The sequence below is a fragment of the Cupressus sempervirens genome, chromosome 10, assembly GCF_028749045.1.
Source record: "Cupressus sempervirens isolate cs-2001-9-10 chromosome 10, ASM2874904v1, whole genome shotgun sequence".
Classification (NCBI taxonomy): domain Eukaryota; kingdom Viridiplantae; phylum Streptophyta; class Pinopsida; order Cupressales; family Cupressaceae; genus Cupressus; species Cupressus sempervirens.
In genome coordinates, this window is record NC_143127.1 from 852,850,432 (window position 1) to 852,922,520 (window position 72,089).

Genomic DNA, 72,089 nt, shown 5'->3' on the forward strand with positions numbered 1-72,089 from the left:
AACTATTTTTGGTTTCCCTATCTTGATCCAATCTGAACTCAAATTAATGTTGAAGTTGAATTCATTTGGATGGAAGGATTCCTTTAGCTGATGAAATATTAGAGACTCTTGAAAAAGCTAATGTGAAACCCTTTGACCCATATGTTTTGATTGTTACATTTGTAAATTCACAAACATTCTTAGAATAGTAGTTGTTTGCAAGTTTTCATTGTCAATAGGTAGCAAGGGTCACAAATTAGGGGTACCTTTGATATTCTTGGAAGTCTCAGTACTCTGACTAGAAATACTTTCCATTTTAATGGAAACATAATGAACTGAGATGGGTCTGCAGTTAAAATTTCTTCAAGATCAATACAAGGATTTTAGAATATACTACGGACTTGAGCATGTGATCTAGTCTAACTTCTATGTTGCTGAATACTTATATCTATTGACTACGGATGGACCAAGAAGTACAAAGAGATAAGTATTCTTTATGGTTGAATAATGCTCTTCAATCCTTCATGTTGTTATTAATTCATGCTATATTATTTGGATAATGAATCATGAATGATTCAAGCATTGATATTTCTCTTGAACTGTTATTAATCTCTGTGAAAAGATTTTAGGATGGCACCAAGGTTAGAGTACCAGATGTATCTAAGTATTCTTCTACCAAGGACTAATTAATTTTCATAAGAAGAATGCAATGGAAAGATGAGAGATATGTAGACTGCTTCATTGATACATTTAGCTATATCTCCCACCCTTTGTGGGAAATGCTAGGTAGATCCATCTTTTGTGAGTATGCAAGATGGTATCGTAGAAAGTCCATGATGTTCAATATCACCCTCTAAGAATGCCATAGTGATTATGTGAATATTTTGAATGTTTTGAATCCTCCCTATCTAAGAGGGAGTATTGAAATTAGCTAAATCAAATTCTAGCATATTTAATTCTATGGTATTGGCTAGAAATGAAGGTTGTGATCTCTAGATGGGAGATACATTTGGTAAGACTTTGTCAGGTTGGGAATATTAAAGGAGGTTACATCAGGCTGTTGGAGACTATAGTGAAGCACAAAATTCAATGTAACATTTGGTGACTATCTACCATTCTGGAAGGCCATTACTCAAAGAGTATTTAGTGAATATGATTGATATTCTAGGAGGCCAATACTCATGATATTATATGAAATATCAAAACATTTTACTCAAGGCATTTTTGATCTTTTGTCAAGTCCATGAGGCAGTGTTAATGATTGTGGACTTAGAAAAGATGTATTCTATATAACCTTATGACTATTCAGATTATTAGTATTGTTTCTCTTAGAAAGGAGGGAATAATGTGACATCATGCTATGACACTAAGATCATTAGCATGGTATGCCTTCCTTACAAAAGGAGAAGTTAAATGATCTGCAATGGTGAAACTTGACTCAGAGGGAGTAAGACCATGCTTTATTGATTCCCGAGCAATAAAGAATTTGTAGTAGAGAATCATAAGTATCATCTTATAAGAAGGTTGTATGTTAGAGAGAATACCTAGAAGATTGAGTTGACTCCCCAGGATCTAGGTTATACAAACTCAGACTAAGTGTACCATGTCAAGATGGTGTGCACTCATAAAGTACAAAAGCTTTCGTCAAGGTTATGATGGAAAGATAAATATCTATTGTACTTGAGCTCTTATTTTACCTTATGTCTATAATATCTTTCATTCATTTTTTTTAATAAGAAAAGTATATACCTTGATTTTGTTTTCTGAAGAATGTTCTTGTAGGAAAGAATTTTGGATTTAGAGGGAGTCTAACATCTCATCAAGGCAACCTTGAATAAGGAACTCAGATGATTTGATATCCAGTAGGAGCCTTGGAAATCTAAAGTGAGCAACCATCTAATGGGCCTACCTTTATAAACATCATGGTGTGGAAGCATTTTTCAACAAATAGCCTTGTAATATCAGTTTGCAGTGATAAGAAAAGAATCTTCTAGCATGAATTTGATGTGATAGCAAATGATCTTATGATGTTTTTAAATTAGTAGAGGACTACTGGAAAATCATGAATAGATTCAAGATTGTGTTGTGAAAGAGACATTTTGATGTCTATGAATTACAACTTGGATAAAGAAAGAATTTAATTATTCTCTAGACTTCATCCTTAAGTACTGGAAAGTAGAAAGCAGATATTCTTCTTAAACCTCTCTAAGAGTGATCATCTCAGGAAAGATCCAGGTATGATTGAATTATTTTGTATTCTTATGATAATTTTTTTTTTGTTAGGCTATTGACTATTGTGGGCTCCATCATGTGTCATCATTATTTAAAGAGGTGGTGATCTCTAAAATAATGAATACTTGTGTAAAAGGCATTATGAGAGATGAGGATCTCTTAGATAATGTACTAAACAATAGATTTTATTGTAAGATTCAGATGAGTTTTAGATTGTATTGTGACATTGACATTGCTATGTTCATGGGTCACAAATTGGATAAAGGAAGAATCTTAGAATTCTCTAGGTTTATACTGTATTTTGGTAGATCTTAAACTTAGGATCTCATTGTGATATAGAAATACTAGTTTCTATGAGTCACAACATGTTTCATATCACTGGTAGTAGTGATTTGTCATATCACAGATTTAGTAATATGAATTTGTATCATGTGTTCTATGATATCACATACTAAGAAGAGATAGATAGATATATAGTATTAATTCTTACTTAAACATCTGTATTGATGTTGCTAGATATGATATCTCTCTATAGGATTATTAGATTAAGAGGGAGTATTAAGAATATAACCTAGATAAACATATGGGTCTAATGGTATAGACCATACCTACTCTTCTATACATATATTCCTAATGAATGACATTCAAATTAATATATATTGTCTGTCAAGGTGTTGGCGATTTCTAGACAAATACCTTATTTTGTTATTGGTTAACTTAGTTAGTCATAACTAATTTATTTACTACAGATAGTTGTCTTAGGGATAACAATTTGTTTGTTAATGCCAAGGGTTATGTCCCTTAAGGGACATACCCTCCAAATAGGATATATGTAGAGGTTGTGAATGCAGTTTGGAAGACACACATATATAGTAGTCTGATCTTCCAAGCATTCAACCTCTTTCGAATTACATAGAAGAGATATTATTAATCATCCAAGATCGAATATAGAGGACTAGACCTATAGTAAAAATTAGTAATATTTGCCTCAATCAAATCTAAATATACATTTGTAGAAGATCCATGAACTTATTAATAGGGTTACACCTAATAGTGTGTTTTGTAACTTGTGACAAAGTTGGCTCCTAACAAAACTCACTTTAGAAGAGTGGAAATTAGTAACTAATTGCAATTGGTGGTTATCCCAAATTGGGTTTCAACATTAAATCTTGGTGTCTACTATGTTCAAGCTATTTTCTTTTATGTGTTTGAAACTATGTTAAAGTAGTGATAATCATAGATAACATCTAAAGTTTATAGCCCAAGAATTTACCAAGTTACAACAATTTTGTATGTGTTTACCAAGCTTTAGCAATATTCAATTTTTAGTTTGTATTTTGTGCTGACATCTAAGGGATCTATGATTTATTTTAATAGTAACTTATTCACCCCTCCCCTCTCAATTACTCTTATATTTCCAAAAATTGGTATCAGATTTTTTGGTGCTTGCAAAGAATGTTTCAAAGACCTAAGCTAAAGATTAGGATGTCTTTCAAAAGAGAAATTCCCAAGCTAAACAGAGACAATTTTGTAGCATGGGAAGGACTTATGAGGTTACACCTAGATACTATTAGTGATTTGGGTTGCAAATATCTTGATGTTGAATACAAGACTCCCACTAGAACATTATCTATTGAAGATATTGCTAAAAAGAAGAATAATAATATTGTGATGATCTTGATATTGCATCTGCTTTTAGTTATGCTGAATTTAATGAGGTAAAGGATTGCAAAACTGCTCATGCAATGTGGACCAAAGTGAAAGATATCTACAGAGGAGATGATAATGTGAGAAGAGCCAAAGAAGAAAGTCTTAGAGCACAATTTGACCAAATAAAAAATGAGAGAAGGTGAAAACATTGTAAAGTATGTGGAAAGGATCAAAGCAAGTGTAAGTGCAATGAAGGCATCTGGAGGAGACATTGAAGAGAAAACTATTGTAAGCAAGGTAATTAGAACTCTTCTTCCTATTTATGTAATTAGAGTATATACTATTCAACAAATGGGATGTGATTCAAATAATAAAATATCTTTAGATACTCTAGTTGGAAGATTGACAACTTTTGAGTTAGATAACTTTGATAACTATGTGGACTAGTTCAAAGGTTATTGAATCTACTTTTAAAGCTAAATTCTCACTCAAAGAAAAGGGTAAGAAATCAAAGTCCAATCAATTAGGAAGTGAAGAACAAGGAACATCAGAAAAAATTTTAGACAATGATATTGAAGTTGTTGGAGCCCTACTTGCAAGAAAGTATTCCAAAGTAAGAGGAAAGTACAAAAGTAAAGTTCCTCTAATCTATTTTTCTTGTGAAGAAGTTGGTCACATTGCTACTGGGATTCCAAATAAGGAAATAAAATATGAAAAGAAAAACAATAAGTATAAAGGAAAGAAGTACTCCAAAAACTACAAGAACTACAAGGACAAAGGTAAGAAATTTTGTTTTATAGCTAAAGACTCTAATAACATTGAAGATGAAATTGTATATATTGATGTGAAAGATGAATCTAATGATGAAGGAGATAAGATGGCACTTATCTCTCATGTTAGAAAAAATGATATATAGATTATTGATAGTGGTTCTTCACATCATATGACTAGAGACAAAAAAAAATTTGAGTACATAGAATATTATGATGGAGGTAGTGTGAGATTTGCAAACAATGAACCTTGTAACATAAAAGGAAAATGATGTACTTCATTGACTAAAGAAGTTGTATGAGGCAATGATTACTGGGTGGAAGGACTAATACATAATGTACTAAGTGTGGCACAGTTGAATAACATTAGATTCAAGGTAGAATTCACGAATGGATAGGCCAAACTACTAGATGGAAAATGAAATCTAGTTGGATCTAGCAAGCAAACAAAAGATAATCTATTTTATCTTGATCTTGCTGATAGTTCATGTTTTATTACTTAAGTAGAGGAAATTTGATTATGGTATAAAAGGCTATGTCATGTAAACTTTGATAATCTAGTAAAGATAAGGAAACATAGAAGAGTAAGAGCTATTCCTAATTTGAAGAATCCTAACATGGGTCTATGCAAGAATTGCCAAATTGGTAAGATGGGAAAGATTAGATTAAAAAGAAAAAACTACCAGTTAGAAAAAGTCTTGAAAATTGTTCATATAGATTTATGTGGACCAATTGGAATAGAAAGCTATAGTGGAGAATTTTTTTTCCATTTTTTTTGGTGATGACTATTCTAGAATGATGATAGTAATTTATCTAAAAGAAAAATTAGAAGCCTTTCAAAAATTCAAGTGGCATCTGGAAAGAGTGAAAAAGGAAACTGGAAAGAGGTTGAAATGCTTGAGATTAGATAGTGGTGGTGAATTCATCTCCAATGAATTCAATAATTTCTACATTGAAAGAGGAATCAAAAGACAAGTATCAACCCTTGGCACATTATAATAGAATGGTATAGCTAAAAGAAGAAATAGATCTATCATGCATTATTGAAGAACCATGATGATTAAAAAGAATGTTGCTCTCAAATACTAGAAGGAAGCTATCAGCACTATAGTTCATACCTTGAATAGAATTTAGTTGAAGAAAGATTCAAACAAAACACCTTATCAGCTATGGTATGGCTACAAACCTAATGTAAATTACTTGAAAGTATTTGGTAGAAAATATTATATATTGAAAGAATCTAGAAAAGGAAAATTTGATGTAAAAGGTGAAGAAGGCATATTTCTAAGATACTCCTACAAAAGTAAAGCATACATATGTTTGAATTTTTCTACACATAAAATTATAGAAAGTGCACATGTTAGAATTGATGAGTTTTCTAAAAAGAATTAAGAAGAAAACAACAAGGAGCCAGAAGATTACAAAAGATTTGTTTACTATGAACTTGATACCCTACCAAATCTATCAAACAGAAAAGAAGCTTCATCTCTTGAGTCCCCACAATCCCCAATATTTACTAAGTTGCAGACAATGAAACTTATGCTACAGTATGAAGGACCCCAGTCACAATCAGAGGCTATCATGCTAGTTCAAACTAAGCCTGATGAACCCAAGTCACAGATAGAAGGACCTAATCTTGAAGCTGAAATTCAAGATGAAGATGGTGGAGCTAGCTCAAATCCCAAAGAGACTATGTTAGCAATATATGTCAGAAGGCATCATGCACCTAATTAGATCATTGGAGACAAATCAGATGGAATAATGACAAGAGGAAAAGTAAAAGGTACATGTTTTCTTGCTAAATTTGAACCTAGAAGTGCTAAAGATGGTCTAGAAAATGAAAGTTGGATTGAAATAATGAATGATGAGATAGGACAAACAGAAAAGAACAAAACTTGGACTCTTGTTCCTAGACCCAAGGATAAAAATGTAATTGGTTCAAAGTGGGTATTTAGAAATATGCTGAATGAAGATGGAAAAGTTTAAAGAAATAAAGCAAAATTTTTATTCAAAGGTTATTCTAAAAAACAAAGGTATTGACTATGGTGAGACTTTTACCTTTGTGCCAAGACTAGAAGGTTTTAGAACCTTACTAGCATATGCAGCATATAGAGGATTTAAAAAATATCAAATGGATGTCAAATCTGTATTCTTGAATGGAATTCTTGATGAGGAAGTCTACATAGAACAACTATAAGGTTTTGTAGATCCTAACAAAATGGACATGGTCTACAAATTACACAAAGCATTATATGGTCTTAAGCAAGCTCCTAGTGCTTGGTATGAAAGACTTCATAATTACTTGGTACAAATTGGGTTTCAAAGGACAAATGCTAATAGTATTCTATATATCAAGGAAGGACCAGACAAGAAGATTGTGTTGGAAAAAATATTTGCTGATGATACTCTATTTATACAAAATGATAACTTGAGCAAAGAATTTTTAGAAGAAATGAGTAAAGAATTTGAGATGTCCATTTTTGGTGAAATAAAATTCTTTATTGGATTGGAGATACTAAAGATATTTGGAATTGATGATTCAAGGTCAATTGGAACCCCTATGTCTACTAGACATAAGCTCTCTAGAAATGATGATTCCAAAGAAGTAGATCAGACCACATATTGATCAATAATTGAAAAATTGTAGTATGTAATATGCACAAGGCCTAATATTGCTCCAGTAGTTGGAATAGTGGAAAGATTCTCAACAAATCCAAAGGAAAATCACTTGATGGAAATCAAGAGAATCATGAGATATCTAAAAGGTACCAAAGACTATGGCTTATGGTAGAAACTTGAAGGCAATTTGGACTTGAAAGTATTTACTAATGCTAGTTGGGGAGGAAATACTGATGATAGAAAAAACACTAGTGGTGGAATATTCTTTCTTGGTAAAAGACTAGTATCTTGGGCAAGCAAGAATAAAAATTGTACATCTCAATCCACAACAGAGGAAAAATATGTAATAGTAGTAGGAAATTGCTCTAACATTTTTTGGTTCAACAAGTGTTGGATAGAATAAAGATAGAGATCAAGGATCCAATAGTCATATACTGTGATAAGACCAATGCAATCAATAGCTCAAAGAATCTAGTGATACATACTAAAACAAAGCACATTGCAATAAAATAACACTTCTTAAGATATTTGGTGCAAGAAAAAGAAGTCAAATTGGAATATGTTAATACAAAGGAATAGATTGCAAACATATTCACCAAGCCATTACCTAAGGATGTATTTATGTATCTAATAGGTAAGCTAGGGATCATTCCAATCTTTGAAATTCACTAAATGAAGTTTAGTGTATCCATCAACCAGAACCTATTGAAGATCAATCAGTTGGTGCATAATTAGCAAGGGCATACTATAGATGAATTAATACTTAAGGTACATTAGTATTTATAGAATTATTGTCTTTGGCATGTATTGTCAAAGAGATATAAGTTTAGTATCATATCTTTGATAAATTTTTGGAACTAGAATAAAATAAGGAACTAAAGAGGGAGAATATTTCCAAAGAAGAAGTTTGCTAAAAGAGGGAGAAAGTGTTGAATGAACTTGGTAGAAGTTGTTATAGATAGAGGAAAGAATCTAGTGAAAGGAAGAGCTCATACTAACAGAGGGAGTTCTCAAGTCTAAATCCATAATTTCATTGTGCTATGACATGTTGTGTTGCCATCAATGCAAAAGAGGGAGATTATTGGATACAATTTATTAAATGTGTATTGTCTTTGATATTAGACAAATGTCATAATCATTATCAGTCAGTATATGTCAAGCTCACTTGGGAAATGAAGACATTTTTCTACCAAGTGTTCCTATGTTTACCTAGTTTAGAAGGTAGTGTCTATTGATTTCAATCAGGAGTTAAAGGAAAAGATGCAGAAAGTGAGTGTTACCCGAGATCACTCATTTAATGAAGGGAAGTTGGATGGAACCAATGCTAACTAAGCACACTTGGTTTCCAAATGATTTTTGCAAGTTTCTATTGATAATCAAGCTTCTATTGGTTAACAAAGGAAATCATTTTTGAGTTAGTTTCTACCTAGTTGGGTTGGCTAACAAAGGATTGTCATATTTTGGCATAATAAGCTTAATTGATTTATCTATTGATTCTAATTGACTAAGGTGGTGAATATTATTTATTCTAAGTTTTATTTGAGTTGACTTGACAAAGTAGAAGATATAAGTATAAAGTCAAGTTGTGATTTCAAAGTGTGAATGAAAAAGTATGAAGATGTTATTGAAGATTTAGTGATGAGAAGAGAAAGCGAATTATAAGGATAAGCATAATATCCTTGTGGACAAGAAAAGCTATATTTGATTAGGAAGGATCAAGTACCAGTCAAAATAGAGATCTGTAATTAGCAAATTAGTTGCATTCAAATTAGGTCATCTCATTGTTACTCTCTAACCATTGTAGTAGTGATCTAAATCTCTTAATAGAGTTGGCTTAACAACTATTTGCAAGTCCTCTAACAAGGTGGTAGTTCTATTGAATTCTTTAAAGACCTCTAACAAGGCCACTCGTAATAGGGTGATTAAATCCTCTAATAGAGTCACACCTAATAGTGTGTTTTGTAACCTTTAATAGGGTTGCCTCGTAATAGGGCTCACTTCAAAAGAGTGAAGAATAGTAACTAGTTGCAATTGGTGGCTTTTCCCAAATTGGGTTTCCATGTTAAATCTTGATGTCTACTATGTTAAAGCTATCTTCTTTTAATGTGTTTGCAACTAAATTAGAGTAGTGGTAATAAAAAATAACATCTAAAGTTTATATTCCAAGCATTTACCAAGTTACATCATTTTGTATGTGTTTATTGAGCTTCAACAATATTCAAGTTTTAGTTTTTATTTTGTACTGATATCTAAGGGATCTAGGATTTATTTTAATAATAATTGATTCACCCCTCCCATCTAGGTTACTCCTCTTATATTTTCAATAGCTCCTAATGTAATGTATTTCAAATTTTTTGCAAGAAAATGTTACATACTAAAAGGTAATAGAAATGGAAAAATTGATGCTAAAAATGATGAAGGCATATTTCTAGGTTATTCCATTAAGATAAAAGCTTATAAGTGTTTGAACTCTAACAATAACAAAGTCATGGAATATGGAAATGTGAAAGTGGATGATTGTGTAGAAATTAAAAAAGTTGAATGAAAGATAGAATTTGAAGACTACAATACATTCATATATGTGAGTGTTAGTGCTCCCGACACCCCACTTGAAGTGATAAAACAAGTTGCAAGTCTACAAAAAGCTTGGAATTCCTACTTGTAATAGCTAGTTGTTGTGTAGTAGACTGTGGGGGCCAAGGAATAATAGAGTCATGCTAAGTCACTAGTAAAATGAACTAAACATCAAGAAGAAAATGTCAAGCATGCAAAACATGAACCAAAACCTCAACAAGAAAGAGAAAATGAAATTGAAATCATTTTTCAAGATGAAACTTTAGAAGAAGAAAGAAGAGAAGAACCTATACTAGAAAAATATATGAGAATACATCATGCACCTTAGAAAATCATTGGAGATAGAGAAACTAGTGTTATGACAAGGAGAAGACTCAAAAGTGATACATGATTACTTTGTGAGTTTGAGCCCAAATCAATGAAATATGCTTTTGAGAATGAGGATTGGATACAAGTAATGAATGAACAAATTTAAAAGATTAAAACATGGACACTAGTACCTAGACCTAAAGAAAAAAAATGTTATTGGAACAATGTTGGTATTTAGGAGAAAGAAGAATGAAAATGGTGAGTCACAAGGAACAAGGCTAGACTACTATGCAAGGATATGCACAAGAAGAAGGTATTGATTATGGGGAGACATTTTCCCTTGATGCAACATTGTAATTATTCACAACACTGCTTACATAATTTTCTTATAAACTATTTAAGGTATATCAAATGAATGCCAAGTATACATTTTTGAATGGGATACATGAAGAAGAATTGTACATCAAGCAACTAGAAGGTTTTATAGATTCTAGAAAGTATAATATGGTGTACAAGCTTTGAAAGTCTCTATATGGTTTTAAAAAATCCCCTAGAGTATGGTATGAAAGAATACATAACTATTTGGTAAAGATTGGATTTGTAAGAACAACTAATAATAGTAATATTCATTTAAAGATTTGTGAGAACAATGAGGTATTGTTATCATTAAAAAAAATTGTTGATGATATCATATTTGGAGGGAAAGAAGCATTAAGTACATCATTTGTTGATGAAATAATATAGTTTGAAATTTCAATATTTGGTGAAATCAAATTATTTTTTGGATTGCAAATATATCAAATGAAGCAAGGTGTTTTGATTACTCAATCCAAATGTGTCAGAGAAATTCTTTAAAAGACTTTTGTAATTGAAGATTTAGGAGTAGTTAGTACACCTATGGGCACAATAACCAAATTAGCTAAGAATAACGATTCTATTGATGTGAACTAAAAAACCATACATATCAATGATTGGAAAACTATAATATGTTGTCCAAAGTAGATATTATATTACATTAGTAGTTGCAATGGTTGCAAGATTTTTTGCAAGAAGAATGAAAAGTTTTAACTCAAAGTATTTACTGACTCATATTGGGCAGGAAATGTTGATGGAAAAAATTACATTCTTTCTAGCAAAGAGATAGATTTTTTGGACAAGCAAGAAGAAGAACTATATTTTCAATTAATAATAGAAGCTGAATATGTGGTAATATCAGTAAACTGGTCAAATATCATTTCGATCAAGAAACTATTAAAAGGTATGAAGGAAGAGATCATAAATCTAGTTGTTATCTATTGTGATAACACTAGTGCTATAAACATATCCAATAATTCTATAAAGTACAAAAATACTAAGTGTATTTCTATCAAGTATCATTATTTGTGAGAGTTATTTCAAGATAAAGAAGTAAAATTAGAGTATGTGAACACTGAAAAGAAAATAGTTGATGTAGTCACTAAATCCTTACCTAAAGATGCTCATGAATATCTAAGAGGTAAACCAGGGGTGATTCCTCTAGACAAAGCAACTCAAGCTGAAATGGCTCTTTGCATCAAATGTGTTGATCAAAATGTTTTATAAATTGATGTAGATAGTCCTACTTTAGGAGAAATTGTGGTGTAATAAAGAAGAAGTACATAATGTTGTATCAATCATACAAAGATGATGGATGAAGAATTTTGTGTTGACATGAAGATATCTACATGGAAGAGATGCATGAGTTAAAATTTCTTTGGAATGGTTGTCAAAGAGTGAGAGGCTACTAAGAGGGAGAGATTACTATGAAGATCAAGAAAAGATGTATGTTAAGAAGGAGACTTTGTGAGTTATAAAGAAGCCATACATAATACATCATATATATCAATAAGGGATTTCATACCTTATATGAGTTTTATATGAATGTGAATCAAAATCAAATGAAGGATATCAATGAAGATCTAGATCTAAACCTATACATAAAGGGAGTTTGATAAAGACAATACATGTTTTTGATTGCATGGTAACTAGAACTTGTTGGAGTTCTTTAGAATAACTGAGATGGGGAGTGAATCACTTATCCAAGGTCCAAATGTAAAAATGAAACTTTTCAATGCTTAGTAGATACATATCCATAAAAAATTTATTATGCATGCATCCATTAGATCATACAACACTTAAACTTTATAGGTTACTTTCTTAGGTCAAAACAACTTTGCAGATATGTAGAAACATAATAGATTTAATAACAGATTTGACACAAGGATTTTATGTGAAAACCCAATTTGGAAAAAACCACTAATAGCATACTACTAATTCTCACTCTTCTAAAGTTATGCCTTGTTTTAGGCCAACCCTATTAAAGGTTACAATACATATTATTAAATGTGAACTGGTAAGAGGATTTCAATTACCCTATTAGAAGTGTTCCTTAATTATAACCCTAAAGTGGTAAAAATACTTGTATAAAAGAGCTAAGGATTAGGGATTGTTTTGTAGTTGTGATGCAAAATTGGTTCTTGCAGCAGTATTGAGCTGTAAGGGGTTACTGATTGTAATCAAGTTATAATCACTAGATTGAAATAATATCTGACTTGTTGTTAGGTGGATATAGCCCAACGATTGGGTGAACCATGTTAAATCTTGGTGTCTTGTGTTCTTTTATGTGTGATCTATTTGTAGAAGTTGTGAAAACCAACTTCACAAATTGCCAAGATCACCTGCATCCAAATAACCTGCTGAAGAGAAATTGAAAAAAGAAGGAAAAAATAGAGCTTGAAAAAACTCAACAAGATGAGAGAAAATTTGGATTCTTAGATTGATTGAATGAATACTTGAAAAAAGAATTACAAGAGTTCAACTTTAAAGATGAACGAAAACCCTAAAGCCTAAAAAAGCTAGGTTACACAATATAATTAATAAAATATTAATTATATGCACCTAGAAGATAGCTTAAGAAAATTAGAGTAATAGGCAAATTAATTAATTAAATCAAAGTTATTTAATTAATAAGTGAAAACAAATAATTACTCTAATAGCCCCCCTTAAGTGAAGCTTGGGAGGTATGCTAACCTAGCACAACTAAGAAAGTAGGAAAAAATGGGTCTCGACAACAAGGCCTGATCAGGTACCCAAAACAAGGAAATCTCTATAAATCAGAGACAAAGGAGAAAACCCAGTGGCAAAATTCCCTCTCCAAAAAGAGATACCAAAGGATGTTCTAGAAGATAGGAACAAAGAGAAGATCATGAACAAAACCAATGAAGCAGAAGAAGCCACAAACTCTGTCAAAAAGAAACTACTGATCTAAAGATCCTCCATGGAAATAGAAGGCACAAATTGAGAGTGTCTATATGGTAGGTGATCCATCTCACTGAAATGCATAGGTAGCCAACCACTGTAATCGCCTAGTATATAGGACCAAAATACTGAATACATAGCTCACTCCAATAAACCATCGAACCAAGGAAGCATTAAAACAATAGAATAAACCCCCCTTAATGCAGATGGGGTGACGTGACATGCAACTAAAAAGATGGGCCAAAAATCTCCTACAACAGAGGAACCAAACACATCGAGAGTGAGGTACAAACATCTATAAAGGCACATTTCACTGACATTGTATGAGTAAAAAGAGGAAGAGAGCACAAAATTGGCAAACAACTATCCCCCCCATGGCACTTTATAAAATAGTGCAAGTACAACAAACCAAAATGATGAAAATGATCTCGAAACACAAGAGTGGCACTTTATCTCAGTGTGTTTGCATAAAGATGCTTACAAATGATATCAACAATTATCAAAATAGGAAAAAAGATAATAAAAAAGATAGTATAGCCCAAAAGAAGAGATCCCATGCCAAGAAAATGATCCTTGGACATGAAACACCCAAGATATCCATCATAGAGAAAAAATGCCAAAAAAATGATAGAAAGAGCATGGGGTAGAATCTAGAAGAAATTACATCATTTCTGACAAGTAGATAGAACCAACTTTCCAAAAATATCATGTTTTTAAAAAATGGAGATGGGACGCAAAAGAAACGATCGTCGGAGTCAAAAATAGAACTTCGGACTTCAACTAAAAAAAAGGAAACTAAACACCATCAAAATCAAAAAAATCCTACACTACTAACTCTGTCTCAAAACTAGCTTTTTGGTGCTTCTTTTGAATCTGAAAAAGACCTCTGTATGCTCAAGATATGGCCAAAAAACTATGAGTAGGTCAAAAAAGGACCTCGAGTGTTGGTAGTGGTATTGATGCAGGATGACATCATGTTGACATCAGTAAATCAAGACAAAAATTTGATAGTCTGCTTGATGTTGCAGCAAAAAAAATATGCCACATGGCCTACCACATGGCATCCACATGGCTAAAAAATTGATGTGGCAGGTGACCTAGCAGGGGCCATGTGGTAGATGCCAACATGGCACACATGCCACGTGTCACCACCACAATGCTCCAACTATCCAAAGAAACTCCATGCGGCTGAGGTTGCAGGCGGTGTTAGTGGTAGTGGTCGCAACTAGTGGTGCCGCTTGGAGGGTGGAGGGCCAGCGGCACGACGATGGCTAGAGGGGTGGTGGCCAGTTCATAGTGGTGCATCGGCGATGGCTGTGCGCGAGTTAGGTGTAGGTGGGCCTCCAGTGGCACATAGGTGGTGTGTGGGTGGCCGTCACGTGGCCACTAGGTAGAAGGGCAATAAATGTGTCCGTACGGCCTCTTGAGGGAGCTAAAAAATTTCCCCAAATGTCCAGGAGCCAAAAAAGACATTTTATATGGATCTTGACTTTAAATGGCCTACCAGATCGAATGGTAGCGTCTATTTAGGCCCAAAGTGTCCCAAAAAGTCACTCTTCCTCTCAATTCAAGAAAAAAACCTCAAAAAAGCTAGGGTCTCTAACTCCAAATTGCGGCTTCAAAAGTCCTTCGAACACAAAGAAACAGGGGGGCTTTGATACCAAGTAGAAGTTATGAAAACAAACTTCATAGATTGCTAATATCACCTGCGTGCAAATAACTTGCTGAAGAGAAATAGTTAAAAGAAGGAAAAAATAGAGCTTAGAAAAACTCAACAAGATGAGAGAAAAACTATATTCCAAGATTGATTGAATGAATACTTGAAAAAAAAATTACAAGAGTTCAACCTTAAAGGTGAATGAAAGCCCTAAAGCCTAAAAAAGCTAGGTTGCACAATATAAATTTTAATAAAATATTAATTATTTGCACCTACAAGATAGCTTAAGAAAACTAGAGTAATAGGCAACTTAATTAATTAAATCAAAGTGATTTAATTAATAAGTGCGAACAAATAATTACTCTAACACTATTATTTTCTATGATTGGTTATATTTGCATGCAATTGTTATTTCTATCTGTGGTTTAATCCTAACAAGTGGTGTTAGAGCCTATTCATTTTTCAGTTATCCTGTGCAAGAAAGTCTCATGGTTAAGTGGGAGCAATGGAAAATGAGGGTAAGCTAAGGGTTGATAGGTTTAATCAGTAGAACTTTTAGTTATGGAACATGCAAATGGAAGACTATCTTTATCAGAAGGATTTATGGAAGCCATTGGAAGGAAAAGCCAAGAATCAAGGATCTATGTCAAATGACGAATGCGATTTTTTAAATAGAAAGGCACTTGGAAGCATTCAATTATGCTTGGCACCATCAATGACATTTAATATTACAAAAGTAAAGATGATCAAAGAATTGATGCAAACCCTAGCAAAACTATATGAATATCCCTTTGCTTCAAACAAGGTATTTTTCATGAAGCATTTATTTAATATGAAAATGACAAAAGGTGGATCTGTTGTAGATCATTTAAATGATTTTAATACTATTACTGGTTAGTTATCTTCTATGGGTATCAATTTTGAAGAGGAAATTAGGGTTGTCTTGATTTTTTGTTCTTTGCCTAAAAGCTAGAATAGCTTGGTAATGGATGTGAGTAATTTTGTTCCTAGATCTAGCACCCTAAAATATGATGATGTGATCGGTGTTATTTTTAGTGAGGAAACTCATAGGAAATCCTCAAGTTTCTCTACATCGAGAAGTTCTTTGAATGTAAAAAGTAGGAGTAGAATGACTGAGAGGACCAAAGGACTCCTAGTACTGTGGGAAACCAAGAGGAAATCTAAGAGGAAAGTCAAACTTTAGGAGGTCTCAATCAAGAGGACTGAAGGACTCCTAGTACTGTGGGAAACTATGTGATAAAAAGAAAGATTTTTGGAATTGAAAGAAACATGAAGAAGATAAACCAAATGGAGACAAGGAGAAAAATGTGGTATGTAACTAATCCAAACAAGATGTTTTGCTTCTATCTTTAGAAACTATTGATGATTCATGAGTTTTAGGTTTTGGTGCTTGATTTCATGCTACACCTCATAGAGGTTATTTCATTGATTATGTCCAAGGGGATTTTGAACTTGTTTATTTTGGGGATAATGAACCCTGTTAGATTTTTGGAAAGGGAAAAATTAAGATTAAGTTGTAGAATGGGAACCATTGCTACTACATGCAGTAAGACATGTTCCAAGGTTGAGTAGGAATTTAATTTGAGTAGTGTAACTTGGTGATGAGGGTTGTGTAGTTACTTTTAATGATAAAAATTGGAAGGTTTCAAAAAGTTCCCTTGTAGTAGAAAAAGGTGTGAAAGTAGGCACCTTATATCTTTGTACATGTCATATTGTTCCTTCTACTTTAATTGTTTTAAAAAAAAAAGAATGTTCAAGAACAATTACTACAGTTGAGAAGGGAGAACAAATAGTTGTAGATTCTAATACAATGTTGTAGCACAATAGACTTGGGCACATGAGTGAGAAAGGTATGAAAGTACTTCATTCAAAGAAAGTTTTACTAGGTCTAAAATGTGTTAATATGGATTTTTGTGAAAGTTGCATGTATGGAAAACACAAGAGAGTGAGTTTTGTAAAGACTGGGAAGGAAAAAAAAAAAGAAAAAATTAGAGCTTGTGCATATAGATGTATGGGAATTGGCTCAGGTATCTTTCCTTGGTGGCTCTCATTATTATGTTACATTTATTAATGATGCAACTAGAGAAGTATGGGTTTATTTCCTTAGATAGAAATTAGATGTATTTCAAACTTTTAAGAAATAGAAATGCTTGTTTGAAAATGAGAATGGTAAGAAAGTAAAATGTCTTAGGTCCAATAATGGTGGTGAGTATTGCAGTCATGAATTTGAAGATTATTGCTCCACTAATGGTATTCATAGATAGAAAAATATTCCATGGACTCCACATGAAAATGGAGTGGTTGAACAAATGAACAAGACTATAATGGAGTATGCAAGGAGCATGAGGTTGCATGCTAGGTTTCCCTTACACATGTGGGTGGAGGTTGTTAATACTGTTGTATATTTGATTAACAGAGGTCCCTCTATTCCTTTGGGCTATGGTATTTTAGATGAAGCATGGATTGGTAAGAAGGTGAGTTATTATTTTCTCACAAATTTTTTTGATGCATTTACTCACATAGATTCTAAAAATAGAACCAAGCTAGAAGCTAAGTCAAAAAAATGTGTATTTTTTGGATATGGCATTAATGAATTTGGTTACAGGCTTTAGGATTTTGAAAATCATAAAATTGTAAGAAGCAAGGATGTCATATTCAATGATAAAGTGTTGTATAAAGATTTGTTGCAGCAACATGAGAAGAAAGAAAATGATTATGTAGTGTTGGATGATACTCCAAAAGCTAATGTTCCAACCATTCCTCATGATGTGCAACAACAACAACAAAAAAACACACACACATCAGTGAATGTTAGATGGCCAACAAGGCAAATTAGACCTTCAGAATGATTTTCTCCCTCTTTGTATTCAATTTTACTTACTCATGCTAGTGAACCTGAATGTTATGATGAAGCAGTGCAAGTGGCTACTAAGATTCAGTGAGAGTCTACAATGAAAGAAGAAATGGACTCTTTTGTAAAAAATAAGACTTGAGATTTATGCAAATTTCCTATAGGTAAACAAGTTTTATAGAATAAGTGGGTTTATAGGTTCAAAGAAGAGGATGCAGTAAGAAAAGATTTAAATCCAGGTTAGTTGTGAAAGGATTTGCATAGCAAAAAGGCATTAATTTTAATGAGATGTTTTCTCCTATTGTTAAGATGACTTCTATCCATACTATTTTAAGTCTTGTGGCTACTGAAGATTTGCATTTAGAGTAGCTTGATGTTAAAAAAAGCTTTCTTCATGGTGATTTTTATGTAGAGATATATATGACTCAACCATAGGGATTTAAGGTCAAAAGTAAGGAGAACTTAGTGTGAAAATTAAAGAAAAGTTTATATGGCTTGAAGCAAACACTTCGACAATGGTATCTTAAATTTGATAGTTTTATGCATGAGCATAGATATCGCAAGTGTCATTCAGATTATTATGTTTACTTTAAGAGGTCAAATGATGATAGCTACATTATTTTATGTCTATATGTTGATGATATGTTTGTAGTTGGCTCTAACATGGATCATATTAAGGGGCTAAAAAGCCAGTTAGCACATGCATTTTCTATGAAGGATTTGGGTGCAGTAAAATAAATCCATGGTATGAATATTTGTAGAGATAGGAAGAATAGAAAATTGATGCTATCTTAGGCTGATTATGTGGAGAAGGTGTTGCAACATTTCTTAATGGATAATGCTAAAGCTATCAGCACACCTTTACCTAGTCATTTAAATTTGACTAAGGAGATGTGTCCCATGACACAAGTAGAGGAGGATAAGATGTCCAAGCTACCCTATGATTCAGCTATAGGAAGCTTGATATATGCTATGGTATGTACCAATCTAGTTATTGCATACATAGTGGGACTTGGTAGTAGGTATATGAGTCTTCCAAAAATTGAGCATTGGAATGTAGTCAAGTGGATTCTCAGATATTTAAGAGGAACATCCAACAAGTGTTTACACTTTGGGGGCTCTACTACTAATTTACAGGGCCATGTTGACTCAAATTTGTCAAAGGATATTGATACCAAGAAAAGTACTACAAGCTATGTTTTTACTATTGGTAGGGCAGTTGTGAGCTAGGTTTCAAGGTTATAGAAGATTAATGCTCTATCCACTACAGAGGTAGAGTATGTTGCTTCTACAAAGGTAGCCAAGGAGAATATATGGCTTTAGTTCTTCCTGAGAGAATTAAGACATCTTTAGAAAGATAATTATTTATTCATAGATGGTCAGAGTGCCATTCATCTTGCAAAGAATTTAGCTCTGCATTCGAAGAACAAATACATATAGTTGCGGTACCATTTCATTAAGTTAGTTTTGGAGGATGGATAGTTAAAGTTGGATAAGATACATACAAATGATAATCTAGTAGATATGTTGAGAAAAGTAGTAACAAGGGAGAAGTTGAACTGCTCTTCAGCTTTGGTTAGTCTTCTAGACTAAACATAAATAAAAGAATAGTAGAGTCCATGGTGGTTTGATTCAGTGGGAGCCTCATGCAGTAGCGGCATAGCTACAAGATCAATCTCCAAGTGGGAGATTGTTGTTTAGTGTGGAGTATGATCAGTCCCCATGTGGGAGATTTTTATATTGCAGTGAGTAATCAGGAAAGTACTATACATACTTCATAAATTCTTTGGGGAAAAAAATAAAATTGGGCCCTATTTTATCAGGATTTTGGGCTGACATGTAATTATAATTATAACCTTGAAACAGTAACAATACTTGTATAAAAGAGCTTAAGGTTAGGGATTATTTCATAGTTGTGATGCAAAATTGGTTCTTGTGGCTATATTGAGCTATAAGAGGTTACTGATTGTAATCAGGTTATAATCACTACATCGTAATAATATTAGACTTGTTGTTTGGTGGACATAGCTTAGGGATTGGATGAACCATGTTAAATCTTGGTGTCTTGTGTTCTTTTCTGTGTCATCTATTATTTTCTATTATTGGTTATATTTTCATGTAATTATTATTTCTTTCCATGGTTTAATCCAAACACTAGACTGATACAATGATTATAAAGTAATAATAAGGCCTGATCTGATAAAAAATAGCAACTCACTTGCAAATTATAGATCTCTATTTTAGTCCTCCATTCTTCTTAGATTTCACACTTGTCTAACCTGATAGCTTGTTCACCCTTCAAAAATTCATAATTTTAAGTCTTCTTTATTTGTATGCCATTTTTAGTCTATTTTCTTTAGCTACTAAATGAAGCAATACACTAGACTTATTGTCTTTCCTTATATTCTCACATATGACAACCTTTTCTTCTAGAAATCACTCTCTATAAATAGATATTTAAGATCTTTTATCACTTAAACACAATTTTTCATTTTAGGGTTAGGTAGTATTAGGTAGGATAGAATGAATCTACCCACCATTCCATTTGGTTCCTGTAGAAACTTCTTCCTCAATCTTCCTTGAATTCACTACAAAATGGTTTACCTTGAATTTTGTGCCACTAGCTCATCATACTTATCTTCCATATGGTTCACATAATCCAAAATAAATAAATAGTTAGCTTAGATTCCTAAAATCTATAATTTACCATGAATACTAGCACTCGGCATCAATATGATGTCACTCAACTTCCATAGGCCAACACTAGTTCACTTGCATTGGAAATATTATGATGGGCTAAGTTATTGAGAGGAGAGGAGTGAATTAGTAACCAATAAAACTTAATCATTAATTAGAAATTAATCCTTCATGTATATTTTGATCTAATTGCATGCATGAGAAACTAAAAACATTAAAGTATTCATAACACTTTTGACACAAAATTTTGGTGACCCGAAAACCTTCCAAATAGAAAGTAAAACTACGGTGGGGATGACACACAAAATATTTTTTTATGCAATATAAAGTTGGCCTATTAAGTCTTATAGTGGTCACTTCTAATGATCTTCCCTGTTATGAGTAATAAGGATTGCTAGCAAGGTATATTTGAGTGGCTAATATTCTCAAATTGGTTAATTTTACAATTTTTTGGCTAGTAGTTTGGCTAATAATTTAAGATTTGATATAGCCTAAATTTCAATAGTTTTATAAAATTTAGTTTTAGAATATTTAAAATCACTCAACAATTTATTTTATTGAAAAACTTAAACTCAAATATTTGCCACAATATTCATTACATGATTAGATTTGAGTCACCTAAATATAACATATTATGGGAGAATATATATTTAACTGACCAATAATTTTCATAATTATTAGTTACCTTGGGATATATCACCAATATATAGTTTTTACTATTGATTTAAAGTAAATTTAACGATCCTCATAATATTCCACAAGGTAAAAAAAGTTCAATTTTAATTTGTAATCTTCCATGGTGATTAATGAACTTCCTATTATTATTGAGATTTGTCAATATTTTATACAAAAAAATTATGATTCGAAAATAATCTCCAATATTAATCATATTTAGAATTAAAAATTGAGAGATCGCCAATAGAAATAATTTTGTCTTTTCAAAATAATGGAAGATTTCCAATATTTAATAATTTTATTTGGAGGTAGCTTTCTTAAAGTTTACTCTAACTGCTAGGTCCACCTTACAAAAGGATTTACAAACGTACAATGAAGTATGAACTCGGTAAAGAGATTTACACAAGAATTTTAGGTCTACCTTGTTAAAGGATTTGATTGATCTACTTGTTAGGATGAAGTAGTGGCTAATCTTTGATCTACAACTCGTTTTGTTGAATGAGATTCCTTTGAGTGTACAAATCACCTTGTTGTGATAGATAAATTTTTGTTGCTCCTTATACTGTTAGAGCCTTTATAATTCACTCTTCTTCTTCTTTGATTATTACATTACTTTCATGCCATATCATATATCATGAGGACACCAATTTAATTTATAAATTACAAATTCAATGACAATACACACAAATATTAAAAATCAGCCAATGTGTAGAAACATAGGTTTTGAGGACTAACTTGGTGAGGTTTTGATACTTGGCATCCACTGCAAATGCTTGGCATCATCATGCACTCAATAGACATAGAAGCTCTATCCATATTGTTCACTTCTAAGTAGACTTGAACTTGGTTTGCACTAGTGACTCAGTGAATATTGTGAAACTTTGCATATAAACTGAATCACTTTATTCACACTATATAGCTCATTCAATACTATCACTATGAGCTTGGTATGTACTGAGTCACTTGGTTAACATTGAGTAGCTTGATTAACACTAGACTCACATCACATTAACTATGAACTCGATAAGTACTCCACAACTCGGTTTGCACTAGTAAACTTGGCATACACTAAGATGCTTGGTTGACATTGCTGATCATCACCATAGTAGTAACTATTTGGAGCAAAGTGAAATCTATCCAAAGGACTTAGTAGCAACTGTAGAGCTCAATAGCAATTGAAATTCTTGGTTAACACTATTAACTACTCGATAGAAACTAATAATCTAAATAAGTGTATGTGACTAATAACAAACATGACTTAAATATCGACAATCTCCCCCATTGGCATTAGTGACAAAAAAACTTATCATTCAAAATTGAATTCAAGAATGTTCCAGAACATCTTCATGCATTACCTTATGTCTCCAACTCGGTAGAGTATACTATTTTTTAGAATTTTCAATATTAATTTTGCAAGGTATATATTTTTATACATGGTAAAGCTCCCCCATACATAATATATAGTATACTATAGATTTGATATGTACATTTTTCTCCATCTTTATGCAATATAAATTTTCTCTACAATCTTTCACTCTTCTCAAAACTTCTTTCAATATTCTCCCCTTTCTCCTTACATCTTCTCCCCCTTTTTGACATTAATGCCAATAATTTATTCAATATATATTTCTACAATAATTCCAAAATGTGACAAGAAATCTAAATTTACCTTCAAGATAAGTGCCAAAGTCTTGTTCGAATTTTCCTCGAATACCTTCCATTTGTGCAATACAATATGCACTTCTGCTTAGAATTCTATCATATGCTCTGCAATGGAGAAGTTGTTGTCATGGATGGGCATTTTTGAATGTGCAATGTGCTTCTACAGTGCATCCATGTTTGAGAGAATCAAGTTTTGAATATCTATTAATTCTTATCTTATTCTAGCCTCCTCTCTTAGCAATTCTACTTGCATATCTATCACAAATCTAATCTTGTTGAAGTGGGTAGAGCTTGAACTTGGGTCAAGTTGCAACTAATGTGCACTTTCCTTTAGATCCTCATTAATATTTGACAATTTATCTCTTATTTCCTTAGTGAAGATTGATGTATCAAAAAGTCTACCAAAAAGTAAAGATACATTGATGTAGGAGGTCTCTAGAGAGCCTAGAATAGTAGATAATTCTACTTGATGAATAGTGATTGAGAAACAAGTTCTAAAACTTTATTCTCAAAATTTTTCTCAACTTCCCACAAAATTTTTTTCTATCCATCCAAATCTTCATTATATTTTTGGACTGCCTCTGCTAACTAATAGTAAATTAGTTGAGAAGTGTCAACCTCTATGCCTAGAGCCTCTTCTAGAATATTCTTAGCATCCTCAATTATCTTAAAATTCCTTGTTTATTTCCTCTCTAAGACTTTTCTGCTTGGCTATATTTTGAAGAAGTTCTCCAAGAACATGCATTTGATTAGGATTGACATTAGAGATGTCTCAATTAGGAATGACAATCTCCTCATCAAGATCTATATCTTCTTCCTACTTTTTGCATTTTCCCAAAAAAATTGTGCTTGGTTGAGACTTGGTCTCGACTGTCCTTGCACCTATTACTTGCATAGCAACAATGGAAATAATTGTAGAACTTGCTAAAAAAGTGGATACTACACTCATTGAAATACTAGTGGCAGAAATACATGATGTAGCCAAAATTAATGTAGAGGTAAGACCTTTCTACTCGGTAGATGAAGTGCTCGCAACTTCTATCAATGAAATATTGAGATGTAAAGGTGCAAATATTGATTGAGTGCTTGTGCTTTTAGTGCTAGTCACAATCAATCCTACTATAATGCAGGCAAGGGATGAATAACTAGGGCCAAAGGCTCACCTAGCTATCCAAACCACCCTACAAGAGTTAACATAATAGAAGTAAACACAAGGAACAACAACCAAAGGAGGAAGAAGAGAGAAATACTTTTATTGATTCATTAAAACATCTTCATTCATGGCTAGTTGTAAGGCCTTCTAGGTTATGGTGATTACAAATACATTCACATTCAAAGATCTCATTGCAAATTTGTACTTTCAGTTCTACTTTTAGAATTTCTTTTTTCAAATCTTTCTTGACTCTAAGCCTAAACACTCTATAAAATACTCACCAAAATAGATTACAAATTATTCTAGAACATTACATAAGAGGAAGGTAGACCTAATAATGGTGTAGACACATCTGAGGAAAATATCTTAACATAACTATCATAATCAAAATAAATCCTATAAGTTGATTCATAGAATTCACATCCAAATGCTGACACTTAGCATACACTGGGTAACTCAACATAAACTGGACAACTTGACACATATTGGAACTTGGCACACACTGGGAATTAACACTCAACAATAACTAGAAATTGGCACTCGAAAACAACTAGAAACTAGCACTCGGTAGTAACTAGAAACTGGCACTCAGCAGTAACTAAAAACTTGGCAACAATTGGGAGAATAAAAAAAAGGTGCAAAATTCCAAGGAAACATAGAATGCTCCTACATCAGTCAACCAAGTTTGGAAGAAATGATTCTCCTAAATCATTGAGATGTGATAACCTAAGTTGAATCCAACTTAGATTGAGAAATCCATGAAGTATCTTCAATAGGTCTATTCTTCCACTTCCCCAAATATTCATAGTAATCTTTCCCTCTTGTGCTCTTTCCAACTCTCTGATCCAATAACTATTCAATTTCTTCAATCTTCTTCTTAGGATAATCTTCTAATACAAAAACTTCATCATCTAGCTCATGATACTTATACAAATCAAAAATATTGAACATAGGAGATATATCCATGTCATTAGGTAACACAACTTCATATGCATTACCACTATCAAACTTCTTCAAGATCTTGCAATGTCCAAACTTCCTCATCTTTAACTTATTATATGTCCTAATTGGGAGTCTTCCTTTCTTAAAATGAACCATCACCTCATCACCAACTTCAAAATCATGATGTCTTCTAAACTTATCAACATTCTCTTTATATTTCTAATTACTTTGTTCCAACCTCAACTTCACCTCCTTATGCAAAAACTCCGTAAAATTAACAAATTCTTCTCCTACAATGCATCTCTTTTCTTCACTAGCAACATCTCTCAAATTTGATATACCTCTAAGATGCATTCCAGTAACAATCTTAAATGTTGTCTTTCATGTACTTCTATTCATAGAATTGTTATATGCAAATTTATCTTGTGCCAATACCATCTCCCAATTACTTGGCTTATTCCCAACTAAACATCTCAGCAAATTACCCAAGTTTTTATTCACAACCTCTATCTATCCATCTGTCTGAGGATGGAATGTAGAACTAAATTTTAGCTCAGTACACATTTTCTTCCACAAAATCTTCCAAAAATAACCACCAAACTTACTATCTCTATCAAATATAATACTTCTTAGTAATCCATGCAATCTCACAATCTCCTTAAAGAAAAGTTTAGCAACATGCTCAACATCTGATATCTTCTTACATGGTATGAAATGAGCCATCTTAGAAAATTTGTCCACTACAACAAATATGGAATTATACACTTTGACTGTCTAAGGCAATCCAAGAACAAAATACATATTGATGTCAGTCCAAGGTTTCTTAGGAACAGTAATAGGTGTATACAAACCAATATTTTGGCTCACCCCTTTTGCAACTTGACAAACTCCACAACTCTTTACAAATTTTTGAACATCCTTATAGATTTGTGGCCAATAATACTTCTCTTTTAGCAAACTCAATGTCTTATACATTCCAAAATGTCTAGCCAATCCACCACTATGCTTTTCCTTAATCAGATTCAACCTCATAGAGCTTCTAGAAATACACAACTAAATACCTTTGAAAAAAATACCTTCTTGAATGAAATACTCATCATACTTACTTAAATGAACTATCAAATTTGGTGCTCTACACTCTCTCCATGCCTCAAAAAATTAGGGTCAGTATCATACAACTCTTATATTTTATCAAAACCAAGAACTTCAACCTTCATTTTAGTCAACAAAAAATGTCTTCTACTCAATGCATCAGCAACTCTGTTAGTAACTCTACTCTTATGCTTGATCACAAATGTAAAACTCTACAAGTACTCAACTCACTTCATATGTCTTTGATTCAATTTATGTTTACTTCTCAAGTATTGTAAAGCTTCATGATTGGTATATAACACAAACTCTTTAAGAATCAAATAATGTCTCCACTTCTTCAATGCTTGAACAATAGCATAAAACTCTTGACTATACATAGAATACTTCCTTTTAGCATCATTCAACTTTTCACTAAAGAAAGCAATAGGTTTACCTTCTTGACTTAATATAGCTCCTATTCCATTACCACTTGCATCACATTCAACTTGAAATACTTTATTGAAATTAGGCAAAGCCAATACAAGTAATTCAACTACCTTTTGTTTCAAAGTCTCAAAACTCTTTTCAGCTCCATGTATCGAGTTGAAGTCATTTTTATCTCCCCTCATTGTCTCAGTCATAGCATTACAAATAGAAATGAAATTCTTTATAAGCTTTCTGTAAAAACTAGCCAAATCATGAAATGATCTTACCTCACCCACATTATCAAGTGTTGACCATTCCAAAATTGCTTTAACCTTCTTAGGATCTATCTTCAAACCATTAGCTAGAATCAGAAATCCTAAATACACAATCTCCTCTTCCATGAAAGAACACTTTTTCAGATTAATCAACAACTTTTCCTCTTTCAACCTCTACAATACTTGTGTAATATGCTCAAGATGTTTTTCCTTGGTCTTTCTGAATATCAAAATATCATCTAAATAAACAATAAAAAACTTACCCAAGAATCATTTTAGAACTTAATTCATCAACCTCATGAAAGTACTAGGTGCATTAGTCAAAGAAAAAGGCATAACCAACCATTCATACAAACCATCTTTTGTCTTGAAAGTAGTCTTCCATTCATCACCTTCTCTAATTTTGATTTGATGATAGCCAATATTCAAATCAATCTTGGTAAAATACTTTTCTGCACTAAACCAATCTATTATGTCATCCATCATTGGCATAGGAAATCTATATTTCACTATTATCTTGTTAATAGCTCTAGAATCAATACACGTTCTCCATTCTTTTTAGGTACTAATATAGTAGGTACAACACATGGACTCAAGCTTTCTTTGATCAAATATTTTTGCAACAATTCATGCACTTGTCTATTAAGTTTTCCATTCTTTATAGGTGTCAATCTATATGGTGCTTTGTTTGGCAAACTAGCTCCAGGAATCAAATCCATTCAATGACTTATACTACTTACTAGAGATAAACCATCTAGAATATCATTAGCAATAATTTCTTTATACTAATTCAAAAATTCTATAAATGCTACTAGTACTCGGCTATCACTATCTATTGTCACTCGATCATTACTTGCTTCTACTACTCAGTCATTACTACCAACACTTGGTCCTCTAGGTACTATGGCAAAACAAACTTGATTCTTCTTTACTTTCTTTTAAAGTTGTTTCCCATTAACCATGAAAACTTTTATTATGGTACAATTGACCCCATTTGGACTTTCAATCAAAGACAACAATGTTTGTTTCTTCCCATTCACCCAAAGAACATATTGATTCAATCTTCCATCATGTACAACATATCTATCATATTGCCAAGGTATACACAACAAAATATGACAACAATCCATAGGCATAATATCACATGAAACTTCATCAAAGTAATGTCCAATCTTGAACTTCACAAGGCATTGCTCACTTCCCAATATCTTATGCTTATCTTTGATCCATGAAACATAATAAGGTTTGGGATGTTTCAGCCTCTGCAACTACAACTTGATAACAAACTCTTGTGATGCAAATTTTGTAGAACATCCACTATCAATAATAACTTTGCAACATTTTCTAGCCATCTTACATCTTCTCTTGAAAATACTCCTCCTTAAAATAGGTTCCTCATCACTTCCCCTATTACATAAGGTTCTTCCCACCATTAAATTTTCTTCAGCCTTAGGTCCACTTTCTGAACCCTCATCATCTCCTTGAATCATAATATTTTCATTACCTTTCCCACTTTTAGAGGATCTACATTCAAAATATCTATGTCCCTCTTTACCACATTTGAAACAATAACTTCTTCCTCGATAAGAATTAGCACCTTTTCAGTAAGAATTACCATTTTCCATTTGATCTTTCCTTTTTCATCATTCTTCCATTCAAATTTTCATTTATCCTACACAAAGATATTAGATCTACCACCTTCACCATAAGATCTACCTATGCCTCTCTAGAATCTACCACCTCTACCTCTTTGTCTTTGTTCACGCTTCTTTGTTAAGATCTCCTCAGCTTTTAAGGCATATTGGTATGCTTCTTCCACATTTTCCAACTTTAAAAAACTTATTTAATCTTATATTCTAGATCTCAATCCATTAATGTACCTTGCAATTTTTTCAACATTATCATCCACATGTCTAGATCTAATGTCCAATCTATAGAATTCCTTATTATATTCTTTCATAGTCATTTCCTTTTATTTCAAATTATGCATCTTTCACAACAAGCTAACTTGGTAATAAGCAGGAAGGAATTTGTTCTTTACCTTGTTCACCATCTTTGGCCAAGTTTTGATCTTCTCCTTTCCTCTCCTTTGTCTATTAGTTTGCAAGTGCTCCCACCATAGTGATGCATGACCTTTCAACCTATCACCTTTCTATTACCAGGAGTGTTTTCATACTCAAATAATTTCTCCATATAAGATATTCAATCCAACACAACATTGGTATCCAATTTTCCATCATAAGGAACAACTTCTACATTAGCCTTTGAATTTTCCCTAGAAAACACTCACAAAAATCTTTCCTCATCCTGATCTTCTTTACGTTTTGGATTATGACTTGGTGTTGCTGCTTCATCATCACTTACATCATCAAGATGTTCTCCTCTCCTCTAGGCTATCTCTACAATATCTAATCTAGCTATAATTTGTCTCAATTGATCCAATATAGCATCATCAACATTTCTTCTACCATGAGCCAACTTTACAAATTAGGTTCCTGCAAGATTGTAACCCTCTGCAAGTTATAGGTTGAATCTGTAGATTTTCCATCCTACAACCAAATCTAAATTAGGGTTTTACATGATCCAATCCCCACAAGGATGAACCTCAAGCTCTGATACCACCTGACATAGGCAAAGGATGAATAATTAGGGCCAAAGGCTCACCCAGCTATCCAAACCACCTTGCAAGAGTTAACACAATGGAAGCAAACACAAGGAATAACAACCAAAGGAGGAAGAAGAGATAAATACTTTAATTGATTCATCAAAACATCTTCATACATGTCGAGCTATAAGGCCTTCTAGGTTATGCACAATTACAAATACATTCACATTCAAAGATCTAACTGCAAATTCATACTTTAAGTTCTACTTTTAGAATTCCTCTTCTCAACAGTTGCCTAACTCTAAGCCTAAACACTCTATATATACTTTTCAAAATACAAATTATTGTAGAATATTACATAAGAAGAAAACCAACCTAATAATGGTATGGATACATCCCTAGAAAAGATCTTAACATAACCATCATGATCAAAATAAATCTTGCAAGTTGGCTTGTGGAATTAACATCCAAATGCTAACACTTGGCATACACTGGGTAACTCGACACATGAAGAGTCACTTGGTAGACACTAGGTAGCTCAACATATATTGGATAACCTGACACACATTGGACAACTCAGCACACACTAGAACTCGACACATACTAGGAACTAACACTCGGCAATAACTAGAAACTAGCACTCAATAACAACTAGAAATTGGAACTTAGTAGTAACTGGAAACTAGAACTTGGTAGTAACTAGAAATTTGGTAGCAACTGGAAAAATGAACAAAACTTGTAGGATTCCAAGGAAACCCAAGATACTCCTACATCATACTTAAGCTATCTTCAAGCTTGGTTTTTTTAATGTTATTCTTGGAGAATGAGGAAGTGAGGCTATGATCACTACAACAATCTTTACTAGGTTTGTGTCCTCAATATCTTTCACATCTTCCTCAGTAGCTTCCTTCCCTTGTTCTTCTTCATCATCTACATTGTCAAAATGACTGACTTCTTCATTATCAATCTCTTCATCTTTCTCATCATCATCCTTGTCACTTACACTAACTAGAAATCACTCAGCTTGTGAAGAAGATTAATTTTTTTCCATGTGTTTGTAGCATTCTTCACAGCATCTTCTATATCTTTCAATAACACAAGACAAGTGTTGAATCTTATAGTTAGATTTTCTTCATTATTTTTAGAGATTCCTTCACCTCCTTGTTATCCAAATTTGGCATGAGTTGCCTTAGGGTTTTCTCATATATATCTTTTCCAATTTTCATTACATGCTCCCATCTTGGCTTAATCATTTTCATCAAAGCATTAGGAATATGCTAAGCTAGTTGGTCAGATGAATACTTCCACTTACCTATCTTGGATATTAATATATCTTCTATTTCCTTCTAGTCCTCTACAATCCTAGACTCATATTTTAGTGCCTTAAAATTTGTAACGAATAATCCTAATTCTAATTCTTTCATTCTTTCCTCAAAGGTGGGCACATACTGTAGACACCTAAAAACCTTTAAAAAATAAAGTATTTTTATTTTCTGAAAAATTCTTGATGACATCATCATTTATTAATTATTTATTTATTTAATTTATTTATTTATTTTTATGCCATTAAATCCCTTTATCTTAAGTAAAAATATTTAATTAAGGAATCCCTCCCAAAAATGTTTAAATCTTATTTAAACATTATTTCCTTATTTATTAATTATTGAATTAATAAAATGACCAAAAAACTCAAAATAAAAAAAAAAAATTATTTTTTGCCCAAAACTTGGCCAATTTACTTAAGACCACTAACCTCTTCCAAAATCTTCTAATTCTTCTTTAATTTTGATTAAAGGCTAATCCCATCATTTCCCACCCCTAATCCCAACTCAAAATATTTAATTAAGATTAAATATTAATCCTCATGTTTATTAAAAAAATTTTAATAAATATCTCCTCAACCCAAACCCTTGAAATAAATAAAACTTTATTTATTTCCTAAAAATCTAATTTATCCTCATCCTAAGAAGTTCTAGACTCTTCTAGAAAGTCTTCATCCTCATCCTAGGAAGTTCTAGAATATTCTAGAAAGTCTTTATCCTCATCCAAAGTCTAGACTCTTCTAGAAGATGTCTTTAAACCTAATCCTAATCCCCTACTAACCTTGTCACATTCTCTAAACATGGGTTAAGACTTACTAACCCAAGCCAAAGTTAACAAATATCTCCTCCTTCACCCACCCTCATTAAATGCCATCCACTTGCCTATCCCTAAGCTAATCCTAAACCATCCTAATCCATCCTCTAATCATTTTCACAATCCTAAGCAAGCTTAAAACCTTCCTAATCAAGCCCAAGTCAAAATTCCTCTCATCTCCTTCAAAATATCCCAACCATAAAACATTATGGAGCCCACTAGGCCATAAATGACTCTTCCAAGCCCTTTTATTGCTCTTACAAGCCATTATGAGGGTCTTTATGAATATTTTATCCCTTGAGCCACCTTTGTTGACTCATCCTTCCCCTTTCCTCCATCCTCTCACCCTATGACATGTGTCAATCCCTGATTGGCTGTAAGGAAGCACAATCCATGTGCTCTCCTCTCATGCAATCTGAGCCTTCCATAAGCTTTTTCCGATCCTTGCATCCTAGCCCTTGATCCCTCAAGCCCTTTTCCTATTTAAGGAATCCTCTTCCAAGCCATTTCAACACAATCCATGAAGTAAAGTCATAATGCCATTTTAAGAAGCCATTTTACATCAAAACCATACACTCACACCCAAATTCCAACTCTATTTGAAGCCCGTTTTGAAGCATAAGCTTGAGTATACATCCAATCTATTTAGACAAAGCCACTCAACAAGAGAGCTTCTTATTGAGAGAGTCCATTAATGGCTCATATTCTCAATTGAGAGTTCATCTTAGTCTATCTTGAAGTTTATGAATTTTTTTTAGTTTGTAGAAGCTTTATTTAAATTTGGTTGCTGTTAGCATACTAACATTGCTCATATCCAAAACATGCAAACTAGAACACAAAATCTTGAATGAAAACCAAAGTCTAAAGAGTCATTTTCACTTTTGAGTCCAAAAAAATCTTGAATGATCTAAGGTTAAAAAAAGCACTTCAAAGTTCTTAAAATAACACACAAAATCTCAATCTTGAATGCTCAAAGGAAAAAACTTGAATGTTTAATCACTTGTCTTTGAATGCATGTTGCTAAAATCAGTCTTGAGTGCCATGGATTAAAATCAAGTTTTTTTAATTTATGAATGCATGATTAAAACAACAAATCCAATCTTGAATGCCATAGATCAAATAATCATCTTTTGGAGCATAAAAAGAATCTACATTTTTGTAATCTTTGAAGTTATAAAAACAAATAAAAACACTTTGAGTGAGTTTGTCATTGGACTCACGCTTTCTAATAACCCATCAATTCAACCATTGGTTGCAATCTCAGTGCCATCTATGGGGATGGGTCCACCTAAGAGCGTGTTAAGTGCTCCATGCAAATCAAACTCCACTCACTTGGGTTTTTAGTGGTTTTTCTAAGTTAGAAATTTCCTTGAATGCGCATTAGTCTTGCTAACACTTCATTTGGGCATAAAAATTGAACAACTCTTGACGTGGAGGGCCTCCGAGCACGTGCTTGACAAATCAAGTTTCACATATCTTTGTTTTGGGCTTAAAAAAAAATCACACTCAATCTTGAATGCCTAACAATCAATGAACATCGCATGGTTTTGACACATTTTCAATGACGCTCGCATTTCTTATGTTGACGATCTCTCAACTTCCATTATGCCGACGATGCTGTCAAATTGGAATGAACATTGTATGCCATAATCACAAGTGCCTTCAATCATAGCTTACAAAATCTAAATCATTAAATGGAATAAATGCATGTCTTTTAAAGCCCAAGATCATGTATGTGGTCTTGTTTTACACATTTTAGGAGGCCTACTTGGGGACTTCATCACCCCTTGGGATGACCTCAACTCCAGCATTTCGGTGGAGTATAAAAATCGAGAGGTGAATCCAAAGACACCTCTCTTGGAATCAAGATTTTGTCACTCGGGCTAAGCCTCAAGGAACTTTATACCCTTGAGAAGTGAAAGAGGAGAAGTGGGTTACCGCTCCTCTTGGCTATGTGACATCTTTTTGGTTTCATCTACGGATTTGGGCCTCACATACGATGCGTATATCAAGGACTCCCTAGCTATAAAAAAATTTCATCCTTGTAGAAAGCTTCCTAGGATGTTGGTGTGTTTGACATGCTTGCTCAAAAATTTTGTCTGCTTGTTTGTCCATAGCTTTTGAATGAATGTTTGCCAACTTTGGTCAAAATCCCAAAAAAGAAAAAATCTCCCAGCTCAAAAACATACTTACGTAGTCACTGCCTCATCATAAAATCATCCAAGCTCCCCCGCTGCAATCAAATCTATCTAATTCCTTGCTTTAGAACAATCCCAAATCCAAAGTCCATATAAATCATCCCCCCTAGCCAGCTAGCAACCCAATCTAGAATCACACCCAAGCCTTTAGAGAGTTGTTGTCATTCTACTAGAATTTGCTATCCAATCAATCTGACCAATCCACCAACCTCACCAAGGTTATCCCTTTGACAGAGCTTTGTTTAGGGTAATTTTTCTTTGTCACTTGTTATCCCTCATCACCTTGAGCTAAAGTTTGGGATCCACAAGTGGTCAATCTTGTGTCATGCCCATAGGATCATTAGTTTATCCTTAAGTTGACACAATCTCCACCAATCTAGCGCATAGGAAAGAAAAACTCTCACTTTTTGACATCATGCCCTTGAAGTCTTCCATCCACAGGAAAGCCAAAAATCTCTAGCCAATCCTCCTTAGGTCTGTCATACAACTTTGACTCTCCCTAGGAAATCCTTCATCAGCCAATCCAAAATCTGCGCTTAATCCAAATCCAACCATGAGCTTCCATGTTCATCCATATGCAAAACCCCATCCCCATCTGACTCATCATCAAAATATGAAATCCCAAACCTATCATGATGTGTTTGGTCATATTTTCCTTGCTCCCACCACCTCCTATTCCAATGATGATGAAAATGTTGTTGACTATGACGGGTATATTGAAAGCCTTAGAAACATTCCCCCAAGCATCCCACAAAATCCATGCATTCTTCCAAACTATCTAGTCATGCCATATGATATCCTAGCTTCTCCTCCATCACCCAATCAACCAAGCTTCCAATCTTCTACCCCCATCCCACTAGCTATTCCTGTCAATCCACCTCCACCTCCGACACATGAGTCTCCAAGGAATCTCCTAGAGGAAATATAAGAAAAGTCACCTCTAGTAGTCGATAAGCCATGTCATCTAATCCAACCATGTGAAGTAGTCAATATTGAAGCTTCCCCATCTATAATATCACCTCCATCTCCCATAGCTAGCATCCCCATACCATCCATCAAATTGCTTAAAATCCTTCCACTTATCGTAAGCAACAAAATCCCACCATCTGTCAAAACCCTCCAAATCCTATCCACATCACCTCCAAGAATTTCCCAAATCTCCCATAATGACCCTTATGCATTCATCTTCTACTCACCCATCTCCACTACTGAATCTCCCATCTATCCGTCTGCTGCCTTTGAAGAGTCCATCCCTTCACCTCCTATCGCACCATCCACTCCAAACCAATCCTATCAAGATCCTGCCCAAAAGCATGTTGACATCCCCCAAAGCATAAATGAAGATATCATCGTACCATGTCTTCCATCCATAGTACAATCACTATCCCCTCCATCTCCAAAACCTCAAGCCATACCTTGTCTACTGCAGGATATCTTTTCATCCCATCAGCTAAATCAAGATCCTATCCTACCATCTCCTCCACTCCATGCTTCCATCTTACCACCTATCCAAGCTATTTCACCATCTATAATATACCCTCTTGGTTCACTTACATTCATCCATAGTGGTCTCCTCTTAGCAGAAGAATTAAGAATAGTATCTCCCTATTGCAGTACATCTGATAAAGCACTTCCACCATTTTCTACAAGAAAAAAGTTTCCTTAGCTCATTGAAATGCTCAATCGATGGCATTATCAAGGTCAAGGTTTAGGACCACAAGAGAAAGGAATCAGAAAGCCTATTATTGCACAAAAAAATCTAGGATTTCATGGTCTTGGATATGTATCCAAAGGCTCACCATCTAAAGGTGTTGGTATGCCACACCCCCAAACCAAGCCTGTCTCCAAACCCCCCATGCCAGCCTCCCATCACTCCTTGAAGAAATCTTATTTCATCCCCCCTCCACCACCTTTGCAACCTAAAACAACCTACCATATCCCCCCTTCATCTGCTAAATCCATTTTGGGTCCCTATGTCCCAAAGTCTACCATGCTCCATCCTCCTATCAGCCATCATTCAAATCTTATTCCCTCCATTCCTATGCCAGATCAGCAAAGGCACATATCGAGGCACATCATCCATCATCATCCCCCTACATGCTCTCCCATATCCTCTCCATCTCACAAAGGTTCTCCTAACCATCTTCCCAAAGCTTACCATAGCAATGTAAATGCCAACTTCAAAATGCATAAAGCTAAAAATCAATATCCTAGGCAATCATATGTATATTCTAAAAGACATACTCCAAAAAGGAAAAATCCAATCAAAGAATGCAAAACAATGCAAAAGCCTATGAAAAGAAAATCCAAAACCATGTGGATCTCAAAGGAAAAAGTTGAAACCCAATGCATAATGGCATCCACCATTGCTAATCCTCCATCCAATGACTCATGTCCCCCATCTCCTAACTCCATCTTGGGTGCCTATACCCCCAAGCACACTTCCAAAAATCCTCCATCATGCCCGCATCTACCATCTATCCCCCATATGCTCTTTTCACACCCATCCCAACATGTGCCAATGTTTCTCTTGCAAGCATCCCCATCTCATGCTCCTTTCCAACTTTTTCATCCCTCCATCTCCTACCATAAATCCCATCTAATCCAATCTATTGCATAAATCACACATCTGGTGTAGCAACAGCTAGCAACAAAATTGAACATTCCAACAGCCAGTGAAAAATCCCAAAAATGCCAAAATAGCTAAAGAAAGCCAAAATCATTCCAGCTAAGTCCAAAGTCAAAAGGTCAAAAAAAATTAAAATAAATAAATAAAGCATCCATTGGTGAAAACTTGGCAAATCAAGCACCTTGGAGAAGTACCATGATGAAAACTTGGCAAACAAGTGTCATGTATAATCTCACCATCCCCAGCTTAGCCTATCACCCTCATGCTTTTGGTCATCTCTTGACATCCAACTCCATCTTCCAATCTATCCACCTATCCTCCACCCTCCATCTTCCATCTCACACCATCCACTTATCTCCTATAGCTTCAGCCAACCATCCTAGCTATCATCCATCTCCCTAGCGCCTTTAGCTTTTTCCATCCTAGCTTCAATCCTATCACATCCATCATAAGACCTCCTTCCGCATGTTATCTTCTGATTGGGGGCACTATATTCCTTGGAGATCTTGTCTTGTCCATCCTCCCTTGTCATTGGTATCTAGCTCTAGGCTATCCTCATGCAAACCCAATGTCATCTCTTTATATACTTCATAATCCTAGATATCTACCATCCTATCCAGCCATCTCATCCTGCTCCTCTAGCTATCCTTGGTCACAAAATCTCTCATCATCATTGGATGCATCCTACCAAATCCATATCTTTCACTATCACCCCAACCTTAGCTTTCGCATCTTGCACAACATTGAACCATCCCGCTATCCTATCATCCTGAGCTTTTGCCTACTTGTAACTATCTTGGTCAGCTTCAGCTTGTAAATATCTTGGTTCATCAGCTTGTACATCCTCTTTAGCTTAGTACCATTGTATCTATCCAGCTTTTGTGTCAGTTCCTCATTGATTAGCCTCTTGCACCCATCGCACATCTTGGTTAGCTATTTCAATGCAACCTTTAGCTATATTTCCTATCACCAAAGTATTATCTTTCCTAGTTCAGCTTGCCAGATGCATCACTCATCTAGATCCACCAGCTTAGGTTCTCTTTGATAGGTCCTTGCAGGATATAGCTTTCCTCATGTCTTATCTTGGTCCGTTAGTACCTTGTCCTACCCATCTCATTGGAAAATGGTTCTCTTTTGGATTTTTTCTTTCTTTTGATTTGGACTCTTTCCTGTTGGGTCTTGAAGTATCTTTTCCAAGCAATCTCCTTGTTCCCTCCTCAAGGTTGCCATGATCTTCCATATCATGGTATACTATGAATGGGGCAATCAGAGCGTAAGGTCTTGATCATGTCTTTTCCTTGTTTTCTTTTCTACTTGTGGGTTACCCAGTGTCGTTTCCACACTGCTTCCTCTTGGATTCATTTGTGATACTGGGGCAATCCTTGCATGTTTTTTTTGAGTCAGTTCGTCAGTCCTATGGATAGTTGGTGAAAAGGCCTTGATGTTCTTGGTAACCTTGGAAATTAATCAACAGTCCTATAGCAAATCTAGTGCTCAACTACATGGTGGTACTTCTCTTTGAAGTATCCCCCCGCTCAAAAAGCTTCAATAGTTTTCCTTCATCTCCATTATCCCCCATCCATATCCAACATCCGTCTCTCCTACCCCAGCTTATGCATTAGTATCTCTTTGAATCACTCCTCACCTTTAGCTCTAGGGATCCACAATCCTAGTCTTAGAGATCCACCAATACAATCAATCCACCAAGCCTCATCTTTCGAGATCCACAATCCTAGTCCTAGGGATCTCTGAAACCCATCTTCCACCTATTTGACTCTTTGAAATCTTGTTGCATCAGCTTTATAATCCCCTCACCCATCTCCCTATCCTAGATTCCCTTTTATAGCGCTCCGCTCCTTCATCCTCCACCTTCCCTAAAGTCTTAAGCTTGCATCCTCTTGTGCCTCTAATTCTCCCTTTATCATTCTCCCGTCGTGAGAGTTTGAGCTAACTAAACCTCTTCTCTTAAGCCAATCTGACCTTCCTTGCTCATCGGAGATTCTTGTACTTTTCAAGAAGCCATCGAGCCTCGCTTTCTCTCTCTGCCGCCTTCTTGAGGGGGCATCTCACAGTCCATTCTCTCCTCTTCTGCTCTAGCCTTGGGCATCTTATTTTGTTATCTTTGATGCCATGCCACTTGTGGAATCACATCAAAGAGGGGCAAAATGTAGACACCTAAAAACCTTTAGAAAATAAAGTATTTTTATTTCTTGAAAAATTCCTGATGACATCATCATTTATTAATTATTTATTTATTTAATTAATTAATTTATCTTTATGCCATTAAATCCCTTTATCTTAAGAAAAATATTTAATTAAGGAATCCCTCCCAAAAATGTTTAAATCTTATTTAAACATTATTTCCTTACTTATTAATTATTTAATTAATAAATTAACCAAAAAAACAAAAATAAATAAAAAATTTATTTTTTGCCCAAAATTTGGCCAATTTTCATAAGACCACTAACCTCTTGCAAAATCTTCTAATCCTTCTTTAATTTTGATTAAAGGTTAATCCCATCATTTCCTACCCCTAATCCCAACTCAAAATATTTAATTAAGATTAAATATTAATCCTCATGTTTATTAAAAAAGTTTTAATAAATATCTCCTCAACCCAAACCCTTGAAATAAATAAAACTTTATTTTTTTCCTAAAAATCTAATTTATCCTCATCCTAAGAAGTTCTAGACTCTTCGAGAAAGTCTTCATCCTCATCCTAGGAAGTTCTAGACTATTCTAGAAAGTCTTTATTCTCATCCAAAGTCTATACTCTTCTAGAAGATGTCTTTAAACCTAATCCTAATCCCCTCCTAACCTTGTCACATTTTCTAAACATGGGTTAAGACTTACTAACCCAAGCCAAAGTTAACAAATATCTCCTCCTTCACCCACCCTCATTAAATGCCATCCACTTGCCTATCCCTAAGCTAATCCTAAACCATACTAGTCCATCCTCTAATCATTTGCACAATCCTGAGCAAGCTTAAAACCTTCCTAATCAAGCCCAAGTCGAAATTCCTGTCATCTCCTTCAAAATATCCTGACCATAAAACTTTATGAAGCCCACTAGGCCATAAATGACTCTTCCAAGCCCTTTTATTGCTCTTACAAGCCATTATGAGGGTCTTTATGAAGATTTTATCCCTTGAGCCACCTTTGTTGACTCATCCTTCCCCTTTCCTCCATCTTCTCACCCTGTGACATGTGTCACTCCCTGATTGGCTATAAGGAAGCACAATCGATGTGCTCTCCTCTCATGCAATCTGAGCCTTCCATAAGCTTTTTCCCATCCTTGCATCCTAGCCCTTGATCCCTCAAGCCCTTTGCCTATTTAAGGAATCCTCTTCCAAGCCATTTCAACAAAATCCATGAAGTAAAGTCATAATGCCATTTTAAAAAGCCATTTTACATCAAATACATACACTCACACCCAAATTCCAACTCCATTTGAAGCCCTTTTTGAAGCATAAGCTCGAGTATACATCCTATCTATTTAGACAAAGCCACTCAACAAGAGAGCTTCTTATTGAGAGAGTCCATCAATGGCTCATATTCTCAATTGAGAGTTCATCTTAGTCTATCTTGAAGTTTATGAATTTTGTTTAGTTTGTAGAACCTTTATTTAAATTTGGTTTTAATTAGCATACTAACATTGCTCATATACACATACCACTTGAAGATTATGTCTCTTCCTTCTTTATCTCCTTTCTTCCTAGATGATCGCCTTGTGAACATAGTAGTGGATGTCTAGGTAGGCTTGGTAATAATTACCTTAGCTTTCTTCTATAGTGGCTCTTTTTCCACTATGTTTTCTTCACCTTCTATTTCTTCATCCTCTCCTTTTCCTTTAGTCAATGGAAGAGTGAAATTGGTTTTCAGCTTGGCAATTCTCTTCTTGCCCTTGTTGACTTCTTGAGGGAGTTTGATTTCTAGTTCTATTCTAGCATTTGCCTCAATATAAGTGCCAAAGTAAGCAGCTTTAGAATCAATAGGCTTATTTATCAATGCCTCAATTATGTATTTGGTTTCATCAATGTTAACCTAATATCTAAGAGGTTTTACCCATGTTATTATTGGCCTAACTGCCTAAATGTATACTTTGTCACTATCAACCATAAAACAAACATCATCTTTGTAATCATCAACTAACTTCTTTAGAATCCTAAATCTATTATTCATCTTTTCTTTTAATGCATCAAAGTGGTTTTCCATCATTCTTGTATAGTTCTCTCCCATTTAGGCAATATGCTCATTAATCTAATATAGAACTAGTACATATGTTCTCCAAACTACTATACCTTTTGATGGGAAGAACTTCTAAACATAGAAAAATAAACAAGTCGAGAGTGAACCAAACTTATATGGATTATTCGTGGAAGTTCTGATGATGTCCATGTTCTAGTTAAACTGGTTCAACAGTGACTCAACAAGTTCAAGTGATAGGTTATTTTTTACCACCTTGTATGCCAAATCAATTGCTTTGCAAGATACAATATTCAATCTACTCAAACTATAAATTCTGTGAGTCATGATATGTATGCCAAACTTCAATTTCATATTATTGACATAGATTATCTTCATTCCCCTTCTATCCCACTTAGCAAGGGTTTTCTTCTTCTTCTCTAGTTCAACTTGACCTAGGGTTTTAGTCATTTTTTCCTTTGTCAACATGGGAAGACTAGTGATCCTATGGATCATCTTCTTGGTGATCACAACTGGTTGATCCAACCATAGCTAGCCATTTTGCACATGACTAAGGATAAACCTTATCCATTTTACTTGGAAATCTTGTGGCATATAAGGAATGTGAGTTAAACCTTTTGTCTTGAGATGTTGATTCTCAAGTTTCAACACACCATCAATGCATAACTCCTTCAAATATTCATCCATCTCTAATGTTTTGATATCTTGAATAGCACATTTGAAATGTGAATGAATATCATTGATTAATAGTACCTTTAGGGGAATTTGTGACTATTCTCCACTTGGATCTAGGGTTTCTGCAATGGCAAGAGTCAATTTAAAATATGATGCATCTATTCCACACCTTGAACCAACATGTCTAAACCTCTTTTGGACTTGTTGCTAGTGGATGCCATCTTTTCTTGGTAGGGTTTGAGAGAATATAAAAACTTCTAATAAAAATCCACTCAAATCACTTGGATGCTTAGAAGATCACTCTACACAGGTAGCTCTCAAAAATTCACAATGAGAAATGACTTCAATTTCACTCTTTTTATCAAACTTCTCCTTTTGATTGCCATAAATGCCTAGTACAATTTTTTTCTCAAATGAAAAACTGTCATCCACTTCACTTGCATTGAATACTTAGTAGTCTTTCATGACTTGGTAATCATACAAAACTTAGTTACTCCTAACCTTGCTTGATAGAGTCTGCAACCTAACCTTACTTGGTAAGAATACTAACTTAATAGTGACTTCTATTTCTTACTTGGTGATCTCTTTACATCTTGAATGTTGATATGGATCTTTCATCTTGTCAACTGGAATTGATGTGAGATGTTTTCTTCAGTATCTTACTTCTAGTTCTTGTTTGAGAAATTGAGAAAAAATGGTGGTCACCACATTCTTGAGTGACATCATCATTGCTCAAACTTGCATTTTTAGAAGATTTTGGAACCCATTGTTATGTCATCTTTTTTTTGATGTTATCATCTTTTGCCTTCTTTTCATCTTCATTTCTTTTAGTATTCATACAGTTCTTAGCCAGATGACCAAGTTCTATATAAATGGAACATCTTTTGGTAGTATCTCTTTTCCTCATGTGATTTTTCTCACAATGCATTCCAATGTGTCCAAATTCTCAATAGTAATGACATCTACATCAAGTTTTGTAGTCCCAACCAAATATAACTTTTACAATTTGTTCTGCTGGATTCAATATCTTAGTTTTGCATTTTGATGACTTGTGCCTATGCTTCTTACATTTGTGACATTTTCCTTCAAATTTTGGTTTCTCTTTGCATTCATTTTGTTTATGACCACGTTGATTAAAATTTTAGCATTTTCCATTGAATTTTTCTTTCCCATTGTTCTAACATTTGTTTGATGTATGACCTATCTTACCATATTAGTGACTGGAAGTAGGTTTTTTATTCTTTTGAGTTCCTTACTTGGATGATTCACCTTCTTCTATATACCCAATTCCTACTTTTTCTTTTTGTCTATAATGACTTTTCTCATTCAATTGATTCATGTTTGCTTACAATTTTATCATCCTTTCATTGGTTTGCCTTTCACTGTTTAGATCATTTTACAATCTTTCATTTTCTAATCTTAGATTCATGATTTCTTCATTTACATTGGTGAGTTGATCACTGATGTCTACTTGTTGAAGGGATAGGTGTTGAATTTCATTTTTCTTTCCTTCTATATCTTCTCTTATCTTGTTTTTCTCATCAATTACTTTACACAATCTTACTGACTGAATTTTTGACTCTCTTCTTAGTTTTCTTACTTCTTCTTGAAAATTAGTATTCTTTTCCAATAGTTCTTTGATTGCTTCATCAACTTTATATGAATTTCTTGAATGGATGTCTTCAATTCTTTGTTTAATGTAGAGTAGATCATTCATCTCAATTGCAAGATCTTTTCTTCTTTTTAGGGATTGAGAGAGTTTTTCTTTTTCTTTCTCGAGTTGTCCAATAACCAATTCCAAATCTAGCTTCTCATTGCCAATAGCCTTGTCAAGTCTGAATGCCTTTATTGCCTTTAATCTTTGCTCAATTTGTTAAGCTTTTTCTCTAAGAACCACAAAGCTCATATACCAATTGTTTGAAATATTAGGATAGGCTTATTTACTGAGAGGGGAAGGGTGAATCAGTAAGCAATAAAACTTAATCATTAATTAGCAATTAATCCTTCACATATAATCTAATCTAATTGCATGTATGAGAAACTAAAAACATTAAAGAATTCATGATACTTTTGACACACAATTTTGGTGACAAAAAAAATATTTTAAATAGAAAGTAAAACTGAGGTGGGGATGATACCGACAATCTTTAATACGACAATATAAAGTTGTCCTGTTAAGGCTTACAATGATCTCTTCTAATGATCTACCCTATTATGAGCAATAAGAACTGCTAGGTCCACCTTGCAAAAGGATTTATAGACATAAAATGAAGTATGCACTCAGTAAAGAGATTTACACAAGATTGTTAAGTCTACCTTGTTAAAGGATTTGACTGATCCACTTGTCATGATGAAGTAGTGACTAATCTTTGATCTGTAACTTGGTTTGTTGAATGAGATTCCTTTGAGTTTACAAATCACCTTGCTGTGATAGATAAATCTTTTTTGCTTCTTATATTTTTGTAGCCTTTTTAATTCACTCTTCTTCTTCTTTGATTATTACATTACTTCCATGCCATATCATATATTAAATGTGACACAATATATTACATATATACCAATTCAATTTACAAATTACAAAGTCGGCCATAATACAAGTTTGCACAAATATTACAAATTCAGCCAATGTGTAGAAACTTAGGTTCTAAAGATTGACTAGGTGAGCTTCTAATACTCAGCATCCACTGTAAAGGCTCAACACCATCATGCACTCAATATACATAGAAGCTCTATCCATACTGATCACTTGTAAGTAGTCTTGAACTCGGTCTACACTAGTGACTTATCGAATACTATGAAACTTGGGATATAAACTAAATCACTTGATTCACAATACATAGTGTGATCAATGATATCACTATGAGCTTGGTATAAACTAAGTCACTTGGTTAACACTAAGTAGCTCTGTTAACTCTAGACTCACATCACATCAACTGCAAACTTAGTAAGCATTGCACAACTCAGTTTCTACTAGTAAACTCAACATACATTGAGATGCTCAGTTTACACTATTGATCATCACCATAGTAGTAACTACTTGGCACAAACTAAAATGTGCCCAAAGGACTCAGTAGCAACTGAAATATTTTCTTAATAGTGTTAACTATTTAGTAGATACTTACAATCTGAATAAGTGTATGTCACTAATAACAAACAATTCTATAATTTCAAAAACTTGGAAAACACTAAAGTTTATTAATGCTTGACAACAACTAAACTTTACCTTGCTTACACTATATTTACTCAAAATACACTAAATCTCCACTTTCCTTGCATCCAACTAATTTTCTGCTTAGCTTGTACTAACTTTTCTTTGCACCTACTATGCACTCGGTCAAACTTGGAAGACACAATTCTTCTTGGTTGTTCCTCAAGACTTAATGAGTTTATCCAACTATTGTAGTCTTACACAGATAAAAAAATACACTATATCATCACTATCATAACTAATATTTTTACTCCTTTTTCATATCATAACTCAACCTTTCCTATAGATTCTCTTGGTATATCATAACTAGAAATTAGTAGGTTCAATAGCAATAACAAAAAAATGATGGAAAGACATCCTCATATTAATCTTTTCTCAAAAATCTCCCTCTTTGGCATTGATGGAAATCCAATACCAACAATAATACCAAAAAGACAACAATTCCTTGTATCAAAATCTCGCCCTCTATCAATAGCTTTCATATTTTGTATAGGCTAAAAAAAATGGTTCTAATTAATAGATAAATAACTCTTCCCTATGAATCCCTTCATTAGTCATCTTATAGGGATTCTCCTTCTGACTTTCTCTGGTCACTCCCTCTTTTATACTTATTTATCCCTCTAAGTAGATATTTCATATTTCTTTCTCCTTCTAAAGTATTTCTCCCTCTTTCTCAATTTGTTTGGTATTCTTTATTTCTCCCTCTTTGACAACAATGCCAAAGACTTGTCATCTCAACATTCAAATGTTACCAATTTTAGTTTCTCTCTCTGTCACCTTTCATTGTGACTATAAATCTTCTAATTTGACTCCTTCATTACTTTATGCAGCTCCTAAAGAATTATCCACTACATCAAGTTGTAAGATACAACATTTATCTTGGTTGATGTAGGGCACTACTCATGCTTCTTAAGTATCTTTGGATAAGGGTAGCACCCCTACTTTACCTCTCAAACATCTATGAGCATCCATAGGTAAATCTTTTGTGAAGATATCAACTATTTTCTCTATGTATTCACATATTCCATCCCCACTTCTTTGTCTTGAACTAACTCTCTCAAGTAATGATGCTTGATTGTGATGTGCTTAGTCTTTGTGTGCATTATAGGGTTAGATATATTTGTAGCACTTGTATTAATACAATAAATTACCATGGGTTCAATGATTTCTTCTTTCATACCTTTGAGTAGTTGTTCAATCCATACAATATTTGTACAATTTACTACAACAACCACATATTCAGCTTCAATAGTATATTGACATATGCAATTTTCTTTCTTTTTGGTCTAGGTGACCAACCACTTTCATAAGAGAAATGCTCCTCCACTTATACTCTTTTTTTCATCAACTTGTGCATCCCAATTAGTGTCAATGTAGGCTCTCAACTCAAATATCTCATTTTTCTTATAGTATAGACCATAATATTTTGTTCCTTTGAGATATCTCATAATTCTTTTAATAGCCATCAAATGATTCTTCTTAGGACTAACAAAGAGTCTTGCAACAATCACAATAGATAATGCAATTTTAGGTCTTCTATGTACTACATATTGCATTTTTCCAATCTTAGAACTGTACAATGTTTGATTCACATTAGTTGAATCATAATTCTTTGACAACTTGTGTCCTATCAGCATAGGTGTACTAACTAGTTTGGCATCTTCCAATTCAAAAGTTTTCAATATTTCCTTCACATACTTAGAATGAGTGATGCATATACCGTATTTAATTTGATATACTTGCAAACCAACAAAGAACTTGATCTTTGCAAACATAGACATCCCAATTTTTTTCCTCATTTCATTTGCAAATGCCTTAATTAATCCATCTTGACCTCCAAATATAATATCATCAACAAAAAAAATTGCTAGTAAAATAACTTTACCTCCTTTTGTCTTCAACTACAAATTTTTGTTATCCTCATTCCTCTCAAATTATATCTTCACAAGATAAATATGAAGTATTTCATACCATACTCTTGGGGCTTTCTTTAAAATATATAAAGCTTTTTGTATTCTACAACAATGTTCTTGTTGTTAGCATCAAAAAATCCTTTTATTTGTTCTATGTAAACCTATTCCTCTAATATTCCATTAAAAAATGTTGACTTCACATCAATTTGATAAACATTGAAACCTTTGTATACAGACTAAGAAAGTAAAGTTCTTATTCCTTCCAATCTTGGAATAAGGGAAAATGTTTCTCCATAGTCTATCCCTTCATCTTGTGCGTACCTCTTGCAAACTAATCTTTCCTTATTTCTTGTGACTTCACCATTTTTATCTAACTTGTTTCTATACACCCACTTGGTTTCTATCACATTCTTGTCCTCTAGTCTAGGAACTAGAGTCCATACTTTTTTCTTCTAAATTTGTTCAATTTCTTCTTTCATAGCTTTACTCTAGTCCTCATTTTCTAAGGCATCTTTCATTATCTTAGGCTTATGTGTGTTCAACGAACATGTATCACTTATTATCATGTTTTTGGTCATTGTTATAGTATCTTTGTTTCCAATAATTTGTTCAGGAGGGTGATGTATTTTCACAAACTTTGCCAATCTCAAATCTACTCTACTTTCCTCATTAGGTCTATCAACTTGTGAATCACTATGTACTTCTCTATATGGTAACTCAAAATATTTTTCATGTGCACTAATCTCAATATTAGAATGTGCCTTGGCTTTTGTCTACAACTCAGTTCTTAAATGAAACTCGACATTCATTGTATGTGATTTAGTAGTCCCTAAAAATTGTTATTGATTTGCAACTTTATTTACAAAATCTTTATCAGTAGGCATACCTTCATAAAAGTATACAAAAGATTTTTATTTGTTTGGTTCTTTCATATTTTCAACCTCGTGTGCCTCTATATATTCATGAAAATTCACATTTGAAATTTTCACAACTCTGTTAGTGTTAGTATTTAAAGACTTGTAAGCTTTAATTCTTGTGAAATATGTTGATCTTGGATTGTTTTTGGCAACTAAGTGTCAACACACTTTAGTATTTACTTAGTTCATGTCAAAGAAGTAGTACATATCGAGCACAACATGTATATTTTAGACCATGCTAAGTTATAGTGAGTGTCGAGCTACTCATGTGAAAAGTCACTCAAATGTCAAGTAGATAGTATATGCTAAGTGATTTAGGTGCTAAGTAAATAGTGGGTGCTGAGAAATAAGGATGTCAAGTCATAGCAGCAAGATTAGTGTATGCCAAGCAAAAAAGACTTTAGATGCCTAGTGAGACAATTTTGACATATTCATTTTTAATAGCACAAACAACTATGTAAACCATTTAAAAACTAAATTAAAGGTGAATTATGATATTTTGGAGATAAGGACAAAAATCTAGTTAGATTGTCTATTCAATTACATGTAGCTTATCTAAAAATGGGAAGGATTAAGTAGTAAAATGGATGAATCTCAACCATAGATTCATACCTAACCCTAAGTCACTAAAGTCTTCTTAAGGAGGATAGACCCTAAAATCTCAAGCAAGTGTATAAGGTGTTGAAGGAGTGAAGATAGAATTTTTCATGCACAAATAGAGTATTCATGGTGGCTTAGAAGTTATCAAGTGAAACTACATTCCAAAATTAGTTAGAGTTGAACAAGTGAAAGGAAAATGATATTGAAAAGAGACATCTGATCAAGAAGGATTGAAAAGATGTCTATTTAGAGGTGATATGTCACCAAGTAAGAAAGTGCTAAACATAGATTCAAAGTTGAGATATACTAATAGGTGATTTTAGTCAAAATATCTTAATAGAGTATACCTAACAGGCTATATGAAATCCTCTAACAAGGTGCTTACTTAGTTGTAAGTTAAAGTCCTTTAGCAAGGTATTCTTCTAATAAAATGTTGAAACCCTCTAACAAGGTGAGACCTAATAGTCTTTGTAAGCCTTCAACATGGTAGACCTTTCATAGGGTAGATCATGTCTCATGATCAAAACATTTTAACCTTCATTGGATACATTTGATTACTGCAATAGTGAAGATTTGTGGGTGTCATCCCCACCCCAGTTTTAATTTCTCATTGGAGCATTTTTGGGTAATCATATCTAGTGTCATATGTGTGTGATTGATTATATGTTTACATGATTTAGATGTGTATATTGTGCATGTTATTTTAGTTTACTCATTAAATGTATGAGATGGATGTGTCATGAAAGATTTTATGTGTCCAAGTTTAAACTACTAATTCACCCCCCTAGAAGTTTACCTTTCCTATTGTAATTCCAAAAATTGGTATTAGAACCTTGTTTTCTAAAAGAGAAGTTTTGTAGCTTTGAGGAAAGATCTTGAAATGGAAGTCTACAAGTTGGGAAAGACTATTGAGAATTAGGGAATTAAAATACAACTTATTCTACATTAACAAGATGAAGCAAGAGAAGAATTGAAGAAATCTTTGAAGAGAAGGAAGGAAATTGCTATTGTGGAGAATACACAATACAAAGAGATAGACACTACTAAGCTATTTGCAGATGGATAATCTAATGAATTTGATGTAGTAATTGCAGATCTAATGGAAAAGAATAGAGCCCAAGCTAAAAAAATTAGAAATCTCAAGTTAGAGCAAGGATTACAAGCTATATTGCTATGTGAAGTGGTTGAAAAAAAGAAGAAAGTTATAGAAGAAAAAGCCAAGATTGAAGAGTATAAATGAATTTTGGCCAACATATTGGAAGAGAAGTTAATAGAGCTAACCAAGATTTCCAACATGCAATTGGATACTCTAATTCAAATGATGAATGCCAACTATGAACTGAATGTCAAGGCCATCAAGATAACTACATTGAAGTTGTAGAATGAACAATTGCATACTAACCTAAAGAGGGAAAAGGAATTTGTTAAAAGTTTTAACAAACCAAATGAATCCATCAAATACATTGAGCAATTATTGAGATCCCCTAGATCCAATAATGATACATCTAAACTATGATACACAAGTATTGAAGAAGGAAAATCATCCAAAAGTGCAGAAGAAAGGAACAATAAAGGTAAGAACTCCAAACCTACTTGTAATAATTATGGTAAGAAAGGACATACTGCTAATGTGTGTAGGATCAAGATTGTAAACCAAAATTTCAAGCCTAAGAGCATGGTCCAATGGCATAAGTGGAACTAGAAAGGCCATTGAGAACATAAATATAGAACCGAGACCATGCACACACAAAGATTTGAAGCATATTGCTACTACTATTAGAAGTATGGATATATAGTTTTTGAGTGCATCCAAACCCATGTGGCCATCAAATAGGAAAACAAAGGTAAGGAAAATGGTAACTATTATAACTGGGATTATAATACAAGGTATAACTATCATTAATGTCAAGAATATGGACATGTTCTTAAGAATTTTATTAGGACACACTTTAGTGGTAACTACAAAAGGTGGTCAAGTCAAACCACATGTTTCAGCTATTCAATATCTGGTCACATTAGTAGATATTGTACTACTAGGTCAAAATCACTAGGTTGTGAATTTGATAAAAGCAACAACAAGGTAGATGTTGAACACATCAAAGATGAAATGAATAAGACATGGAGAAAGAAAGACGATTTTAGCACTTCAAATGGAGAAGGGATCACTTTACCCAATGGGTTAGGTGATCACACCTCATCAAACTAGGAAATTGAAAGGTATGTGAGATTGATATTCAAACATTATATCATAAATTAGTTCCATAGGATTTAGTACTAAAAAGGCTACATTAGCATGAATAAAGATGCAAGATGTTATTAGGAATCCAAGATAAGTCTTTAAGTTTTTCATGTTGCTGTCAAGAACGAAATATTTCCTATGTGTGTCGAGTGGAATGCTAGAAGATGTTGAACTAATAGATTGGCTAGTTGATGTTGAGCTCATAGTGTTTCCCAAGTGATTGAAATGTTAATGGATGCTAAGTGAGATTGAAATTGCTTAATGTCAAGCTTTCAGCTGTGTAAGCACTCAACATTTATTGTAGGGTTTTCAAAGGGTATTTGATTGATTTTAGCTCATTTCACATCATTTCAAATTCAAGAAAGAGTGAGAAGAGCATAAGATGATCTAGAAATCTGTTCCAAGTAGTTGCAGAAGATTATAGCAAGTAAGTGCACCAAGTTGTGGTGCCAAAAAATGTTACCCTTTTTTTTGTAACTTTGAATAGTAGGTATGTGTTATAGCTTGTATGCACCGTACACGCTATAGCTTGTATGCACTATGGCATGGGTATCCCAAGCCATAGCACATATGTGCTTTTTAAAATCCCAAAATGTTATAAATAGGCTACAAACCCACAACCCACTCATTTTTTCATGATTTTGCTACTTTCTTTCCTCATAGCACATACATGAATTTAGCAAATTGAAGATTTTTGCCACGTACCTCATCAATATGCCTCCTCATCATCAAAGTTTCGGATGAAAATATGTTGTATGTTGTCTAGCCTCCTTTTTGCATTGTTTTATATGTTTTTGTATTGTTTTGTACATTTTTTTCAATTTTTTTAAAAAAATATTTATCTAGTTAGATTGCAATTGGTTTCTTATCAAGAAATGTGAATGATGAACTAGAAACTCCCCATCAAGATTAAAACAAAAACCCTCAACAAGATCGAAACCAAAACCCTCAATAAGATCCAAAAAAAAACCCTCCACAACAAGAACAATAAATTTTGCAACCTACACTGATTGGAAGACCTCCTCCTGGCACACAAAACAACATAATAAATGAAATAGAAAGAGGCAAAAATAAATTAGAAGCATTGATTGGTAGGTTGAAAGCTTGTGGAAAAACCAATCCAATGAGAGCTCAATTGGCATCCTCCCTTGAGTCCATTATGACCCACATAGCTTCTGTTAGTGGCTAGTTTGATATTTGGTAGGTTAAGAGGGATGAACAAAAAAGATATTATGCAAACAAATTATCATATCAAGATGTTAAAAAAAGGGATATACCAAAAGGTAGCATTTGTGTATTGTTTAGAAAGCTTCATGAAAAAAATACTATTAAAAATATAACTAAATGGTTCCCCATCCATTGGTGCATACATGATGGTATTAGAAATAAGTTTTGGGATAGATTGTGGATGGTTTTTCATGCCCCTCCCTGCAATAATCATGAGGTCCCAATGTATTTCTTAAGGAAATTGCATTATAAGTTTGTCCTTGGGGAGATCCCAAATTATTTTGATATATTAGAATCTTAGGGTAGAGGTGAGGACTCATCATTTGAGAGGTTAGGGGTACATCATTACCCTAATGTAGTTAGGGCACATATGGTCAAGCCATAGGGTAAGCATGTTACTATTCCTTTAGTTGTGAAGGAACATGTAGAGGCCAATACTCTAGGGACTATTAATGCTTTGACATAGACCCTCATTCATTGCATGAGTCCATTAGTTGAGGAGGAGCCTTCTGTGCATCGCAGTCACATGTGCACATCATTTAGATCCTTATGCACATTTGGTAGTCATGCTAGAGATGGTGCAGATGATGGGCTATGAGACATTTGGCATTGACACACAAGTAAATTACAATTATAATAAACTAATTTGATCACATTTCATATGTATAGTGAATGACTAATTAATTAGCATATATTGACATTTTTCAAAATTTAGGGTTAGAGTGTTGGCGGCCCTAGTAGCAATCTCCAAGCCCGATTTTTTGTCCCATTGACAAGTCTAGAGGTATGTATCAATTTAATTATTTAAATTAATACATATATTTATTAAGTAATCATATGAAGGATTCACAAAAAAAATTGTGCATGTGCATTAGTTCTCTATAGGACTATCGACATTCACTACAAACTTTGAGCCTAGACATGATACAAGCTTTGTAGAGGTAAATTTGTTTCATGTTAATTTAATTCATTTTATTATATTTGTTTCATGTTTCATGTTACATATAACATTTATTGTATGACATGCAACTCTTGACATCTAAGACTCCTCCTCATAATCAATAGTCCATCGATCATGGAGTGGCTACAACTATGGCTAGTTCAAAGCCATTGACTAAGGTATGAAAGAATTTTCTTGGTTTTAGTTTTTTTTTATAATATTTAGTATCAAAATTTATAATTTTATTTATAAGTGATTATATTGATTGAGTTGTTGTAGGGTCTTGTTACACTCGATCATCCATCAGCCTTTGAGGTGGACTTGTAGAGCAACTATTTGATGACCATAAGAAAATAATTAATTTTGTGTGTACATATATTTGATTTCAATGTATAATAATTATTGATTCATATCTACTTTTTTTTGCATCAGCTCGAGTTAGAGAAGAGCCTCAACAAGAGGACAAGTGATCATGTGAGGAAAACCCCATCATGCCCATCATCTCCCTCCACATGACAACCAAATACTTCTAGAGATTTGTTTCCTTCCCCTCATGGGAAGGAGAAGATATAGTTGATAGACACACATGTATAGGAATTAGCAGACATATATGTTGGATTTTATGTTAGTGGACATATTTGATATACAGTCGATCCATATATGACATTTTATATTTGATGTATGACATTTATCTGATGCATGACACTATTAGACTTATGACATTATTTGTCAATATATGATATGTTTGTTCATGTATGACATTATTGGTTATCATAATATATTATATATTCCTTCACGTATGAAATTATTGGTTAACATAATATATTATATGTTCATTCATGTATGACATTATTGGTTATCATAATATATTATATGTTCATTCATGTATGACATTATTGGTTATAATAATATATTATGAGGTTTCATGGGTACTTGTACCCACACCCCTAGTACTTGTACCCACATACTCAAGTACTAAGTATATGTATCCCAAGTATTGGGGACTCGATGGAGAGCATCATAGCTAAGGACCTTTATTGAGATTTTGGATTTTTTTTTGGGTTCTTTGTTTGTGTATCAACTTGTTGTTTATCAAGCTTAATTCAATACCTAATCAGTTTGAAGCTTTATAGAATATTGATTAACAATAAAATTTATCACTGTTCAAGCATAATTTTATCATTTCCAATATGTAATCGTCATATGATTTATGATCTTGTTCATGTTTAAAGTTTTCCTTCTCTTTTATTTTTTTATCAAGGTTAATTCAATACATAATCAGTTTGAAACTTTGATACAATATTGATCAACAATAAACTTTATCATTCTTAAAGCCAAAAATTTATCATTTGCTCTATGTCATTGTCATATGATTTATGATCTTCTTGTTCATTCTTAAAGCCTACCTTCTATGTTATGCATCTAAATATTTATCATAAATTATTATTAAAAACATATAACAAATCTCAAACTAAAAACAATACATTACATTTGCAAACTTTATCATTGTTCTTGATTTGAAAAATCATTGTCATGACTCATAAATTGAGGTTTTATATAAATATAAAATTACCCCTATCCCCTATTATAAAAAATAGTTGTACCCGTACCCATACCCATACCTATACCCTAAGTACCCCAAGTACCCTCATCTCCACACAACCTTGTTTATTATATGTGGATCTTGGTATTTTCTCTACACCTATGTGGTATATAGGATCTCTTGCTACTTAGAACATTCATTGACCTTGCCCAACCTCCTCACTTGGTTAACTAATCCAAACTTGCAACATCACTCCCTTACTCTTATAGAAATAGTATCCCTCCAAAGGTTTTATAGGTCTACTAGCATACCGTAGCATTCACTAGTCCAACCAAGGTTTACATGATGTCCTAAGGTGTTGTTGGAATACTTTTACTATGCTTGAATGGATAAAAACAATGGGTTTGTACTTGATTTCAATATTTCTTCACAAAAGGGCTATAAGGAGAGCCCCTAATTAGGCCTCCACCCAAATTTCTAGGGCCAATAGATCCTTTCTCTTAGAGTATCAACACCTCTATCCTTAAGAAAAATTGATACATAGGATCCATACTCAATGAGTTTTAGGGTCTTAGGGTGTGTTGAAGTCATACAACAAAAACAGAAAAATTGAGGGTTTGGTAGGGTTTTCTTGGTTGCTTGTTGTCCCCAATTTTAAGACACCTTCTAGACTTCATCAATACTTATTCTCCACAATTTATAACCTCCTAATAACCCTCTTCAATCTCTTAGAATAAAATATCTTCATTCTTCAAGCTTTTCTCTCAAGAGCTCTTTCTTTTCTGACAATCCCTAATCAGGCATTGCCTAGCTCGCCTAGGGCTTGGTCAAAGATTTCTTTACACTCACTTTTAGGGGCCTTTCTTGCATAATACAATAGGTTAGTGTTTATAGCCTTGAAATCTAGAATATCATGGAATTTTCATGGTGGAGACAAGACTTACAGCCCTTTCATGATATACAACTCCAAAACTGGCAGCAGACAAGTAACTTTGAAGAAATTTAGACAACCTTTCAAAACTTGGTCACAAAATATAACTCATGCATGGAAAATGGAAAAATAATAATAAGACAACTACAACATGCAACAAAATGATAATAACCATGTGATTTTCCTCCAAACAAGATTAAAAACTAGTAAAATATGTGCTAAAATAGTCACAGTCTGCTACGTACATTCCAATAGTATAGATTCATACAAGAAATGAGTTGCTAACCCTTGTTTAGGGTTCCACCAACAATAAATAGGTTTCCTCTTTCATTAGAGATATTTTTTAGGGCTCTTTCAAAGCTCCTTTACAAAGTACATAAAAATATTATACCTATGTTGGAGCCCAATATTGGTTTTCATGACAAGAAAGAAGATATTCTTAGTCAATTAAATATTCTTGCTTGGTAGTCTAGGAGAACTCAAGAAGATTAGCATAGAACTAGTAGAGGTCTTAGGGAGGGAGAAGATATAGATGATGTTCTTATAAAACAACAACAATTTAAAGACAAAGAAAAAACCAAATAAACTCTAGAAACCAAGAATCCTAAATATCTTAGTATGTGAGCTATTTTTGGGAAAATTGGAGTTTGTATTCTCCAAAAAATACTATAGATCTCAAAAAAGGGAAGGTATCCCTAATTCTATATTTCAATAATTACAATACATTAACTTCTAATCAAACCTTTTAGGGTCTAGGAGAAAAGAAAAAAGTAGACCTTCATCTCCTTTGAAGGAAACTCAGTCAACTCCCACCCTACTATTTGGAAAACTTAAACTTTACATGGGACAAATCTTCCCCCTGAAGTCACTATCTCAACTCTAATTTCTACAATGGCTCAACCATGGGGATCTTCCACCTCTTAAGTGTTAATCTAAATAGCCTACCCGAAGGAGCTAAAGAAATCTTGCCCAAGTTCAATGGGAATTACTATCAAGAGATGGTTGAAAATGTAGGAAATCCTTAAATGTCTATCAACTCTATAAACTGTCATCTTGAATATAAATTTCATGTAAAAAAATAGGGCAATATCCTGGTAATGTCATAATATCCTTCATGCACTATTCCAGCAAGAAGTTGACAAATCCTTAAGACTCAAGGAAATACATTGTGCCCAAAGTAGTTGGACAAAGGTAAACATCATTTTCATCAACCCTTTGGTTCAAAATTTCAAAGTTCAATGACTCCAAAATCCCATTTGCTTAAAAAATCCATACTTTTGTAAGTCATCCAAAAGTTAAAAAATCCCCCCTATGAGTACCTTAGATTGAACCCTAACAAATTGGATAAGTTGATTGAATATGTCATAGGTCATCAATTTGTGCCTAAAGTTATTGATAAATAATTAACTAATGTTTTATCTTTAGAAATAGGTCAAAATTATGTAGCTCATTCCTCCATTGTTAAATTTGAGGCTAAAGTTATTTCATTTGAAAAATATGTCTCATTAAATATGAAGCTCAAACCATTCTACATTTCTATGTTCATACACAACCATAAGATAAATAATTCTATAATTGACTCTAGGGCCTTTGACAACACAATGCCTTGTATGTTCTAAAATACTTAGATCCACCCCCTCCCCCCTAACTAAAATATTTTGTAAATGGAACTCTATGGATTATAAGAAGGCCCCCCTAGTACAACAAATAAAAAATGCTCAATTTGCATTAGCCACTCATCCAGGAAAGACACTAAAGATAACTATTTTGGTTCCTAATATCCTAGTTAGTAATGAAATGTCGAGAAAGAGTTTTTGTAGGGACCTAGGAGGAAAATTTAAATTGGATTGGTCCCAAGATACTATACTAGTGGGTAAGGAAATCTTGACACTCCAACCAAATGGAAAGTCTATGTACATTCCTTTCATTAGAAGATCCCTGAGTCGAAATTCTAGGCACTAGGTGTTAAATTTATAACTACATTATTTTAGGAGGGGAACATGTTGTTGAATTTAAACTTAATAATAAGGATTCCCTATAAGATATTGAGTTCAATGGTATCTGTTCATCCAATAATATAGGAATTGGTGTAGTGTTGACATCACCACAAGGTGATAAATTCCCTTATTCTTTTAAACTAGAATAAAACAACACAAATACAAAAATGGAATATGAAGCCTTGTTGGTAGGAATTTTTGAGCCTTGTTTTTAGGGGAATATTAAATGAGAAAAGCTCAAGGTTGTAGAAGTATCAAAATAGGGCATGGGATAAAGTAGAAATATTTGAGAATTACCTTATTACCATAAAAGAATAACATGTTCAAAATGATGTGTATGATCACCCCTTTACCTTCTATCACAAGTCTCCATCATTGGATGAGATGACATATCCAGTTTCCATAGTCAAAGATTGCTGCCCTATGACATTTAGTGACCCTTAGGGACATTTTAGTTTGGCTTGCCCAAGAAAATTTGAGCACTCAACGGGATATGATGAGCTTGGGGCTAGTTTTTACTTAGCCACCCAGAGCTAACAGAATAGATAGTTCAATCCTACAACAAATGGTGAGGGAGATTTGGCTATTGGAAACTTTGTAGGGCTCAATAGGATGGGATGAGCTTGGGGCTAGGGTTTGCCTAGCCACCTGGAGCTAATGGTGTAGGCAGTGCAATCCCACAATGAATGGTGAGGGAGATTTGGTAGTTGGCAACTTTGTAATAGCCAACACTATGAGTTTTAGCATCACCAGAGATGGTTGCACAAAATAAAAATGGAGTAAGATCTCTAAAATGTGAGAGAGGTTATTTTAGGCCTTCTATAGGACCTAGAATTGCATCCATATCTTGCACGATCTTTGAGATATGCCCTATCAAATATTTCTATCCTATGGCATTTAGTGACCTCTAGGGATTTTTTGTTTTGATGTGCCCGAGAACGTTCGAGTGCTCAATGGGATAGGATGAGATTTGGACTAGGGTTTACCTAGCCACCTAGAGCTAACATAATAGAGAGTTTGATCCCATGATGAATGGTGAGGGAGATTTGGTAGTTGGAAACTTTGAATTGGCCAACACTATGAGTTTTAGCATCACACAAGATGGCATCACAAAATCAACATGGAGTAAGATTTCCAAAGAGTGAAAGAGGTTATTTTAGGTGTCCACAACACAATGCTATAGGACCTAGAATTGCATCTATATCTCGCATGATCTCTGAGATATACCATGTCAAAGATCACTTCCCTATGGCATTTAGTGACCCTTAGGGATGTTTTGGTTCGATGTACTCGAGAAGATTCAAGCACTAAACAAGATGGGATGAGCTTGGGGCTAGGGTTTATGTGACCACTAAAAGCTAACAGAATAGATAGTTTGATCCCACGACGAACGATGAGGGAGATTTGGTAGTTGGCAACTTTGTAGTAGTAAACACTATGAGTTTCAACATCACCTGAGATTCCATTACAAAATAAAAATGGAGTAACATCTCCAAATAGTGAGAAAGGTTATTGTAGGTCTCCACAACATGGTCTTATAGCACCTAGAATTGCATCCATATCTTGCACAAGCTCTGAGATATGCCATGTCAAAGATCACTACCCTATGGAATTTATTGACCCTTAGAGATGTTTCGGTTTGGCATGCCCAAGAATGTTCAAGTTCTCAATCACATAGGATGAACTTGGGTCTAGTGTTCACCTAGGCACTTGTAGCTAATAGAATAGACAATTTGAACCTGTGATGAATGGTGAGTGAGATTTGGTAGTTAGCAACTTTGTACTGGCCAACACAATGAGTTTTAGCATCACCTAAGATGGCATTGCAAAATAAAAATGGAGTAAGATCTCCAAAAAGTGAGAGATTTTATTGTAGGGATCCAAAACACAGTCCTATAGGACCTAGAATTGCATCCATATCTTGCACAAGCTCTGAGATATGCCCCATCAAAGATCGTTGCCCTATGGCATTTAGTGACCCTTAGGGATGTTTTGATTCGGCATGCCTGAGAATGTTTGAGCACTCAAAAAGATGGGACAAGCTTGGGGCTAGGGTTTAGTTAACCACCTAGAGTTAATAGAATAGACAATTCAATCCCACAATGAATAGTGAGGGATATTTGGCAGTTGGCAACTTTGTACTGGCCAACACTACAAGTTTCAGCATCACCCAGTATGGCATCACAAAATAAAAACAAATTAATATCTCAAAAAAGTGAGAGAGGTAATTATAGGTCTTTGAAACATGGTCCTATAGGGCCTAGAATCGCATCCATTCTTCACACAAGCTCTGAGATATGCCCTGTCAAAGAGCATTGCCCTATGGCATTTAGTGACCCTTAGGGATGTTTCAATTCAACATGCTTGAGAATATTTGAGCACTCAACAAGATGGAACAAGCTTGGAGCTATGGTTTACCTAGCTACTTAGAGATAATAGAATAGATAGTTTGATCCCATGACCCTTTTCTCACTAAGTTACAAATTTCAGCAACTTTCACAACTTTCAACAATGCAACTTTGCACAAAAAGTGCAATTTTTATACTTTTCACTTGAATCCACTTCTAAAACTTGGAAAAGGTTTTAAAATTCTAAAATAACTTATTTCCAAATTCTAAACCCTTCACCAATTCCCAAACTCCTGCCATTTACAAATCAACACGATATAAGAGGTCAAATCCTTCATGGTACTTGACCTAGGGCTTGATTGAAAAAATCACAAAACACATCCTTTAGTCTTGAAACCCTAGAATCTTAAAAAAGACCCTATTAACTACCATTTTCCAAGTGGGCATGAAGTTTCAACCAAGGAAATTGTAGTTAGAGGCCCATTTTTGTTGTGTGCACCAAAATGTTGTCTTAAAAACCTAGTTTCACTAAAAATGCAATAATTTGAGTTAGAAAACATGTAAAATGATGAGACCAGAAGAAAAAGAAAGTTGATTCTAAGTTCTATCTCATAAATCCATTGCATGTGGTCTAAAATTCATACATTTCATGCAATGTGCAAAAAATAGTAAAAATGACTCAAAAACTGAATTTCTTTCTTTGCAACTTCTTCCAATCTGTATATTAATGTCCTCTAGATCTCACAATTGATGTATATATATACCTCCTATGTATATTTTAATGGTTAGAAAAAATATTTTAATAGTTATAACTCTTTTCCCACTAAGTTTTCAAATTTGAGCAGCTTTTACAATTTTCAACAATGCAACTTTGCACAAAAAGTGCAATTTTTACAATTTTCACTTGATTCCACTTCTATGACTTGAAAAAGGTTCCAACATACCTAAAACCAACCAAAAACAACTAAGTCTTGTGATTTCTTGACCAAAAACATTAAAAGTCTCTAATTTACCTAATGAGCAACTTTTTCTTATAAATTGCATAAAGTGCCTTAAGCATACAAAATGGTGTCTTTCTTTGACAAACATGGAATTCTCATCCAAGGGTTGTTTATTCTAGCCTAAGTAGGTTAAAAAGAAAAAAAAAAAAAAAAACCAAAATATAAACCAAGTTGCAAGCACCTATCATCTTATCGGTTTCAAATTTGGTGTAACACCTAAATTGGAGGTTGATGCTAAACTATTAGTATGATGACAACTCTGCCCTAGTTGTCTATTGTTCCATTAAATTATAGGAAATCTTGTGATGTATTTGAAGAGGCCCTTTGATACCTTTGTATGTCTCTATGAACTTTGTGAAAACCACTAGATTGGGATAGTATCTAGGATCATGGAGGGAACATTGCATCTACTAATCCTATCACTATGATCGTTTATATTATCATGTATATCTTATGACTATTATGTATTTTAGACTTGATGATCCATTTGCCTTGTTGCCCTGTAGTAGTTTCCTTCAAGAAAAATGATGTAACCATCCCTTTTCTATTCTAACTGTGAGTTGGGGATGGATTACTAACATGTATCATATGTAATTATGCATACTAATGTAGGGAACAATCAGAGGATGCAAATGATTGGTGCAAAGTCTATAGCCTTAATCCACCAAAACCTTCTTAAGTGCCTAGTATCATGCAACCCACTACAAGATTCCAAACAAGATTTCCAACCTTTATCCAATGTTAACCTCTATCTCTACAAGTGGACTCCACTTCTCCAAAGTCTTACCCTCTCCCTAGGGTTCTTAGCAAACTTGGGACAAAATAAAGCTTTACGGACACTAGCCCTCAACTAGGCCAAATAGGGAAAATTAGACAAAATTCTCTTAGGGATTTAAAAAAACATTTTTTTTCTTATACTTAGTCATATCCCAAGATAATTCATCCACTTGTAGGGTTCTTGCACCACCAATAGACCTATTTCCCAAATCTAGGCCTAGAAATCCCTGTAGGTCTATTTTTAGTTTACCAAGGTTAACTTCCAAACCCCCCAAAAAATGTGCAAAAAAAACACCTTTTTGGATACCCTTTTCCAAACTCTTAAAGATTCCAAAGATTCATGGGTTGATCCTACTTCAGCATACCCAAACACCAACTAGGTTCATAGTCTTGATAGGCCTAATTAAGCTAGATTTCCAAGGCAAGTGTCAATAGATGGGGTCATAGAATCAACACAACCAATTGGGACTCTTCCTCACCATGCCAAAAATCTATTTGACACTTCACTTGAGTCATTAGAACAAGTCCGAGAGTTTTACACCAATTTCTCTTCAAAACGGTGTTGACCACATGACATTGTTTAGCCTAGGCCTTGCAGGTAATAATAGTAAACCAAAAAAAAATTGCCTAAAGCTTTGACATATGTAATAATACATTTCTAAATTTCTTCCCACCAAATGGCATCAAGATTCCACCATTGGATTGCAAGTTAGAGGGCCATAAGTGCAATCTAGTCAATTTATAGGCTTACCCAGGCAACCCTCAGTAAAATGGAAATATCTTACACAAATGAATTGATCAAAACCTAAAACCAAAGGAAAATGAAAAATACTTCAAATAAATATCCAACCATATCAAATTTTCACATGTATCAAACTATACATGTTTTTACAACAACAAAACACAGGAAAAATGGCAAAAAATCAAGTTTTTATTGCTTCAAAAGACATCAAATCCATACAACCATCACTCATTGAGGAATATACAATAACCTCATACATATATACTTCCATTTAAATGATTATAACCACATTTAATGGTGGTTTTAATGTACACTAGGTTTTTCAACAAAATTGCAAAGTTGTTAGCATTTTTGCAATTTTGCTTTGACAACTTTTGCAATTTTTTGCAATTTTTGGCATCTTAACTCCTAGACACTTAAACCTTAACCCATTGACCCTAATTACCCTTATAACCTTATAAGAAATATAAAAATCATTTTTTCTATGAAAAATTACCTATATTGCTCATTTTTGACCCCTTGGTTCAATTTGGCACTCTAGCTTATAATGCCACCTAGAGTCCAATTGACCTTACATGTTGGGTCTTATTACATCATTTTGAAACCTTGTTCCTAATTCAAAACTAGGACAAAAACTATCTATTTTTTTTGGTTCCCTGCACCAATAATCATCCAACTAGACAAGTTTAGAGTGCTTGGGTGCATGAAAATGCATTACATTTGAAGTGATAGGTATAGCAGGGGGAGATTTTCCTAAAGGAGGCCATGGTTTTATGTAAAAAATTAAAATTAATTATTAAAAAAATGGTTTAAGATCAACTAATAGGTCCTAGAAGTGATTTCTTGGTCAGATTTGAAGAGGCCCTAGTTTTTTGCCTTGTTTGGTGAGGGTTTCATAAAAACCACATATAGAGAGTTGATAGGTTCAATCCAATTGAAAAATCCTCACTTTAGGATAATATTAATATACTTTAACAAGTTTTATGGTTGGAAGATAATTATTCCATATAGTTCCTTTTAAATGGAGGAGTTTTTATGCTTAAAAAGTGGCCCATAGTGTAACAACAAAGACTTGGTCCAAAATAATGATACCTCATCTTTTGATATGTTATAGAGAAGCCAAATGGGTATCCTAATATTCAATTTATTTTCTTGATGTTATCAAAAAATTTGGAGAAAAATTCAAGAGAATAGCATTTGAGGGCTAATTGAGGCTTGTAGGCCTAGTAGGCTAGGATGATTGGTTTTCCTTAGAGATAGGCTCTTGATATTTGGGAAACTAGTTATTTGGGGTGTATTAAGGTATTAAAAACCATTATATTACTAAGAAGTCTTTTGATAAGTCATTTACCTAATTTGAGAAACTTAAGCCTTAAGGTTGCATTCAAAAATATGTAACTTTAGGTAGATATTTCTTGATGTGTCTTCAAATTGTGCTAGACTTGTGAAAATATATTAAATATACACAAGATGGTAGTACAAAGGTTACACCTTTGAGACTTCACATATATTTGTTGTTGGAAATAATCAAGACTAGCTTGGTTACTAAGAGGGCAGGGGTGAATTAGTAACCTCAAAAACTTTAAATCAATTCTGCACTTAACCATATAAATCATTCACCATTCATTCTTCTAATCTAATGTATGCATGAGAAAAGATAAATGTACATAACACATGAACATAGTATTTTGGTGACCTAGAAACCTTCCAAAGAGAATGTAAAACTAGGGTGGGGATGATACCCACAAAACTTCACTATTGCAGTATAAAGTTGGCTTGTTAGGGATTACATTGACCACTTCTGATGATCTGCCCTATTAAGAGCAATTTGGACTGCTAGGTCCACCTTGTTAGAGGTTTTACAGACATACAATGAAGTATGCACTCTATTAGGAGATTATACAAAGACTGTTAAGTCTACCCTGTTAAAGGATTTGGAAAACTAATTCACCTATTAGGATGAAATAGTAGATCTAACTTACAACTTGATTGTTGAATAGATCTTGAAGTATAGATCACCTCTTTTGACTGATATGTCTTTGCTACTCCTTAATGACCTTGCTGAATACTCTACTCTGTTTCTAATTCGCATTCACTCTTCTCAAACATTACATATCCATTACTTAACATTCATTATTATCATCATATTGCAAATGATACAATACATTACATATATACTATTTCAATAATTACAATTTCAAGGTTGGCTAGAACACAAGTAAACAAAATATTATTGAGTCAGCCAAATAGTAGAAAACTTGGGCTCTTCAAGATGACTTAGTGACCTTTTGGTACTCAGTGTCCATTGCATTACTTGGCATCATCATGCACTAAGTAGTAGTAGAAGCTTGGTCCATACTAATAACACAATGTAGCTTGGAACTCGGTAACCATTAGAGACTTGCTAGATATAGTGTTAGTTAGTAGATACAGAATCCTTTGTTTACCTTGCTAACACTCGATAAACACTACACACCCATCATTTGGTAGAAACTAGCTTCATATCATGCAAAGTGATAACTCGATAGACAACGTGAAGCTCAATGACCACTGCCTATTTAGTAAATACTGTAAGCTCACTATACACTACTAAACTGCACATACACTCAATAGCTTTAGGAATACTCAGTGAGAACTGCATAACTGCTAAACTTACAAGGTAACTACTGAATGCTCAGTATAAACTATAGACTGAGCGATGAGCTCAGTAAGTATTCAGAATTGAATAAGTGTTGTCACTAATGATAAATACAATATAATGCCAACAATATTCCCCTTTAGCATTAGTGACAAAAAAACTTATGAACCAAAGCTTATGTATACTGACATACTGATTTTTTATTTTTCAAAATTGATCTTTGTAAAGCTGCTATATATACATATCTTACATATCTCTCCCATACATATGGCATAATATATACATAGCTTTTATCTGTACATATATCAATCTATTTTCTCCCTTATTTCTCCACAAGTCTCTTACTATCTCTTTACTTCCCTTATCCTTATTATCTCATACTCCCCCTTTTTGACAATGATGCCAAAGGGTATATACAATATATTCAAATAGAAACATCAAAATGTGAGAGAAATTCAAAGTGTACCTTGATAATAAGACCTAATGTCTTATCCCAATTATCTTACAAAATCTTGTAGGTGGAGAGGGCTACTTGAACTTCTATAGAAAGTTTAATAATATGATCTACTACTAAAAAATTGTTATCTTGTACCAATGTTTTTGATTATGCAATATATTTTTGCATTGGGTCCATAACTGGAAGGATCATATTTTGGATGGCAATCAGTGTAGACCTGATCCTGGCTTCCTCTCTGAGTAACTGTGTTTGGATTTCTGACAAAAATTTCACCTTCATGTGATGTACTGAGCTTGAACTAGGGTCAAGTTGTAGCCTTTGATCACTAGCCTTCATGTCTACATTAATCTTATTCAATTTCTTCTTTATATCCTTGGTGTACTTAGTAACATCACAAAGCTTACCAAGAAGTGATGTTACATTTTTAAGGATTGATCAAGGTTGCTCAAAATTGTAGATAATTCTACCTGATTTATTGCAATGTGCTCAAGCACCTTATTGTCAAATTTCTTCTCTACCTTCTTAATCAGCTTCTCTTGGCTAGAAGTGTCCTCATTGAACTTATTCAAAATCTCTTATAATTGTAACAAAATGTGTTGAGATGGATCAACATCAACACCTATGGCCTCGGTAATTATATTTTTGGCATTCTCAATTATAGTAAATTCTCTATCTCTCTCTTCTCTAAGCTACTTCGACCTTGCCTTTTTCTCTGAAAGCTGATTAACTAATCTCATTTCATTAGCTATGGTAGTGTCCATACCTATCTTAGGAATAACAATTTCTTTGTCCAAGTCTATGTTTCATCAATTGTTTTCCCAGTAAGAACTTTTTTGAGAGGAGTCTTTGGTTTTACTTCTATGCTTACTTCCTTGGACTTAGAAATAGAAACAATAGTTGAAGTAGCTAGACTAGCATAAAAGACATGAATAGGTCCAACTAAAGGAAAATTGAAAGAAGTACTAGCTGAATCCAAAACTAATGTGCTTCCCAAAAATGATGTACCAATAGGTAATGTACAAACTAGAATATTTACAATTGAAGAACTAACTAGAACAAAAATTGGTGTAGTTAAAGCTGTAGTAGACAAAATTGTAGAACAAACAGGAAAACTTACTAAACAAGGAGCATAAAAAGTTGAGACAATTTGTGAACTAGTAACTATGCATATTAGTGAAGTAGTTTGCTCGGGAGCTAATGAAGAGGTTTGTAGCTCAATAGATGAAGTGGCCGACACTTCCATTGAAGATACTTGGAGCTATGAGGTAGTAGGTGTAGATGATATTTATGATGTAGTTGCAATCAATCTTGCTAAAGCTAACTCCAACCCTGATGATGTTGTAGGCGTAGGTGGAGAGTGATGAAGGGAAGAAATGACTTCTACTACAATCTTCATTGGATCATCTTCTTCATTTTCTTCCTTTTCTTCCTCATTAGCTTCTTCCTCTTTCTCTTCATCATCATCCCTTAGTGCCTGATAGTCTTCAACATCAAATGTAACACATAGAGTTTTACCATCCTCTTCATCACTATCACCATCATCATCCTTGGTCTCTACTAGATCATCACTAGGCTTATGCAGATGATAGATGTTCTTCCACATGTTTGTTGCATCTCTCACAACATTCTCAATGTCTTTAATTAAAATCAAACATGTGTGGAATCTAATAATCATTTTACCTTCATTATTTTTCATATCTGCCTTCACTTCTGCATCAATAAAGTTAGCCAATAATTTCTTCAAGGATTGTTCATAAATATCCAAAGCTGTCTATGCAACTAACTCCCATCTTGGCTGCAATCTTACCAATAATTCATTTGATATTTGAGGATCAATTTGGTTTGGGGAATAGTTCCATTTTCCCATTTTGATGAGTACCAATTCCTCAATCTGCATCTTCTCAGCATTAGTCCTTGTTTCAAACTTTAGGGCCTTGAAGTTTGTTATTCCAACTCCTTCCTTTTTTTTTAGCCCTTCCTGGAAGGTAAGTGGGGGCTTGTTGAGCATAACTTCACCTTTACCTTTGCCTTTGCGTCTCTTGGTGAAAACAACTATGGAGGCTTTTGGAGGTTTTGTAATGATTACCCTCCATTTCTTCTTGGCTAGCTCTGCCTCCTTCTCTAATTCTTGCTCTTCACCTTCTTCTTCTTCTTCTTCTTCTTTTTCTTCGTCCTCTCCTTTTCCCTTGGTAAGCATTAGAGGGCCAGTGAAAATTTTCATCTTTTTTATTTTCCTCTTACCATTGTTGATTGCTTGAGCTAGCTTGATTTGCAATTCAATTCTAGCTTTTGCCTCATCATATGTGCCAAAAACTAGTTTCTTAGGGTCTATAGGCTCATTTACTAATGCTTCAATGATGTTCCTAGTTTCATCAATATTAAACTCATAAGGGAGAGGTTTTACCCATGCAACTTGGGGTTTAACTACTTAAATGTATACTCTATCACAATCTACCATAAAACACACATCATCTTTATAATCCTCAACAAGTTTAGGAGGAATCCTGAACCTATTGTTCATCCTTTATTTAAAATATTCAAAGTAATTGTCCATTATGCTATCAAAATTTACACCCATTTCTACAATAAACTCATTTATCTGATATAAAATGGGAACATCCCTTCTCTGCAAAATAGAACCTTTAGATGGAAAGAATTTTTGCACATAAAAGAAAAGACACATCAACAAAGAACCAAATTTACAAGGGTTGTTCTTTGATGTTCAGATGTTGTACATATTCTTGTTTAATTGTTTTAGTATTAACTCCGATAGGTCAAATTCCATGTTTTTCTTCACAACTTTAAATGCTAAGTCCACTACCTCACATGGCATGTTGTTCAAGTGACTAGAGCTATAAATTTTGTGGACAATTACATGAATACCAAATCTTAACTCCACATAAAAAATAGTGCTAATTTTCAAACCTCTACCATCCCACTCAGCTAGGGTTTTCTTCTGGAGTTCATCCTGACCTAGGGTTTTGGTAGATTTTCCTTTGCTCAGCATGGGAAGGCTAGTAATCTTGTGAATCATCTTTTCAGTAATCAACACAGGCTATTCTAAACATAATTGGCTATTGTGTACATGACTAAGAATATACCTAATCCATTTTATCTAGAAACTCCTCAGTAGGTGTGAGATATGGGTCAACCCTTTTGTTTCAAGATGCTTGTGATTAGGTTTCAATGAGCCATCAACACACATTTCCTCTAAAGCACTATCCATTTCTAGGGTTCCTATCTCCTAAATAGAACACTTAAAATGAGTGTAGATATCATTAATTAATAGTACCTTTGCTGGAATTTGAGATTGTGCACCATTAGGGTCAAGTGCCTCTACCACTGCTAGAACTAGTTTGAAATTTGATGCTTTCCATTGCACACCCTTGAACAACATTTTTGAACCCCTTTTTTCTTTGTTTCTTTTGGATGCCATTGCTTCTTGGTAAGTGATGGAAAATTTTGAACAAATTCTTCGCTGAAAATTCACTCAAAATCACTTGGAATCGCTTGAGTGCACTTGGAAATCTCTTAGCTCTATGAATATTGAAGACACGATGAAAAATTGAGTTGAATTCTTCCCTTTTTGATAAAAAATCACCATTAATTCTAGGTACCATACTGAAGTAGTGCATGACAGACTATCATCCACTCACTAGCTTGGTAGAAACTTGTGACTTGATGATCAAACAAAACTTTACTATTCCTAACCTAGCTCGGTTGAGTCTATGACTAACCTTGCTCAGTATGAACTGAACTCATGTGATCCTTTTGTATCTAAAATACTGATTTGGATCTCCTACTTTCTTCCATTTGGAACTACTCAAGATTTAGCTTGAAGATACAATTTCAGTCCCTCCTTTGAAGAATCTAATTGGAAATGGTGGAGTCACCCACTTCTTGAGTGACATTGCTATCATTTGAATTATTCTACTTGGTAGATTTAAGAATCCACTGCTATCTCATCTGCTTCCTGATATTATCATCTTTAGCTTTCTTTTCATCTTCAACACTTCCTATGTTCATGCATTTTTTAGCTATATGACCAATTTCAATGCATGTATAACATCTTACTATTGAATCTCTCTTTATCAAGTGATGCCTTGTGTAGTCTATTCCAATGTGTCCATATTCTCCACAATAGTGACATTGACACTAAGTATTGTAATCCAAACCAAATATTTCTTTGACAATTTGTTCAGTTGGATTGAATGGTTTGGATCTACATTTAAATGCCTTGTGACCTTATTTCTTGCATTTGTGACATTTACCTTCAAATTTTGGTTTCTTCTTGCACTCATTAGCTTTATGACCATGTTTACTGCAATTATAACATTTTCCATTGAATTTTTCCTTTCCATTGCTCCAAAATTTGTTTGATGTATGACCTGACTTACCGTATTGGGCACCTTGTTTGGAAGATTCACCTTCTCCTTTGTAACCAAGTCTTGCTTTACCTTTTTTACTATGAAGATTTTGCTCACTTTGTTGATTCAATTGATCCATGTCTACTTGTGACTTCATCATCCTTTCATTAAGTTTCTTTTTAGAAATTAGATCAGCTTTCAATCGTCCATTGATCTATCTTTCAGTGGTTAGATCATTCCTTAAGCTTTCATTTTTAGATATTAGATTCATGATTTCCTCATTTGCATTAGATAGCTAATCGATAAGACTTTCTTGTTGAAGGGATTGATTTTGATTTGCATTTTTCCTTGCCTCCAAGTCTTCACTTTCCTTATTCCTTGGTTTCAAGTTTTTACACATTCTTATTGATTGAACTTCTTGTTCTCTTTTCAATTTTCTTAACTCTTCTTGCAGAGAGTCATTCTTTGCTAGGAGTTCCTTGATTACCTCATTAGCTTCATCTGAATTGTTTGATGGAAAAAATTCTTCAACCTTTTCTTCAACATATTAATTATCATTCATTTGTCTTGCAAGTTCCTTCCTTCTTTTTAGGGATTGGGAAAGATGATCTTTTGCTTCCTTGAGTTGAGTTATAGCCATTTCAAGATCTAACTTTTCATTCTCAATAGCTTTGTCAAGTCTGAATATCTCCATTGCCCTTGATCTTTGCTCAAGCTATCAAACTTTATCCTGAGAACCACAAAGCTCTAATACCAGTTGTTGGAAATAATCAAGACTAGCTAGGTTACTGAGAGGGGAGAGGTGAATCAGTAACCTCAAAGACTTTAAATCAATTTTGCACTTAACCATATAAATCAATCACAATTCATTCTTCTAATTCTTCTAATCTACTGCATGCACAAGAAAAGGTAAACATACATTAACACATGAACATGGTATTTTGGTAGCTGAGAAACCTTCCAAATAGAAAGTAAAATTGGGGTGGGGATGATACCCACAGAACTTCACTACTATAGTATAAAGTTGGCCTATTAGGGCTTACATTGACCACTTCTGATGATCTACTTTGTTAAGGGCAATTTGGACTACTAGGTCCACCTTGTTAGAGGTTTTACAAATATACAATGAAGTATGCACTTTGTTAGGAGATTTATACAAAGACTATTAAGTCTACCTTGTTAAAGGATTTGGAAAACTAACTCACCTATTGGGATGAAACAATATATCTAACTTACAACTTGATTACTGAATAGATCTTGAAGTACAGATCACCTCTTGTGATTGATATGTCTTTGCTGCTCCTTAATGACCTTGCTGAATATTCTGCTCTACTACTGATTCACATTCACCCTTCTCGAACATTACATATCCATTGCTTAACATTCCTTACTATCATCATATTGCAAATGATACGATACATTACATATATACCATTTCAATAATTACAATTTCAAGGTTGGCTAGAACACAAGTAAAAAAAAAATTACTAAGTCAGCCAAATAGTAGAAAACTTGGGCACTTCAAAATGACTTGGTGACCTTCTAATACTCAGTGTCCACTACATTACTTGGCATCATCATGCACTCGATAGAAGTAGAAGCTTGGTCCATACTAATCACACAATGTAGCTTGGAACTCGGTAACCATTGGAGACTCAATAGATATAGTGTCACACAGTACATACTAAATCCTTTGTTTACCTTGTTGATTCTTGGTAAACACTACACATCCATCATTCGGTAGAAACTATCTTCATATCTTGCAAACTGATAACTCGGTAGACACTATGAAGCTTGGTGACCACTACCTATTCGGTAAATACTATAAGCTTAGTATACACTATTGAATTGCACATACACTTGGTAGTTTTAGGAATACTCGGTGAGAACTGTATAACTACTAAAATTACAAGGTAACCACTGAATGCTCGGTATAAATTGTACACTGAGTGATGAGCTCTGTAAGTATTTAGAATCCAATAAGTGTTGTCACTAATGAAAAAAACAATATAATGCCAAAAATTTGTATCTTTCAAGGTTTCTTTGTCCCTTGTGAGATTGTTTAAAAACTACTTCTCACATCAAAAATTTTCTTGAATAAGTGTTTTTTGAAAAAGTTCTTTTTGTTATTGAACTCAAACATTGTTATATTGTCAAACATTAGTTAATTAATCAAAATAGAAAGTTAAGCTATGTCTTTTAGGTCAAACTCTAGGGCATCCTGCACCTTCAATTTCTTTTGTCGAATGCAGTTCTAAGTTTAATTGCATAATTCATCATTATATAAGCTATCAATCTTCCAGAATATCACTTGTCTTCTATTGATTTATTGCCATAGTTCACTATTAATATTCCTTATAAGAATTCTATTGCCTATCTTCTAGTAATTTATCATGTTGTTGTCATTTTGTCACCTGGTTCATAGATAATCATTGAATGATAGTTGTTCTAAGCCTCTAAAACATCAAACTTGTTCTTGGTTGGTTAGGGCAACCTATACTTGGTGTTTCTAATTTTTGGTCTATACTAGTAAGTTAGTGAGGTTTTCACTTGTCCATCTTTCTTAGCATAACCTTTATTGCTCTTTTTATCTTATTTTTGCTTGCTTCACAAGTTTTGTACATACAGTATTTACCAATGACTTAAACACATTTGGACAAGTTATCTTTTCTCTTTTCACATCATCACTTTGGAAAAGTGGAAATATTAATAACCAAGTTTGAAAATCAAGTCTATTCTAGATATCCTATTGAATTATTGTATCTTCTTTCATGCTAGTTACATCTAGATATAAGATTCACCACGGAAAGTGACCTAATGCTATCTTTGACATATCACTTAGAAGAGAGTTAGAATTTTTGGGGTTTGATCCATTTTCTACTACCTTTAGTGAGTATACACCCTCTTTACCTAGATTTGAAAATAGTGTCTCATTGACATTATCTAGGGAGGAGCA